Genomic DNA, 72,089 nt, shown 5'->3' on the forward strand with positions numbered 1-72,089 from the left:
AAGATGTATTTATTTTTCTTGGAAAGGCAAATATACAGAGAGGAGGCGAGACAGGAAGATGTTCCATCCACTAATTCACTCCCCAAGTTGACAGAGCTGAGCCAATCCGAAGCCAGGAGCCAGGAGCCTCTTCTGGGTCTCCCATGCAGGTGCAGGGTCCCTAGGCTTTGGGTTGTCTTCTACTGTTTTCCCAGGCCACAGGCAGGGAATTGGATGGGAAGTGGGTATGCTGGGATTAGAACTGATACTCATATGGGACTTTAGCTGCTAGGCTATTGCGCTGGACCCTATCTGTGTCATTTCTTACGAATTGGTGGCTTCATCTTGACATGGGTCAAACCTAACAGCACATTCTCTATGGGTGAGTCCACTGAACATCATTTGGTTGTCACCTGAAAGAGGCAAAACATCCTAGTGCTTCCTCAATCCTGGAGTCTATGATGAGTAAGATTTATTGTGCCTTTGCTCACCAGCACCCCCGTGCTCCGGTACACTTGTGTAACTTTTCTAGTTAATTCAAACCTTGCACCTACATTTTCTGGCCAGGGGGCAATAATTCTCCCATCTTAGAGTTGGAGACAACAAAGAACACAGATGCAAATTATTTCTTCAGTACCCTGTACTCTAGAAGCTTGCCTGGGAGTTTTCTAAAAGTCTGCCCTGCTAGGTGTAGCAGAGATCTAAAACAGCAGACTGAGGTGATCTATGAAGCCCTGTATTTGTTCATTTAGTCACATATACAGTAAATATTTGCTGATAATTTACCAGACCCTATTTAAAGATTCAGGAACATGGCATAACTTAGCATCTGAGAGAAAAAGAAAGAAAGAAAGAAAGAAAGAAAGAAAGAAAGAAAGAAAGAAAGAAAGAAAGAAGGCAAAAGCTTATGCCTGGAGATTTACAAGTATGGAGAAAATGTATAAAAATTTGTGATGAAATAGATAAATCATATATGAAAACATACAGATTTTCAGGTTTTTCCATGCATTACTCTAAACGCTTACTAATTCCCACCCTCCTTTCCGGTCCTCCCTGAAACCTTAAAGGATCAGGAACTAGAATGTTCTTTTTTCAATCTGGGCACCACTCCCATCCTTCCATGGCTCAGAATTAATGAAAATGGAAGAAGCAGGAAGATTGTATACGGGGAACGAAAGACGCCGGAACCAATGTTCCAGTCGCCGTAGTTCTCGGTCGGAAGCTCATTCAAGGGCCGGTAGTGGGAAGTTCTTGCGTTGTTTCCGGCCACCTCAGCGGGAAGCAGAGACGCCAGCAGCTGGGTTTGGGGAAACTGGGCTGGAGGTGTAATCGGAGGCGGCCGGGGAGGCGACGCCTGTGGCCGCGCGGACCGAGTCGGGGTCCCAGTAGCCTGTGAAGATGGTGTTGCTCACGATGATCGCCCGGGTGGCGGACGGCCTGCCGCTGGCCGCGTCCATGCAGGAGGACGAACAGGTGAGCAGCCGCCGGTGGAGCCTCTAGAAGCGCCCCAAGACCCCGAGCCGGCGGCCGGGCTGGCCTTGGTGGAGCCCCCCGACCCCGAGCGGCGGCCGGGCTGGCCCTGGTGTACATCCCCGAGACCCCGAGCCGGCGGCCGGGCTGTCCCTGGTGGAGCCCCCCGACCTCAAGCCGGCGGCCGGGCTGTCCCTGGTGGAGCCCCCCGACCCCGAGCGGCGGCCGGGCTGGCCCTGGTGGACATCCCCGAGACCCCGAGCTGGCGGCCGGGCTGGCCCTGGTGGAGCCCCGAGACCCCGAGCCGGCGGCCGGGCTGGCCCTGGTGGACATCCCCGAGACCCCGAGCCGGCGGCCGGGCTGGCCCTGGTGGAGCCCCGAGACCCCGAGCCGGCGGCCGGGCTGGCCCTGGTGGAGCCCCCAACCCCGAGCCGGCGGCCCGGCCTTCGGTACCTGCGCCCTCCACAGGACTCCGAGACCCCTGGGGCCTCCCGGTCACTCTCGACCCCTCGGAAGTGCTCTCGCCTTGGGTGACCAGGGAGGTTACCTGTAGGAAGAAAGCCTTCTACAGGCGAAAGTAGATTTTGGTGTTGCTTGTTTTTCTTTAGGAATATGCCCGGAGAGGAGATAGGTCCGCTGATGAGCGCTCACTGAGCGCTTTGAGGCTCTGAGGACCTTGTTAACATTTCCCCCTCCCCACCCCCATTAGGATGCAGCAGAAAATCGCTTCCTGAGTTCAGACTCCTTTTTCTGTGGCACCTGATCCTTGTCTTAGCTTGCTGACATCTTTTGAAAGAGGATGAAGTAATGTTGCCACCTGCAAGTACATGCAAGTTCAGCACAGTGTATTTTCCCGAAGTTAACGCCCACTACCCACCTCCCTCAGTCGGTTGTACCAAATTCCTATAATGCTTCAAACTGTTTTATTTTCTTTGTTTTTGTTTTATAAAATGAGTTTAATCATCTTTTATCATCTTTATGTTCTCCATAGCTTTTTAGAACTGCAGTCTTGTGTTCAAAAAATTTATTCAATGGCTTAAAAACAGCAACTCTGGACATCTTTAATAGAAGCTGTTTTGTATCAAAATCACAAAGGAGGTTTCTAGAGCAAAATTGGGAGGGCCTTGAGGAAGGGGGGAGGGGCTGAGAAGGGACTTTATGTAACCTTAGTAAAATGATGGGTTTTATGTTGCTTATTCAAACAGCCTGTGTAGTTCTTTAAAACCTTGATACTTAAAAGATGCGTTCTGTGCACTCTGGTCTTGTTTCTACAATTCTTCCCTGGACCTTTTATTCCTATGTTTATGCCAAAGCGAAGTGAAAGCTTACTGAGCACAACAGACATGCAGGCATGGTGTGAATGCGGAATGGTAGAGCACACAGCCTCTTAGTGGAAAGGTCAGATAAGTAGCAAACACTGGTAATATAACTGCTGTGGAAGAGAAAGAGAAGTTTGTAAGCTGAGCATGGAATGATATCTAAGTTAGTTTTGGTAGATAAGGAAAGACTTGTCAGGACGTGACCTATCAGCTTCCTGACAGTAGGATCTAATGCTAAGACACTAGAACTCTTCTGTTTGCTTATACTCCTTTTTCGATGTGAGTTGGAAATATACTTAACTTTTATTTTTTAAAATTTTTTTAAAGATTTATTTATTTTTATTACAAAGTCAGATATACAGAGAGGAGGAGAGACAGAGAGGAAGATCTTCGTCCAATGATTCACTCCCCAAGTGAGACGCAACGGCCAGTGCTGTGCCGATCAGGCTCCAGGAGCTTCTTCTGGGTCTCCCACGCTGGTGCAGGGTCCCAATGCATTGGGCCGTCCTCGACTGCTTTCCCAGGCCACAAGCAGGGAGCTGGATGGGAAGTAGAGCTGCCGGGATTAGAACTGGCACCCATATGGGATCCTGGGGCGTTCAAGGCAAGGACTTTAGCCACTAGGCCACGCCGCCGGGCCCAATACGCTTAACTTTTAAGGGAGCAGTGATATAAGGTGATAAAGTTGCAGGCTATGGTAAAGTTGCAGGTTATGCTCATTAGAAAAGATAAAGTTGGATCACTGAAGAGCTGAAAAACTTACTCTGAATGTGAAGTGTTCCTTCACCAATTTGTCAAGAATTTTCTAGGACCAATCTGCAAATGGAATGTAATTGTTTCATTGAGTGGGGGGACAAGATAATAGGAAAGGTGCTGTGGAGAGATTTCCTTGCAGGATATGCGGTTTGACTGCAAAGTGATTTTCCCAGAAGGAATGATAATTGGTCAGCAGGTACAGAACCTGGTCTTTTTGCATCGTGGATTTGAAAGTTCAGTTAATATTAGTGAGCCTCTACTCTATGCCCTGGTACTTGATTGAAAAATTAGTTGATTTGCTGTTGTTTCTTTACTCTACATTTAATTGATTTGCAGTCAGTCTACAAAAATGGGTTGTTTGAATTGCCAGGGAAGGCAATTATACAAAAAAGTATTTTTTTTTGTGATTATTCCAGTGTTTTCCTTTGTGATTTGGACTTTGCAAAATATTTTCTAAACTTTTCGTATCTGCAAAAATGACTCACTTAATTTTTATTACTGTAAGAACACAGGAAACATTTGTAGAATGCCTACCACACGCCAGCACTGTGCTGAGTCTGTTAAGAGCATTATGTCGTTCAGTCCTCAGGCCAGGCCTGTTAAGTATGGATGCCATTATTACCTGTGTGTATAGATAAGGATGCTCTGAAATGTAGAGAAAATAGGCTAGATACCTAAAGCCTTATAGGTAACAAATATGAAGTTTTCATCACTGCTTTTAGCACCCCAGCTCTATTAACGTTTTAGGATTGATAATCTTTTGTTTGAGGGGCTGTCTTGTGAGTTGTAGGGTCACCAGCAGTGTCCCTGACATATGCTTGCTGGATACAGATACCACTACCTTCTCTCCCTTGGTTGTGTAACAACTAAACATTGCCAGATGTCTCCTGGGGGCAGAAACACTTTGCTATCAATCACTGCTCTCTCTCTCTCTCTCTCTCTCTCTCTCTCTCTCTCTCTCTCTCTCTCTCCCCCTCCCTCCCTCCCTCCCTCTCTAATGTTTAGTTATTTATTTTATCTACTTGAAAGGCTGAGTGACATGAGTTGGGAATTGGGGTGGAGAAAGTGCCTTAATTGTTCAGGTGAAATAATTCAATGAACTTTTTAGCTATTTGCCTAATAGATAACAATTTTTTCAGCTATTTGCTAGGTGCCAGTCTTTATACAGGCTGCCTTATTACTGGAAATGAATAAACAATATAACAGTAAAATATATAAAATAATGTAGAAAGACTATTGTATACTGCATGCTCCCTGCAGACTATTTGAGGAACACAGAGATGAGCTTTTCACCTTAAACTCTTTAGCTGGTATCCTATGTATCTTCTTCCTTCCTTTATTGTGTTTCTCATTGAATATGCTTATATTTTCTTCATCTACCTTTGTGTTTTACCTGAAAATGACCAAATCCTCTCTTGAATCAGCTCTGCACAGGGCACACTTGAAGGTGTTAGACCTAACCAAGGAGACAACGGAGAACTCCAAGAAAGCAATAGTCTGTTATTGGTGGTTGAACTGCCGTCTCAGTCGTTTAGTTTTGGTTAGTCAGGAAGTGTAATTGCTTTAGAGAAAATGGTTCTTGCTCTTACTGGCCTTCAACCAGCTGGGTTCCCTAGGAATTGAAAATGGTAAGAACTTAGCTAAACATTGTTATAAGCTAAAAGATGCTTGTTTGATATACAAGTTGTTCAACAGTCCCAGATGACAACAATGACGGGTGTCATAGCTAAAAGAATTCCTGGACTTGTGATTGACAGAACAGTGAAAACCTTACAAATAGCACATGGAATCCTTTCTGCATTTATATATTGCCATGTTTTAGCAAGTATCAAAAACTATAAGGTACAAAATCCATGAGTGAACACATTGAAGAAGTGGGTGGTTAAAATCACCCACGGACTTGCAGGGTATGGTGGTTATGTGGAAAATTACTATCTTGTTCCTTTTGTAATATATAGGGCTACATTCTAAGTGTGGTATTGGATATCCTTAAATCTGTTTTATGAATTCATCCATTTGCATTCATTTCATTATTAAGTTACTAACGTATTTATCTTATTAAAACAGAGTTCATTAGTGTGCTCTGGATAGAATACTAAACCAGGACATTGAAGTGTTTTTTGGTAGATTGGACTGATGATGGGCCTTTAGTGATTTTGATTTTGAAACTTCTGTAGGGAAGTGATCGTGCTGTGTCATGAGAACTAGATCAGAGCTGTGTCATGGTTTTTTCAGCTCTAAGGGTTCTATTTAATATTAAATAAGGCATCAACTAGAATGTGAATCTACTGTTGAAGCCTTTTAATTATACAAAGGTACCTCAAAACGTAGTAGAAAAATGGAATAAAATGACAAGTTTATGCTGAGACAAGAATTTTTTTTAAATCTTTGCATAGAGGGATCTTGAAAGGGTTCTTAGAAACTGCGGATTCTGAAAAAGCATGGATTTCAAAATTTTTGCACTAAGATAAGGTAATTTTTTTAAATTCTGTTTTTCCTTGAGCTGTTTGAAGTACCTTTGTAGAAGGTACTGCCTGGCTCTGGGGCCAGAAAGCCTGAGTTCAAATCCTAGCCTCTCTTTTGATCAGTGTGGCGTCATTGGGCAAGTTTGGCTATTCAGTACAAAATTGGTATAATGATTCTAATCACCTGGCAGGACAATTATGATTAAACAAGTTACATAAAATTAAACAGGTTAATTTATAGGAAATGTTTATTACCCTGCAGAAAGTGACTGCTTAGTAATTTCATTTGCTTATTTCTGAAGAATTTTTTCACATTTCATCTTGCCGTTTTTGCAGTTCAGAGATTACAGTTGCACCCAATCTATGAGGTACAAACATGCAAAAAAAAAAAAAAGGAATGAGTGAACAAATGTTTCCTGTTACAAAATTAATCCAGATTTAGAATGTTCAGCAAATAATTATAAGCAACAGGATCAAAATGTTAATGGTAACTACTATCTGTGATTTCTACTAAAAATATTAGCTTTGTGCTTATGCTTGTATAAAATTAAATATTGTAAAACTGTTCCACCTTTTTTCACTTAACAGTACACAATGAGTATATATTCTCATATCATTTAAATATTATATATGAAAAAAATTGGAAGATGCTGATGCTGTGGCATTGCAAGCTGATCTTCTGCCTGCAGCAACAGCATCCCATATGCATGCAGGTTCAAGTCCCGGTGACTCCACTTTCCATTCAGCTCCCTGCTGATTGCACTGGGAAGATAGCGGAGGAGAGCCCACGTTCTTGGGCTGCTACACTCATGCGGAAGACCCAGGAGAAACTCCTGGCCCCTGGCTTTTGAACCAGCAGATGGGAGTTCAATCTCTCTATATCTCTTCTCTGTCTCTGTAACCCTGCCTTTCAAATAAAAATGATATTTTAAAAAATTTAATAGAGAACAGAGCTGCTGATTGATTCCTCAACTGTCTTTAACAGCCATGGTGGGGAGGGCAAAAAGGGAAGTGGGAAATTCAGTCCAGGTCTCCCACCTGAGTGTCAGGGATCCCTCTATTTGAACCTTAACCTCTTGCCTCCCAGGGTGTACATCAGCGGGAGACTGCAATTGGGAGTGGAGCCAGGACTGCGTCAAGACTGATATGGGGTAACAGGTGTCTCAACCAGAGCCTTGACTGACAGGCCCAATTCCCATGCCCATACATTTTTTAAAGTGGTTTCTTGATATTCCCTTCTATGAATAATGAGAATGATCATTACTTAACCAAAAAAATTGTGTCAGCATATGTTCTCAGTAATAGTAATGCTGTTTGAATCAGTAGGTGTGCGATAATCCCTGTAGGTGTATGCTCTGATGCCCTTTGTAAATTCCTGAAATTATAGTCTGCTCCCAGCAATAGTTTCTTGTAATTGGTGTCAGGTTGCAATAATGTTAACAATCCGTTTTATAAGGTCAAAGGATTTGTACCAGTCTTTGACAATTTCTAGCTTTTGTTTCTTTAGCTAGTCCTGTTAAGATGTTCTCCTGCCAATATGAGTTGAGAAACCTACATTTAATGCCTGTTAACTGAGCTTATTTTAAAAATACAGATATCAAAGCCCTGCCTCCCAAATGCTGATTAAATTCGTTTCAGGACTGAGATTGGGCATAATCAGGTTTTTTGTTTGCCATTTAAGATCTCTAAGTGATTCTAGGGTAATGCCAGTTTTGGAAATCATCTATATTGATGTGCTTTTTTGGCAGTTTAATAGCACTTTCAGCATTATTTCCGTTGTTATTATCCACAATAGAGGGTGGAGATGTCTGCTGAATGTTGCATAGTAACATTGGTGAAGCAGATAGATTAGTAACTGTCATTCACATATGGGAAAGTAAGCGTATTGTGCACTACCTCTTACTGGTTAAAGCATGTGATAGTATTCACTCTACTGGCTGATCAGTTTGTGTGTGTGTAATTTGGCAGTACTATTTAATATATTGGTATATAGCATGATGGTGGTTATTATAAAGGACTATTTGATACTAAAAGTATGTGTGTATATATTTATTTATGTCAGTAGAAATGGATTCTGGCATTTTGGCATAGTGTGTAAAGCCACTGACTGCAATGCCAGCATTCCATGTGGAAGCTAGTTCGAGTCCCAGCTGCTCCACTTTCTATCCAATTCCCTGCTAATGTGCCTAGGAAAACAGTGGAAGATGGCCCAGATAGTCGGGTCCCAGGACCCACATAGGAGACCTAGATGAAGCTTCTGGCTTCTGGATTTGGCCCAACCTATATATGACCATTGTGGCCATTTGTCTTTGTCTCTCATCTTTGTAAATACAAATAAATATTTTTTTTTTTAAGATTTATTTATTTTTACTGGAAAGTCAGATACACAGAGGAAGAGAGGCAGAGAGGAAGATGTTTTGTCTGATGATTCACTCCCCAAGTGGCCACAATGGCCTGAGCTGAGCCGATCCAAAGCCTGGAGCGCAGAACCTCTTCTGGGTGTCCCACACAAGTGCAGGGTCCCAAAGCTTTGGGCCGTCCTCGACTGCTTTCCCAGGCCACAAGCAGGGAGCTAAATGGGAAGTGGAGAAGTAAGGACACAAATCGGTTCCCTTATGGGATCCTGGCATGCAAGGTGAGGAGTTTAGCCACTAGGCTACCATGCTGGGCCCATAAATAAATCTTTAAAAAATCCCATATGTACAAGTACAAAAAAAAAGTTACTAAAAAGTAACATAAAATAAAGAAACTTATTTAGAGTTTCCTCATGATGTGATGCTCCTTGCTATTTGATACAACCATTTGTGTGTATGTGTGTGTGTGTGTGTGAGAGAGAGAGAGAGAGAGAAAGAGAGAAATGTTTAAATGAAGGCGTTTTCTTCCAGTCTGGCCGGGACCTTCAACAGTACCAGAGTCAGGCTAAGCAACTCTTCCGGAAGTTGAATGAACAGTCCCCTACCAGGTGCACTCTGGAAGCAGGAGCCATGACTTTTCAGTAAGTATATTTCTGATCATTGAAGTATGAAATATAGTAATGAGCAATAAATAATTATTGTAACAATTAAAATATAAAAATAACTTTAAAAATACATCCTCTTCATGGAAGCAACTTTTCTGGCTTTTCTTTATGCAAAATGAAATCTTACCTTGTTTATTCAGAGGACTGATAGAAATTGAACCTCTGCCTCTTGGTGTCTAGTAAGTGGTGTTCCTCGCATGCATGATAACTTCTTGCCTTAGGACTACTGTGGAGTCAGACACATGTAAAATTTTCAGCAATTCACATAACTTCTCCATGGCTCAGTTTTCTCCGTAATACAGGGGGAATAATCTTGGCAATTTCATGGAAACTATGACGGAATCCGTGTGTAATGCTGTCTTGCCTGGTATGTAGGGAATAGTAAAAAAAAATGCTATTATATAGAAAAAGAAAACTTCAAAAGAATGTAAGAACAACCTAGTCAATGATAATATAGATAATGCATGCAACTTAAAGACGGATTAACTACAAATAGCTGGTATTAAATGTCTAGTACCTGTTACATTTTAAGCTAACAAAATGAGAACTGAAAAGGAGAAAAATTTACACTGTTTTAGCTGGGGAGGAATACACTGTGTTTAATTTCAAAAAACAAGAAGTCTCTAGTTATCAAAAATAAAACCCTGCTTATTGGTTAAGAACACGGCAAACTTTATACTTCCTTTTTTTTTTAAAGATTTATTTATTTTTATTGCAAAGTTAGATATACAGAGAGGAGGAGAGACAGAGAGGAAGATCTTCCTTCCAATGATTCACTCCCCAAGTGACTGCAATGGCTGATGCTGTGCCAATCCGAAACCAGGAGCCAGGAACCTCCAGGTCTCCCATGCGGGTGCAGGGTCACAAGGCTTTGGGCCGTCCTCGACTGCTTTCCCAGGCCACAAGCAGGGAATTGGATGGGAAGTGGAGCTGCCTGGATTATAACTGGCACCCATATGGGATCCTGGGTGTTCAAGGTGAGGACTTTAACCACTAGGCCATAGCGCTGGGCCCTCTTTTTCTATTTTTAAGGCTTATTTATTTATTTATTTATTTATTTGAAAGTCAGAGTTAGGGAGAGAGGTGGGGTGGAGGAGATTCTTCCACCTGCTGGTTTACTCCCCTAGTGGCCACCAGGGCCAGCATTGGGTCAGGAGCTTCATCTAGGTGTCTCAGGTGACAGGAGCCCAAAGACTTGGGTGATTTTCTATTGCTTTTTCCAGACCATTAGCGAGGAGTTGGGTTGGAAACGAAGTAGTGTTCTGAAGTGGTACTGACATTACTGGTAGCAGTTTTATTTCCTATGCCACAGTACATGATCCTGGATATTACAATTCATAAGGTATATGAATGGTATCTGAAACATTTTCTACAGATCTAATTTTTAGCAAAAAAGTAAGTCATGCATTCTCAGAGCCCGCCAGCCACTGATTGAAGATATGAAGGAAACATATTGAGTATGTGCAACTTTTTTCCTTGTCATATTCTCCAAAAAATGCAGTGTAACAACTATTTTCATAGTGTTTATATTGTGTGAGTATATTATAAATGGTATTGGGATGATTTTAGAATCTACAGGCAGTATATATAGACATACTGACTTTAGGGAATAACCCTGATGGTACAGAAGATTGTAGGTGAGGAAGCCAGGTAATCCTGGTGCCCACAAGCAACAGGACAGTATTACTAAGGTGGTTAAGAGATTATGTCATGATCTTTATCCACTCTGGAATCCTGGCTGTTTCACGAATCCCATGGAAATGGCAAAGATGGGGCCTGGCGCCGTGGCCTGGTAGTTAATGTCCTCGCCTTGAATGCGCTGGGATCCCATATGGGTGCTGGTTCTTATCCCGGCAGTTTTGCTTCCCATCCAATTCCCTGCTTGTGGCCTGGGAAAGCAGTCGAGGATGGCCCAAAGCCTTGTGACCCTGCACCCGCATGGGAGACCTGGAAGAGGTTCCTGGTTCCTGGTTTCGGATTGGCACAGCATCAGCCATTGCAGTCACTTGGGGAGTGAATTATTGGAAGGAAGATCTTCCTCTCTGTCTCTCCTCCTCTCTGTATATCTGACTTTGCAATAAAAATAAATAAATCTTTTAAAAAAAAAGGCAAAGACAGGAGTCTTTGTACTGCTTTGAGCTTCTAAACTGTTATGTAAAACCAAAGATTTTATCTGCTGTGCACGTGAATATTCTGAATATGATTTAACTGAAATAAAAGAACACTGCCGCTAGAAAGAAGTTGAAAATCACTTACTGTTCAAGAATGTCTCAACATGCAGACCTGTAACCTCATCCAGAGTGCCAGAGAGTTCACTCGCACACAAAGAGTCCATTCTGTTGTCGGATAGTTTTCAGTTTCCAGTTGAGTTCTTCTAGCCTGGAAGTTAGTATGGGTTTTTGTTTCTGCAGTTGCTGCTTTTTATACCTGGTAAATTTCATGGCAACCTTCAATTTTTAAGTATACACAGACATTCCCAATTCTGTTTTTCCTGATGACTTTAATAAATTAAAGTATGGCTATACTAGCTTGCCATGCAGAATCAAAGTGTTGGTAGAGCCAAGCTCTTGAGTTCGGAGGATGCTTGAGATACTGAAGCACATGAGTTGAAGAATATTGTGATGAGAGAACAATTAGGATAAACTTGTCTAAATGCTCCTCTTGGAATTTACTTCTAATAATGGGGAAATATTTGCTTTTTGATTCTAGGAATTTGTAGTTTGAAATTTACTTTGTGATTCAGTCAGCCTCACAGATTTTGACTGGATAGGTTTGCATGGGTCTGAATTATGTTTTAATGTGTTAGAACTGACTGTTACTTTACAAACCACTTTGTGTTGCTTTTCTCTTTATCTAGCTACATTATTGAACAGGGGGTGTGTTACTTGGTTTTATGTGAAGCTGCCTTCCCTAAGAAGTTGGCTTTTGCCTACCTAGAAGATTTGCACTCAGAGTTTGATGAACAGCATGGGAAGAAGGTGCCCACTGTGTCTAGACCTTACTCCTTTATTGAGTTTGGTAAGTTTTGGACCCTGACCTATCCGTAAAGGAAAGTAGACGGTATAGAGGAGTTATTTGTTACACTGATGTGATGTTAATATGCTTTCTACTAAAATTTTGGCATCTGCTTTCTTATTCCACCTCTTTATTCTTTATGGATGAATGAAGCCTGCTTATGAGAAATTTACTTTAGTGTTTTGATCTTTTCCCACTAGGAACTTGTTGCCTTTTGTCTTTTTTTGGTTTGTTTGTTTCTTAGATTTAGTTTTCATTAAAGTCATGTGTGACAGGAAGAATGTATGCCTGAAGATCTACTTAATTGGTATATAGTTGAGTTCTTCCCTCCTCTACTCCATATATTAACAGTGAGGTTCATTTTGTGGAGATCAGAATTCAGAAATTGGTAAGAATGATGTTTCAGTAGTTTACTCTCTTTCAGTAGAGAGTTTACTCTCTTTCAGTAGAATAAGATCCTCTATTTATATAAGAATCGGAAGATAAATGGTGGGTGGGTGTGTCTTTCAAATTAACAAAAAAAGATAAAAGAGAGAAAGAAAAAGATGAATCACTAGTCAGACCTGTGCCAGCTATCTGATGGCAGTTGGTTAAAGGAGATGTCCTGCCTATGGTAAGCACTGGGGGTGAGAACAGTAGGATCAGAGTTCCGCCCAGAAATTTGTGGTTAAAAGGAAATTAGCTTTACCCCCTGACATGTTTCAAGTTTGCTGTATATACAGATCATTTGTTTTCTTGAAATAAATATAGAAAATTTGGCAAAATATTTTGGTGTTTCCAGTCTATGAACTTTCCAATATATATGAAGCTCAATTGTTCAGGGTTTTTTGGTTTTATTTTTTAAGATAGTAATATAGTCAAATAGAGGAAAGAAAAAAAAATGAGACAAACACATGAGGTCACATAGAATGTTGTATTCCATTGAGCTTAAGGGAACTGTACACAAGGATAGGAATGGGCTGTGGGGGACTACCAAGTGGTTGTTACCATCCCTAGGGGGAGAGAGGGGTTAGTGCTCTTTCAGGGTCACCTCTTACGAAGCAGCCAGGCCACTGTCTGCCCTCCTTCTCTGCTGCTGAGGGCTTCTTCACCATCTCTGAGCCTAGCTGAAGACAGAGAGGAGGTGCCCCTACAAAGTCAGATTCCCAGAAAGCAAGGTGCAGAAGGGTGGTGAGGCAGATAAAGGTGTCCAGCATATGCAACTTCAAATTTTTGAACAAGTTGAAAGTTTTTTTTTTCCCAAGATATATTTATTTTTCTTGGAAAGGCAGATTTACAGAGAGAAAGAGAGATAAAAAGATCTTTCATCTGCTAGTTCACTGCCCAAGTGGCCGTAATGACCAGAGCTGAGCTGACCCAAAGCCAGGAGTCAGGAGCTTCTTCCAGGCCTCTCATGTGGGTGCAGGGTACCATGGTTTTGGGCTGTATTCCACTCCTTTCCTAGGCCATAAGCAGGGAGATTAAAAGGAAGTGGAGCAGCCAGAACATGAACCAGTACCAGAATCCCGGTGTATGCAAGGCGAGGATTTAGCCACTGACCCATCATTCCAAGCCCAAAAGTTATTTTTAGTAATCATTCCTTCTACAGTTATAAAAAAGACAGAGAACAAAAGAAAAGGAGTGACAATTTTATATTCGTATTTTGGACAACTCCTAATTATATGTTTGCTTTACCTAAAATTTCAAAATTAGATGCCATTGGGAATGTGAGGACAATATTTTTATAGAGAGAGGACAATATTTCTTTTAAATTTGCTTTTTAACCTTGTTTACATAGCTGAGCAGGATGCATGCCTGTGTGGGCCTCTGACTAGGGTGGAGAGGGTCAGGTATAAAGGAAGGTGGGTGGGATACATGTCAGTCTTTTTTTTTTTTTCTCTTCTGTGTCCTCAGGAAGGAAGGGGAAGGGGCCACTTCTTGCTGTCAAACTACGTCAGCACCTGGGGTTGGGGGACAGTCATTTGATGACACCCTAGAGACCCAGTATTATTTGAGTGGTTTCAGTAACTCTGAGACGTTCTTGGTTATATTGTTCCAGGGTTAAAAAAAAATATTTCCAAGGTTTATTGGTTGACCAAGTCTACCCTAATGCATCATAAACCCAAGAACACGCCACAAAGCCTAACCAGGAGAATTGTTCAGTGTGTTCTGCTTTCCATCCTCTGATGAGGCAGTTGACGTCCTCTGCTGGCTTAAATGAGCTGACCATAATATCCACCCTCGTGCATCTGGGCATGCTGTCTACTACACAGGCATCAACAACTGAGGAGGTTCAGTCCCAATACATGCACTCCAAGATTGGACAACACGTCCCATGATTTTTCCCTGTGGCCAGGATCTGAGTTAAACAGTCCAGTTGGAGAATCCTCCAAGAAACGTCGCCTGGGGTAACCTAAGACTTAACTCTTACGTGTGTGCAGCCAGTGTAGGGTCTGGTTCGGTCTGTTACCTGCTCCAGCCAGTGCGCATACTGGTGGATATAGCTGCCTGGTTAGTTCTGCCTCAGCCTCATATCTTACACAAACCGACAGGTGCTGTGACCTAGCCCGGCCAGCCTGCCACAGACCAGGTCTTCATGCATATCAGCAGGTACTGCAACCTAATCAGTGTTACCCCTAGTAGTTGCCACCAGGCCTGCCCCCAGCCCCAGTTTTTGTGCAGTGGTCCAATCTGTTGAAGACCACAGAAATCATTTCTTCCCTGTCAAGTGTGCCCTTAGCTGCTCCCGCTCCAGTACATCCCAGACCCCTTCCCCAGGCAGTCTGTAGCCCCTACCCCCTAACCCCTACCTGGGGGTGGGGGTGGTGTGTCCTGGCCCTAAGCTCCCCATTTTCCCCACTTATTTTTTCAAAAAGAAAGAAAAAATAAATAAATAAGCAACTGTGATGGCATACTGGTATAGCTAACACAGATTTCTCATTAACCTGACCCAGAATGCCTGGCAGCTATTGGCTTCTTTTCTCCCAGCAGTGTAACACTTGCCAAGGTACAAGGCAGTCTAGGCAATTGCCTATAGCTGTGGAGTAAGGAAAATATATACATTTTTAAAGATTTATTTATTTGTATTGGAAAGGCAGATTTATAGAGAGGAGAGACCAAGGTCTTACATCTGCTGATTCACTCTCCACGTGGCAACAAAGACTGGAGAGCTGGGCCAATCCAGAGCCAGGAGCCAGGAACTTCTGTATCTCCCATGTAGGTGCAGGGTCCCAAGGCCTTGGGCCATCTTCTACTGCTTTCTCAGGCCACAGGTAGGGAGCTGGAGGGGAAGTGGAGCAGCTGGGGCACAAACTGGTGCCCCTAGGGGATCCCAGCATATGCAAGGCAAGGATTTAACCACTAGGACATTACACCAGGCCCAGTGAAGAAAATATTTTTAAGACACTGCATCTCAACTTTTTAAAAGGTGTTGGTGTTGGTGCTAGCACTATGGCGCTGCAGAATAGGCTGCCTTCTGGAGCACTGTGATTCCCTGTGATCACTATGTCAAGACCCAGCTCCTCCAGCTCTGATCTAGCTCTCTGTTACTATACCTAGGGAAGCATAAAAGGAAGCCCAAGTACTAAGGCCCTTGTACTATATGGGAGATCCTGATGAAGCTCCTGGTTCCTGTCTTCAGCTTGGTCCAGCCCTGGCTATTTTGGCCACCTGGGCGGGGGTGGGGTAAGCAATGAATGAGTAGATAGAAGATCTCTTTTTCTTTCTCTCATTCACTCTGTGTGTCTCTCTTTCTAAGAAATTCTGTGTATCAGATGAACAAATCGATTTTTAAAAAATTATTTGAAAGACAGATTTACAGAGAGGAGACACAGAGAGAGAAATCTTCCATCTGATTGATTCCCCAGATGTCTACAACGGTGAAAGCTAAGCTAGTCTGTAGCCAGGAGCCAGGAGTTTCTTCCCAGTCTCCTACATGGGTGCAGGGTTCCAAGGAATTGAACCATCTGCTGTTGTTTTTCCAGACCTTAAATGGAACCAGATTGGAAGTGTGACAGCTGGGACATGTACCGGTACCCATATGGGATGCTGGTGCCCACAGATGGAGGATTAGCATGCTTTGCCACCATGCACCATGTCTGGCATGTCCCACCCACTGCTCTTACACTCATGGGCATGTACTGTGGCATCACCCAGCCCGTTGTGTCTCCAGGCCCAGCTTTTGCAAGTACCAGTTGGGCGGCAGGTGATGCTGTGTGAGGAACATGGGTTTCTCCACTCTAAACCACACCATCTCAGCTCTTGCCTACATACGAGCGTAGTGACCCAGTGTATGGAAGACCCCAGAAATCATTCCTTCCCTGTCAAGCATTCCCTTAGCTGCTCCTACTCCAATACATCTCCAGACCCCTTCCCCAGGCAATCGGATACCAGATACTTTAAAAACATTGTGTCTAAATGGCATTTCTTCTGAATGGTCACCTAGTTATACCTTTAATGACACAAATGAAGAAACTGAAGTCCAGATTTTGTGGTAAGTGTTGTAGGTACAGCAGGTTTAGCTGCCACTTAGGATGCCCACATCCCATGTTGGAGTGCCTCGTTCAAGTTCTGACTGTTGCACTTCTTGCCCAGTTTGTTACTGCCCAGAAAAGCACTAGATGATAGCCTAGGTACTTGAAGCCCTGTCACTTAGGTGGTTACCCGGATGGAGCTTTGGGCTGCTGACTTGAGCCTGACTCATTCCCAGTGGATGTAGGCTTTGAGGAGAAGCCCAACAGATAGAAAATATCTCTCTCTCCCTTTCTCTGTCACTGAACAAATACAGAAATACGTAGGCTGTCTACCTAAGTATGAAGAAACAGAGGGTAGGGAGGGGGAGTCTAGATTTTGATATTTGACGAAGACTTTAGTTAGCTATAGGCTGTGGCAGGTGCAGGAATAAATTCAGAACCTCAATTTTTCTACTTAAGTACTTTGATCTTACATGAGAGAAGTTGTTAATTATAACTTTCATTAACATTCTAGATACCTTCATTCAGAAAACCAAGAAATTGTACATTGATAGCCGTGCTCGGAGAAACCTAGGTTCCATCAACACTGAATTGCAAGATGTGCAGAGGATCATGGTGGCGAATATTGAAGAAGTGTTACAACGGGGAGAAGCACTCTCAGGTATCTAAGAGCAGACGATTTACTAGGAAGTAGTCTCATTCCATAAGCAAAGATAGTTGATTTTACAACACTTTTTGTGCAGTTAGATTCTACCTAGGATTGTTAAGAATTCATGCCTCAAAATAGATTACATTACCAAGCTTCCAATCTGATTTTTTTTCTCTTACCATGATTTATAAAGTTTCAGTCATATTAAAAGTAATTATTGTTTCCAAGATATTTTCACAATTAACTAAATTACATTCAGAATCATTTGCAGAGGTGGAAGGAAGTGAAAAGAATAGGAAGAAATTGTGTGTAAGGCATTGTGGTCTGTAAATGGAAAATAAGGAGATGAGAAGCATCTGTCCCTCCTCCACAGCTACCGAACATTTCACCTCTGCCCGTAACAATCTGGTCTCACCTGGTGCTGGACCTGTTCTTCCAGAGCAACCCCCTCAAAGCCTTCTCTGATCCTTAGCCCACATCACATCAGTCTCTCCTGTACTTTAAATACCTAAAGCTATTAGTTATGCAGTGGCTTTTAGCACATAATTGTATGCATGTGTGTGTGTTTGTTTTTTAGTGCATAATTGTATGCTGTGTTTATTTACATAATTCATGCTAAGTATATAAAATCTATATATTTAGTGTATTTTGGGTATGCATTTTATGTTGATACATATTGTAAATGTTTATATTTTAGAGTAATTATTTAAAATTAAATGTATTAGGTGAAATGAGGTAGTTTTACCTATACCAGTTTGGAAATTATAGGTAAGTATTTCCTTGATGTTTAATGTTACCCAAGTGTTTAATGTAGATAGGTAAGCTCTTTAAAGATAGCATCTGTTTATGTGTTTTGTATTTATTTCATATGGTTTCATAACCTTTACAGTGGTGGTCACAAATAGATTCTTTAATGAGTATTTCTTGAATGCAGCCTTGGTTACATATTCATTAGTAAATTGGTTTTCCTTTATTATGAACTACACATCTTTGTTTGTTTTAATTTGAGAGGCAGAGAGAACAAGAGAAGGGGAGAGAACTCTCCCATCTACTGGATGAATAACAATTCTAAGCTTGTGCCAACACATCGCTTCACGCTCTTTGTTTTTTTTAAAGATTTATTCAGTTTATTACAAAGTCAGATATACAGAGAGGAGGAGAGACAGAGAGAAAGATCTTCCATCCGATGATTCACTCCCCAAGTGAGCCGCATCTGACCGATGCGCGCCGATCCGAAGCCGGGAACCTGGAACCTCTTCCGGGTCTCCCACGCGGGTGCGGGGTCCCAATGCATTGGGCCATCCTCGACTGCTTTCCTAGGCCACAAGCAGGGAGCTGGATGGGAAGTGGAGCTTCTGGGATTAGAACCGGCGCCCATATGGGATCCCGGGGCTTTCAAGGCGAGGATTTTAGCTGCTGGACCACGCTGCCGGGCCCGCTTCACGCTCTTTAACAGCAGATTTTGAGTGAATTAGTCTGTGCAGGTCTTCGACATCTTCAAGTTCCTGCCTAGGATAAAATAGCCAGCACAGGAATTTTTCTTAAATCTAAAAATTACATTTTTGTCAGCTTATCAACAGTGTAAAAAGATTATGTCATAGTGCTTTAGTGTCTGTCACAAAGCTGATATGCTGATTGAATTAGAAGTACACTGCTACTCTTAAACAGCTTCATCTTTTTTTTTTTTTTTTTTTTTTTTTCTCATTTTAGGTGATGTTAAAATAGTTGATCAGAGTGGGGTGGATCAAAGGTTAGGGAAAAGTGGGTATGAACATCATTTTGAAACTTTATATTTCTCCTTCCTGTTTCAGGGTGTGGGGTGAGGGGACAAAGGTAAAAGCTATACCCAGCCTCCAGACTGCCCCGGCACACAGGGATGGGCCACAACATCAACCCAGTGTTGCAATGTGGTGCACACTGTGAGGGCTCTGCCCAGGCGGTTTCAATAGTTCTGAAAGGTTGTCAGTCTCACCGACCCAAGGATGAGGGAACCCTTTCAATATCCATTGGCTGACTTAGTCAATCTTAGAGTCTCTGTTCGCCCAGATATTTCCTGCCATTGTTTGGAAACAGCTCATCTAATGAGAGAATAAGAAACATTCTCACAGAGCAGTAATATAAGGAAACAAATATTTATCACTTGTTTTGCGCCTTACATTTGTGTTAATCAAATCTTTATAGTAATCCAGTGTGAATTGGGTGATATGGAATCTGTTTTACAGTTTTAGCCAACATGGGAAAGTTATATGACTTACTGAAAGTCACACTGCCGATACCCAGCAGAATCTTTTTTTTTTAATTTTTATTTTTAATTCATTAATTACATTGTATTATGTGACACAGTTTCGTAGGTACTTGGGTTCTCCCCACCCCTCCCCAAACCCTCCCACCATGGTGGATTCCTCCACCTTGTTGCATAACCACAGCTCAAGTTCAGTTGAGATTCCCCCATTGCACGCATATACCAAACATAGAGTCCAGCATCTTATTGTCCAGTCAAGTTCAACAGCTTCTTAGGTATACCCTTTCTGGTCTGAAGACAGAGCCAGCAGAGTATCATCCCGATCAATTAAAAGCTCCAACATACCATCAGCAAAAATTTACATCATTATGGAATTAATTGACATAGTAATGAGTAACCAATATGTTAAAAGTAAATGCGAGTTTTTAACCACCTTCTGTGACCACCTCATTGACATTTCAATTTTAGTTTATACACAACATATAACATACATAACATGTTATACATAACATCATATCATCATAAATTAAGGCAAACATGTGGTATTTAACCTTTTGGGATTGGCTCATTTCCCTTAGCATTATGGTTTCCAGTTTGGCCCATTTGGCCACAAAGAACTGCATTTTGTTTTTTTTAATAGCTGAGTAGTATTCCATGGAGTAGATGAACCATAGCTTTCTTATCCAGTCCTCTGCTGATGGGCATTTTGGCTGCTTCCATGTTTTTGCAATTACTGATTGTGCTGCTGTGAAATAGGAGTGCATGTTGGTTTCTCATAAAACAAGTGTTCTGGATATATTCCTAGGAGTTCTATTGCTGGATCATACGGTATGTTGAATTTGAGTTGTTTGAATGTTCTCCATACTGATTTCCATAGAGGCTGTACCAGCCTGCAGCCCCACCAGCAGTGGAGTAGGGTTCCCTTTTCCCCGCAACCTCGCCAACAAGTGTTGTTGGTGCTTTTATTCATGTGGGCCAGTCTTACTGGCGTTAGGTGGTACCTCATTGATGTTTTAATTTGGATTTCCCTTATTGCCAGGGAACTTGAGCATTTTTTCATATGTTTATTTGCCATTTGGGATTGTTCCTTTGTGAAGTGTCTGCCCATTTCCCGTGCCCATTTCTTAAGTGGCTTGTTTGTTTTGACTTTTTGGTTGTTTTGTAGCTCTTTGTATATTCTGGAGATTAGTCCTCTATCACCTATGTCGTGCGCGAAGATCTTCTCCCATTCTGTGGGTTGCTTTTTTACTTTGTTGATTATGTCCCTTGCTGTACAGAAGCTTCTTAGTTTGATGAGGTCCCATTTGTTTATTCTGGTCTTGATTTCTATTGCTTTTGGTGTCCTTCTTAGGAAGTAGGGACCTACCCCTAGATCTTGCAGAGTATTTCCAACATTTTCTTCCAAAAGTTTGAAGGTTTTTGGATGTAGGTTTAGATCTATTATCCATTTAGATTTGATCTTAGTGTATGATGAGAGATGTGGGTCTATCTTTTTGCTTCTGCAGGCTATTAACCAGTTGTCCCAACAGCATTTATTGAACAGACCTTCCCATTTGCCTGGATTGTCATTTGTCTTTTTGTCAAAGATTATTTGGCTGTATCTGTGTGGGTTCCCTTCTGGTGTTTCTATTCTGCTCCATTGATCTTCCTTTCTATCTTTGTGCCAGTACCAGGCTGTTTTGATAACCACTGCCCTATAGTATGTCCAGAGGTCCGGAACTGTGATTCCCCCTGCTAACTTCCTGTTCTTCAGGATGGTTCTAGCTATCCGTGGTTTTTTGTGTTTCCAGATGAACCTTTGGATCATTGTTTCCAGTTCCATGAAGAGTGTTTTGGGCAATTTGATTGGGATTGCGTTGAATGTAGATATTGCTTTTGGCAGTATAGACATTTTAATGATATTGATTTTTACCTATCCAGGAGCATGGGATGTTACTCCATCTTTTGAGGTCTTGTTCAATTTCTTTTTTAAGTAGTTTGTAGTTTTGTTCAAATAGGTCTCCTACATTTTTGGTTAGATTTATTCCCAGATACTTCATACTTTTCTCTGTTATTTTGAATGGTATCTTGCTGGTTAAATCTTTTTCCATCTTGGGGCTGTTTGCATACACTATGGCTGTTGATTTTTGTTCATTAATTTGTACCCTGCCACTCTACCAAACTCTCGTATAAGTTCTAGCAGTCTCTGTGTTGAGCCTTTTGGCTCTTCCATATAAAGAATCATATCATCTGCGTATAGTGAGAGCTTGACTTCTTCGTTTCCCATTTGGATTCCTCTGATTTCTTTTTCTTGTCTTATGGCCTCAGCGAGTACCTCTAGGACTATGTTGAATAGTAGTGGAGAAAGTGGACATCCCTGTCTTGTTCCAGATCTCAGTGGGAAGGGTTCCAGCTTTTCTCCATTCAGTATGATGCTGGCGTTGGGTTTTTCATATATTGCTTTAATTATGTTGTGGATTTTTCCATCTATGCCTACCTTGGTTAGGGTTTTTAGCAGGAAGTGGTGTTGGATTTTGTCGAAAGCTTTTTCTGCATCTATTGATACTATCATGTGATTCTTGTTTTTCAGTTTTTGGATGTGGTGTATCACATTTATGGATTTCTGAATGTTGAACCATCCCTGCATTCCAGGGATGAATCCTACTTGATCTGGATGAATGATTTGTCTGATGTGTTTTTGAATTCTGTTGGCTAGGATTTTGTTGAGAGTCTTAGCATCAATGTTCATCAAAGAGATAGGTCTGTAGTTTTCCTTCTCTGTTGGTTCTCTGTCTGGTTTTGGGATTAAGGTAATGTTGGCTTCATAGAATGAGTTTGGAAGGGTTGCTTCCTTTTCTGTTGTTTTGAAGAGTTTGTAGAGGATTGGGGTTAGTTCTGTTCGGAATGTTTTGTAGAATTCTGTAGTGAAGCCGTCTGGGCCTGGACTTTTCTTTGTTGGGAGGTCTTTAATCACTGATTCAATCTCTGCTTCAGTTATGGGTTTGTTCAGGTCGTTTGTTGCCTCTGGGCTAAGTTTTGGCAGGTGGTAGAAGTCTAAGAACTTTTCCATTTCTTGGTGGTCTTCTGATTTGTTGGAGTACAGTGCTCTGTAGTAATTTCTAATTATGTCCTTAATGGTTGCGGTGTCTGTTGTTATGTTGCCTTTTTCATCTTTGATACCCAGCAGAATCTTTTGGCCTTTGAAATCCTTGTCCATCTTCTTATGTGATAATTTTCAATGAATATGATAATTTTAAATGAATATGTAACAACAACTATGAATAGAAATGATTTTCTTGAATTCAGATAGGTTAAGAAGGAGTGGAGAGTGATATTTTAAGTGGAAGGAAATATGCATCTAAACAGAACATGTATGAAGAACAAGTAAAGAGATTAGCCCAGCAAATATGTTTTTCCTCTTTAAGGTTTTTCATAAGCATCCTTTTATGTTTTCGTCTCTCTCTAAATTTTAGGTTTAGAACTAGTCTTTTTTTTTTTTTTTTTTTAAGTTTTTTTTTTTTTAATTGGAAAGTCAGATTTTACAGAGAAAAGGAAAAATAGAGAGAAAAATCTTCCGTCTGCTGGTTAACTCCCCAAGTAGCCACAACTGCCGCAGCTGAGCCAATCTGAAGCCAGGAGCCAAGAACAACTTCTGGGCTTCCCATGTGGTTGCAGGATCCCAGGGCTTTGGGCCATTCTCCAATGCTTTCACAGGCCACAAGCAGGGAGCTGAAAGGGAAGTGGAACAGCCAGGACTTGAACCAGTTCCCATGTGGGATCCTGGCACATGCAGGGTGAGGACTTTAGCCACTAGGCTACTGCTCCCTGAACCCCTAGAACTAGTCTTACTTTGCATTTAGCATCCAAGAGTAATTCCTGTGGATTCTTCTAACAAGATCAAATCATAACATTTTTGCTAGATGTATATCTTTTAAACAGTATGTTTTATTTTCTCAACAGATGTCACTTGTACAAAACTGAATTTTCCATATGTAGGGATCATGTACACTTGATCATCTTTATATCTTCTAGTATTTATGGTGCCTATACCATAAATATTTGCTAAATCAGTTCCATAAGCTCCTTTATATCTTCATGGTATCCAAATTTGAAAAGATTTCTATTTGAAACACTCTTATTTCCAACAGCCTAATGACCACTCCACTGCCCAGTTATTCATAGCAGATTTAGAGTCATTCAGAAAAAGTTTATTGAGGGCCCAGCAGCGTGGCCTAGCGGCTAAAGTCCTCGCCTTGAAAGCCCCGGGATCCCATATGGGCGCTGGTTCTAGTCCCAGAAGCTCCACTTCCCATCCAGCTCCCTGCTTGTGGCCTGGGAAAGCAGTCGAGGACAGCCCAATGCATTGGGACCCTGCACCCGCGTGGGAGACCTGGAGGAAGAGGTTCCAGGTTCCCGGCTTCGGATCGGCGCGTACCGGCCGTTGCGGCTCACTTGGGGAGTGAATCATCGGATGGAAGATCTTTCTCTCTGTCTCTCCTCCTCTCTGTATATCTGACTTTGTAATAAAAATAAATAAATCTTTAAAAAAAAAGTTTATTGAGCACTGACACTATGCTTAATGAAATATATCTTCTGGTATGCCCTCTAGATTGTGCAACATTGTCATGATTATTGCTTACCATTTTCTTTCAATTTAATTTTAATTTTTATTTATTTATTTATTTATTTTTATTAGTTACGTTGCAATATGTGACACAGTTTCATAGTGTCTGGGATTCCCCCAACCCTTCCCCGTGCCCTTCCCCATTGTGGAGTCCTCCACCTTGTTGTAGTGTTACAGATCAAATTAAGTCCAGATTCTTTCTTTGCAAACATATACCAGGCAGAGTCCAGCATCTTATTGTCCAGACTCACCATTTTCTTTCATGATTGATGTTTTTTTATTCATGTAACTAATTGCATTTTTAGATGTGACTGTCATGCTAGTAGTATTAAGTAATGCAGCATTTCTCAGCAACACCGCTGTTTATTGAGCAATTCAAGATATTCCAACAGTATTCTTGTAGGAAGAATACATTCACATTACAAAATAGCTTTCCCAAAAGTTAAAGAATTGGCCTGAGAAGAATGTAAAATTGAGAGATTCCATTATTAAAATATACACTGTTTTCATCTGATGTAGCTTGTGTCTGTCTGGCACTTTCTCTAAGGTTTCAACTAATAATTATAATAAGATAACATAAATATCCTTGAAGAAAGGAAAATAAGTTTTGTTGGAAATGCTAAAAAGCTTAACTTACTAGAAATTGGTTTTTTAATTACCACAGTTATAAAACAACTTTCCCATATCGGTTTAATTGTAATTTCTAATAGCTTTAACTTCATGAAAGTCTTTGTGGAGACTCTTAAAAATTTTAGTAATTACTATTAAATATAGCTTGATACTGAATCTGGTTAATTGAATTTTTTTTATTGTATTATTGACAATCTTTACATAGTTAATTACGGTAAAAAAAAAAAAGGTTCAGGGGGTATAGGGAAGTGGGTAATACTATTATGTCCATATTGTTTCCATCATGTATCTGAGGTAAAGGGGGATATTGAGGGAGAAGCCCCACCTGGTTTCCCGCCCACCCTAAGTCCCGGATGTGGGGCATTCTCTGAGATCCTTGCTCAAGTGGTTTTAATAGTTCTCCAGTTATGAATCGCTGCCAGTTTCGCTCAATGAGGTTGTCCACTGATTGATATGGTCCATCATAAAGTCTCCGTTTGCCCCATATTTCGCTGCCAACATATAGCTGAGTTGAATGATTGACCTGTTCTGTCTTCTGTCCTTTCCTGGTTAGAGTTCTGAGTCCAGCAGTTCGATTGGGGAGATCTCCAAAGAAACCTTGAGGTATTCCCAGACCAAGTTCTTGTATGTTCTAGCAAGCACAGGGCCTGGCACAGTCCATCACCCCGATCAGCTGGTGGTTGCAATTGCTGGGTTGGTTCTGTTTTCAGTCCCGAGTTGCACTGGAACCAATGGGTGTTGCAGTCCAGTCTGGTTCTGCCCAGCACATACTCGGCCCTTACATCAACCAGTGGGAGCTGCAGTCTAGTCGGGACGACCCACAATAACCCCCACCAGGCCCACCCCCTACCCTGGTTTGCCAGTATGTATAGCAGACTAGTCCAGTCTGTCCCACGTCCTGTTTGGCTCTTGTATTGTCAATGGGTATTAAAGCTTAGTTCCATCTAACCAACTCAACCATCCAGCCCTCACGGATGTTGTTGAGTGCCTCTCTATCTAGCCACCCCAGCCCCCGTCCTAGTTTTCATGCCCTCCCGTGGGAGTAGTGACCCAGGAAGGGGGAACCCACTTTTTCCCTTCCAGGTCTCTCTCAGTCCCGGTTTATGCACTCTTTAGGTGGTTCTGTGGTTTGACTTGACAGAATTAGTCCCCAGTGCCAGCTTCTGCCAGTTGATGCTGCGGCCAAGCCCAAACATCCCTCACCCGCTCTAATTTATGCTTGCACCAGCAGGAATAATCAGCCCAGCCTGGCTTTTCCCTGATCTAGTCCACATGCAGCGCACAGGTGTTGCAGCCTTGCTTAGTCTGGTCTGTCCTCATCCCAGTCCAAGCTCTCCAGTGGGAGTAGCTGTCTGGCGAGGGGACCAGCCCCTCAATCCCCCTGCCAGCTCTGTCCCTCCCTTCCTGGATCTCATGTGTGCAGGTTGGGTGCTGCAGTCAAATCCAGTACAGGCAACCTCGCCCTGGCATTGCATAATGTGTACTGGTTTTGTCGCAACCAAACCTGGCTCAACCCACACTCTGTTCTGGTGTTCGGATTTGCCAGTGGATGACATGAACTGATTCAGCCTGGTGTGCTCCTGACCCATGCTGAATGTGTGCCAGTGGGAAACTTTCCATGGCCTATTCTGGGCTGTTTCCTATCATGCTTCTTGTGCTTACCTGCAGGGACTGTGTCCTGCCAGAGGAGTTGCCCAGGCTCCTCCATCAGAACCTCTCCCAATGCCAGATTTTGCACATACCAGGGGGTCCTTGAACCAACCCAACTCTTTTCCTGGCTGGCTTTCACCCCATTCTGGTTCTTGTTGTTGGATGTTTCAACCCAGCCATGGCTCGTCCATACCCACATAGAGCTCACACATGGCTCAGTAGGGGGTTGAGACCCAGCCTAGTCAGTCCCACATCTACCCTGGTTCTCCATGACACCAGATGGTTTTGGGGTCTGAACTGGCCTGGTGCATCCAATCCCAGCCCACACTAGTGCCTCGGGTGACTGCAACTGTTTCCTAGATAGAACGCAGCCCTCATTCCAGCACACACGCCCCTTGGTGGGAACCTCAACCCTGTTAGGGTGTATTTCCACAGGGTTGGGCCCACACAACCTCATAGAGTCTACCCCCAGACCAAGTTCTCTCGCGTGCTGGATACAGTCTTGACCCTGCCAAATGTGACCACTCCACCACTCCACCAAACAGTTGGGTAATGGTACCCATCACTGCCAAAGAGGCCCCCATCCATAGTATTGTTGTGGGCTGGTGTGTGACGATCAGTGATGTTCTAGGCTAACAGGCCATTTCTGTATTCTGAATTGGGTTGGTGTATAATTGTCTCCTGGGTACTTCCCTCCAAACCACCAGGTCTCAGTCCCCACACATGCCTCCATGACCCTGTCACTGGGAATCACCCAAGATTCACTACTCACCTACACTAAAATTGGACTTAGTCATGGGTGTCCACAGGCAGCAAATACATCTTAAAAAACCCCAGAGCAGGCCGCCGGGCAGCCAGCAGGCAAAGCCTGGCACCACATGGTGCACTGGATGCCCTGGGTGAGGCCGAGGACTTTGGCGTGAGCCCCCAGCATTGGGTCCGACCCGGCAGGGGCACCCCCAACAGCCGCCACACTGTGAGGAGCGGCACTTGCCCCCAAACCCAAGGCCCGAACCCTGGTTAATTGAATTTTCTGGTTACTTATAAGAAACTTATCTTTCACATTGTTTTTCAAACTATGGAAGAATATGACTTATACCATTGAAAGATTATAAAGATGATTATAATTTTAAAATATCAGCTAGTAATTATCAAATATTTCTTATGTCTAAACAGACATGGTGCTTACTTTATAGGTTATTTTATGTACTTATGATCTTACAATGTAGTTCCTGTTACTATCTCCAATTTATGGATAAAGAAACTGGATCTTACAAGAGGTTAAATGACTTGACCAGCATCACACAATTGGTGCGGTTGATTTTGAATCCAAGCTTTTAATTCTGGAGACTTCACTTCTAATACCTCACTATACAACCTCAAGAACTTACACATAATTTGATCTGATAATTTTTAAATGTATTGTAGATTCTACAGTGCTTTAGGGTTATGAATTAATAAGTATATACAAATTTACCCTTAATCATGATCATTTACATGGTTGTTTGTTATAGTACCACTTACATTTTCGTTGTTTTTATATCTTCATACTTTTGTCAGAATACTTCTAACTACTAATTACTGTTTTATTTTTTCCTTTGATAGCATTGGATTCAAAGGCTAACAATTTATCCAGTCTGTCGAAGAAATACCGCCAGGACGCGAAGTACTTGAACATGCGTTCCACTTACGCCAAACTTGCAGCAGTAGCTGTGTTTTTCATCATGTTAATAGTGTATGTGCGATTCTGGTGGCTGTGAAGTAGTGAATCCAGTCACTGGTACGGGAGAAACTCGGACCCAGCAGGTGTACGTTTTCAGGAAGCCAACCCACGGGGATGTATATTAGAATCCAAGTGGAACTTCTGCCTCTAAAGACCTTGCAAGAAAAAACATGTCCTGAAATGGGAAGATTACACCTCATTTAATGAAGCTTAACCCTGTGTAGAAAGACTCTTTTAGGGGCAGAGTCTTTCTCTGGGTGCTAAGCCATATACATTCGGGAACAGTAGGTTGTGTTGTTTTGTTTCCCCGCCTAGTACATTCTTAAAACAGCACTGACTGAGGCATTCTCATTCTCTAATGAAGCCATCAGCGAGATTTAGCATAGCCAATCTGTGCTAGCAACATTCTGAAATCCCTTCAAAGAAGGCAGCCCTAACTTAGGACGTTTTTCTGACTCTAATCAACATTCCTTGTGTTGGTGACGTATGACTCTCAGTGATCAGAGTTGCTGAAGGCCTTTCAAACAAGACTCCAGTATGTGAAGGTTAATTGTGCTGCACAGACCTTGTCTATCAGCCCCTGGGGGAAGTTAGCCCTTATTGTTTTCCTTTTATGGTATTTTGCTTATTGCACAATTGCTCTAGGGTTAAGTCAATTATATTAAGAAGGCTTGAAGTTATAATATAGTACTCCTTGATTAAGAAGCTAAAGTGTTTTCTCTTATTTACTTCAACAAAATTGTCTTGGGACATTATTTCATCTGGCAGCATCTGGTTGATATCAAGAGTGAAGATAGCGCAGTAAGAGGCCTATGGTTTAATGAGAAGAAAGGTCTTGCTCGTAACTAGAGTTTCATCCTGCCCCTCTACTCACCTTCTCTACAGCAGTTATCCTGACTCCTGGTTTCCTCCTGCCACAATTTCTAGCAGTTTTTAAATCTCCTGTACCCAGTAGTTTATGTCTCATCAACATCCTCTCAGGATATTGTCAAATTTCAAGCTAGAAATGGTCAGATGTAGTTAATTAAATTTAAGTACTCAAACTACTAAGTACATTCATTCCTCATTCCTGTTGCAGTTTATGTAAATATTTTGGGAACAGTCTAGAGATAGCTCATTTAGAGTAGCTCCTGTTACCTAATAAAAGTACCTATGATTTTTCTCTTTTTTGCTCAGGGATGATGAAAATTTCCTTTTACCTTCTGAGGTAGAATTTTTTAAATGGGGAGAATTATCAAGAGTCTACAGTGTAACCTATAACTCTTACATATACCACACATGTTTCTTTGAATTATGAAGGAAACTATAAAGGAAAGTGTTATTTCTTAACATCTTTGGAAAAAACTTTAGTCAGTAGACAATTTTATAACCTTAAAGGATCATCAAAATACTGTCTTGATTTCTGGTAGAGGAAAAAAAAAAAACACAACGTATTCTTATTACAAGGCAAGGAGAAATGCTTGTTTTATTCCTGATGATTTATAAAACTAGAATAAGTTCTTCCTTTATTGTGGATCTCAGCCTACCAATTGGAGTTTTATGCATGAAACACAAAGCTAGCTTTTGTAGAGAATAAGTGCATTTAAGTCGGTAAAAGGCTTATGCCTCAGTTATGATATTGGTTGTAAAAGCTTTTTTGCAAGCCTGGAAAACAAGCAGTAGTAGCACAGCATTTGGTGCATCCCTAGGAGTGCAGAGCAGCTCCTTGTAAAGAGTTGCATGCTGCTTCCTAATGATCAGCAATGAAATAAATACTTGCAGAATATTCCATTAAGTGTGAAGTTTTGTTACCTAGTTCCCTATGTATATGTATCCCTTCTAGGTACATTGATTTCATTTGTCAGCGGGCTAACTGAAGGAGGAGAAGAATAAGTGATGAACAAGAAGTGTAGAAAGTGGGTTAAGATCAGAGTAGTAGAGAATGAGAGATTAGAGTGTTATTATAATTCAGTTCCCACTTCTGGAAGGTAGTGAGAAATCTGACTAAATGGAATGTATCAGCAACCAAATAATCATCCAAAACACATAGGTTATTGGAGGCACGTGAAGGAAAGACATCTGATTTATTTTGGGAAGAAATGTAGTAAGAGAAAACTTTCTGAAGATGGAGGAGAATGGGGCATTCCAGGCAGAATCTAATGACTTGCAGAAAGGCCTGAATAAAGAGAATGAGACATTATGTTGGGCTATAACATTCAGGTGTACCGATTAGGATATCTTACGACTTAGGAGAGAAGTGAGAAAGGAGAGCAAGATCAGTGTGCTGTCATAAAGGGACTTGACCACCATGCTGAGGAGATGATTTGCCCTGGCACAGGGTGGCATCAGATTCATCTGACTCTGGCTGCAGAGAGGGGGATAAACCCTAAGGAGCCATCGGAGGCAGAATGAAACAAGTTTTGCTGGATTTTTTTAACAGGAGTGATCAGGTACCAGGTGATCCCTGTTACATACCACGTGCTCCTTTCTTTTTTGGTAAGTTTACTTAGATCTGTCATTGAACAAACCTGTTGAAGTGAGTGCTGTTGACACCATGGCATATAAAGAAGCTTTAAAAAGGATGTTACTGTGAGGCACAAAACAAGAAAGTTATTTCGCAGAGTCAAAGAGCTAGAAACTTGATGGAGCTAAGACTTGGTTCGAGACCATTTGGCTGCACAAACTGTGCTTTTCATCACTGTCTATGCCACCAGCTAGTCAAAGTAAGTACCTGAGAAGCATTTTGATTTTAACAACCAGGAACTTAGACAGAAATAATTCCAGCGAGCTGAGGACAGAAGCCAGGTTGCAGTAGGTTGAGGATTGTGTGAACCGCTAGCAAGTGAACGTGGAGAAATCATAAAGTCATGTTTCTGCTTATCCCACTTAGGTCTCTGGCTTGTTCTAATTAAGACATCTTACAGATGTAAAAAATTTAGAAATATTTAGTGCATTGTACACACACTTGGTGATTCTTGAGCATTTTGAGAAACGTTTGAAAAGCTGCTAAAAGTATATGTCTTTACACCAGAAACATGTTCATTTGTACACGCTCCCTAAGTATCACATACTATCTCAGGCTAGTTAAGGACCACCGAGCCTGTTGACGACCCCTCAGTTAACCTCAGGTGTGTAGCATCTGGAATTTTAAGATAGGGACCCAGAAGCCTTAACAGTTGTCCAGCTGTGACGAATTGAAGACTTTTGTATTAATTTTATGGAGAGGGTGCATTCTTTAAAAATTCTGTATACAAAAATTTTGTTAATAACTTTTTCTTCTAGTACATTTAAGGTCCTGATTTTACAGGGAAAAGATTGCCACACTTCCTTAAAATGTAATTTTTATTTTTTTTTTTAAGATTTATTTTATTTTATTGGAAAGGCAGATGTACAGAGAGGAGGAGAGACAGAGAGGAAGATCTTCCGTCGGATAATTCACTCCCCAAGTGAGCGCAACTGCTGGAACTGAGCCAATCTGAAGCCAGGAGCCAGGAACTTATTTCTGGGTCTCCCACGCAGGTGCAGGGTCCCAAGGCTTTGGGCCGTCCTTGACTGCTTTCCCAGGCCACAGGCAGGGAGCTGGATGGGAAGTAGAGCTGCTGGGATTAGAACCGGAGCCCATATGGGATCCTGGCGCGTTCAAGGTGAGGACCTTAACCATTATGCTATCGTGCCAGGCCCAAAATGTAATTTTTAAATGAACTTTCCTTTATTTTCTATTTTTATGAGTAAGAAAACTTACAAAAACAAGCTAGGATGGAAAATGGATAATAATTTTTGTACACAAAGAATTGAATGCATATGTAATTTGAATTTCCATCTAACAGGAGTTTTCGCAGCTTGAACACTGGTGGTTATGTGCACCTAAGGCTTTTGGTTAGTGTGTTCAGGATACACTGTGACTCAGCCTGGCTGAGCCGTGCCTAGTGGTTGGTTTGTGTCGTTTTGGTTTTCAAGCAGCACAAGAGAAAAGACAAAGAGCAATGAGTGTAGAGATGTCACCACTTCTGTAATTGCATATTAACTGGCTGAACCAACTTGAATTATAAAGGTCCCCAAAGAAAAGTGTGTAGCCCTCATGACAGTTTGTCATAGACAGTATAAATTGGATGTCATATCCTATTTTAATTCATTACTGTGATAAGTTTGACCAAACCATATAAAACTGTCTTTAAACAATTTAGTTATTCAATTCCAATATGATTTATTTCAAGTGCTATAATCAGGGTTGGTTTTTTTTTTTTAGGGCTTTTTAAAAAAGGATTTATTTATTTTTATTAGAAAGGCAGATATACAGAGAGGAGGAGAGACAGAGAGGAAGTTCTTCTGTGCAGTAGTTCACTCCCCAAGCGGATACAATGGCTGGAGCTGAGCCAATCTGAAGCCAGGAGCCAGGAGCTTCTGGGTCTCCCATGCGGGTGCAGGGTCCTAAAGCTTTGGGCTGTTCTGACTGCTTTCCCAGGCTACAAGCAGGGAGCTGGATGGGAAGTGGGGCTGCAGGGATTAGAACCGGTGCCCATATGGGATCCTGGAGTGTGCTAGGTGAAGACTTTAACTGCTATGCTATCATGCCAGGCCCTCGGGTTTTTTTAAAATTAGAAATTCATCGAAATTTTTACTTGCATATAGTAATATTTACTATTAAATTTTCTTCTCTCAACTTTTTTCTCTCTCTTAACTTTAATTTACTTAGCACTAAGTAACTTATTTTTACAACCCTTACATCCACTTTCTGTATTTGCCTGAGATCACTTGCCAGATTGAAATACTTAAATGTAGACCCAGAGCTGCTAGACACATCCTCACTATACTGTTCACTGTGCCTCAGCAATGGCGGACATAGATGTGTCCTGTTAGTAATTACTTCAGTATGTGCTTTCATACTGAAATATGCATTTTTTTACAATTGCATTTTGATATGCCAGTTTTGAAATCAGGCCAGTATTTTGGTCATTTCTCCCTTTGCTCATTTTAAGTAAGTTTTTTTGTAGTGATCATAAACTTTCCATTTTTGTCCTTATTTGTCCCATTTTCATTTGATCTCCATGTTAATCCAGCCATTTCCACACCTGATTCACCTGATTCACTCTCCATTTACTGTGTTGTGCTTTTGGGCATTCTGTGCCTTCTTCCCCTCACCTTTTTAAATCCCTTCTATTTTACCCTCTTTTGAGTTTATGTAGTTGCTGTTAGATTTAAGGCCAAATAGCAGATTTGCTTCTATTAATGACAGCTTCAGAATCAGTTGGCTCCCATACTTACTGTTTTTTTTTTTAAACTCTTTTATCCTATCTTCAATTTTTATAATATACTTTGTTCTCTCCTTTTATTCAGCATGTAAGAGTCAACAGAGATGTTTTTGCTGTGAAGAATCCCTTCATTAAAATTTCAAAATTTTGCAAGAGTTCTTTAAGAAAACAAACTTCCTTAGTTTGTATTCTGTATTTAAAACATCAGCTGTTAGCTGTGTTGCTGATAATTTCTGAATACACCTATTTTCAAATTTGAGTTCCAGACTCAAGTTTTTTCCTGCTTGCTGGATATCTGGCTTATTTTTTAATTATTTGTTTGAAAAATAGAAAGGCAAACAAAGATCTTTCATCCACAGATTCACTTCCCAAATGCACACAGCAACCGAGGTTACAGGAAACTAAAGCTGGGAAACTGAAAAAAAAAATTTTTTTTTATTTATTTTATTACACAGTCAGATATACAGAGAGGAGAGACAGAGAGGAAGATCTTCCATCCAATGATTCACTCCCCAAGTGAGCCGCAACAGCCGGTGCGCACCAATCCGAAGCCGGGAACCTAGAACCCCCTCCAGGTCTCCCACGCAGGTGCAGGGTCCCAATGCATTGGACCGTCCTCAACTGCTTTCCCAGGCCACAAGCAGGGAGCTGGATGGGAAGTGGAGTTGCTGGGATTAGAACCGGCGCCCACATGGGATCCCGGGGAGTTCAAGGTGAGGACTTTAGCCGCTAGGCCACGCTGCCGGGCCCGAAAAAAAATTTTTTTTTAGGATTTATTTATTTTTATTGAAAAACCAATTTATGGAGACACAGAACAGTTTTCCATGTGCTGGTTCACTCCCCAGATGGTTCCAACAGCCAGAGCTGAACCAATCTGAAGCCAGGAGCTAGGAGCTTCTTCCAGGTTTCTAATGTGCATGCAGGGTCACAAGGCTTTGGGCCATGTTTCACTGCTTTCCCAGACCATAAGCAGTTTGCTGAATGGAAAGTGGAGTGGCCAAGACATCAACTAGTGCCTATATGGGATCCCAGCACTTGGAGGTAGAGGATTAGCCAATGGAGCCATTGTGCTGGGCCTTTAAGTGGAATTTATTCTGTGTGTACCTTAAAGGTGACAAGAACCCAAGCTACCTGAGGCATCACATGTTGGATCAGTGGGTAACCAAAAAGTGTAACAGCTCCAGACTCAAATCCAGACATTAATGTGGGGTGCTACATCTCAAGCAGCTTAACTACTATGCCACACACATACACTGGATTTCTGTTTCTGAATATCCCATAAATACTGCTTTGCTAAATGTTGCCTCCCGCCATTACTCTTAAAATTTAACCTTGGCTTCCTACTGTATTTCCAAGTTTTAGTCATCACTGAACTCAAGTCCTGAGTCACATTTGGCTCCTTTGTTTTCTCCCCTACTGCTCACTGAACTGTTAACCAAAACTTGTCACCGCCACCAAGAGAGCTTTCATCCATTGCTTTCTTTACATCGTTATCTTGAGTTCAAGCACTTGAATTTAAACACAGACTCTCACAGTAGCCTCCTTACTGCTTTTGGGCTAAGTGTGCCTCTTTCATCCCATACATTTCTAAAAAGAAGAAACCATACCACAGTTCCTATGGAATAAACCATCACATACTTATTGGTCATGTTCACCATCAGGCCTTGTGTTACTGTTCCCGTGCTCATGTGCTCACATGCAGTTCCCTATCACTTGGATTTATTGTAGCCACACTAGTCAATCCAGGAGTCCTTAACCGGTCAACATATTTCCTTGTGCTTTGGCTCATTCCCTGTCTTCTCTCCAGAATATCTTCCTGTTTTCCTTACCAGTCCCCTAGCCCTTCTTTCTAAACCTGCTAACATTCTGTTAATTCTCAAGGACCTGGCTCACAGGTCCCAGAAAACTCTTCAATGTGTTTGACGCCTTCCCATTGACCTGGGATACATTATGTTTTCTTTCTTTTTTAAAGATTTATGTATTTTTATTACAAAGTCAGATATACAGGCCTGGCGGCGTGGCCTAGCGGCTAAAGTCCTCGCCTTGAAAGCCCCAGGATCCCATATGGGCGCCGGTTCTAATCCCGGCAGCTCCACTTCCCATCCAGCTCCCTGCTTGTGGCCTGGGAAACCAGTCGAGGACGGCCCAGTGCTTTGGGACCCTGCACCCACGTGGGAGACCTAGAGGAAGTTCCTGGTTCCCGGCTTCGGATCAGCTCAGCACCAGCCGTTGTGCTCACTTGGGGAGTGAATCATCGGACGGAAGATCTTCCTCTCTGTCTCTCCTCCTCTCTGTATATCTGACTTTGCAATAAAATGAATAAATCTTTAAAAAAAAAAAAAACAAAGTCAGATATACAGAGAGGAAAATCTTCTGTCCGATGATTCACTCCCCAAGTGAGCACAACGGCTGGTGCTGAGCTGATCCGAAGCCGGGAACCAGGAACTTCCTCTAGGTCTCCCACATGGGTGCAGGGTCCCAAAGCACTGGGCCGTCCTCGACTGGTTTCCCAGGCCACAAGCAGGGAGCTGGATGGGAAGTGGAGCTGCCGGGATTAGAACCAGTGCCCATATGGGATTCTGGTGCGTTCAAGGCGAGGACTTTAGCCGCTAGGCCACAGCGCCGGGCCCAGAATACATTATGTTTCATCCTCCCACAGCAACCTGTTGATATTTCTAATGTAGAACTCATCAGTTGTAAACAGCTGTCAGTACTTTGTTGTTTGTCTCCTTGGCTGCGTACTCTGAGGTCCCTGAGGTGGAGACTAATCGTTATTTGTATGTCTTTGAATCCTTGGCACTCGGAACAGAATCTAATACATTGGAAGTACTCGGCAAATATTTGCAGGATGAGCGCACTGGATTTCAAAGATGTATTTGTAGGGTTGCTTTTTTTTTTTTTTAGTAACAGTTCCCTAAGTCATGAATGTACACAGAATGAGATAACAAGGGTAAAATGGTTTATGTCAAATAAAACACAGGAAAAGACAGAGGCACACTGAAAAGCACACTGAAAAGAAGGCACCACAGGGGTGAGCATTTGGGGCACTTGTTCGGATGGTGCTGGGAAGGTCTGTGTCCCATGAGAGTGCCCAGGCTTGAGTGGCTCCAGCTAGGATTCCAGCCGTCTGCTGCTGCACACCCCTGGTGGCAGCAGGTGATGGCTGAAGTACGTGGCACCCTGGCACCCCTTTGGGAAGCCCAGATTGAGTTTAGTTTCTGACTTTGTCATGGCCTAGGCTTGTTGGTTGCAGGCATGTAGAGAGTGAGCCAGCAGATAAGGGATGTCTCTATCTCACTGCTTTTAAATGAAATAAATTTAAAACAAGAACAAAAGAGAGGACAGTAAGATTGTATCAATATACATGAGAGTTCCTCAAGGAAGTTCTTAAGACAGTAGAGTTAACAGCATTTTATTTTGGTTGAAAGTCTTTTTATATATAATACGTAGGAAATACATACTATGACAAACCTCGGACTTTGCTTCATGAAAGTAAGCATGGAATTATCTTTTTTTTTTTTTAAGATTTATTTTATTTTTATTACAAAGTCAGATATACTGAGAGGAGGATAGATAGAGAGGAAGTGGAGCTGCCGGGATTAGAACCAGCGGCCATATGGGATCAAGGCGAGGACCTTAGCCACTAGGCCACGCTGCCGAGCCCCGGAATTATCTTTTAATTCCATTTTTCCACAAACTTGCTAAAGTTCCCTTAGCAGAAGAGCGGGGAAAATGACAGCAAGTGGAATCGATTATCTGGGGCAGAGGCAATGGCAAGGGAGTGCAGGAGAGGGAAATAGGACATGGACACAAATTAAATTTGGAAGAAAGCTCATGAGAACCAGTGGATTTTGGTCTGAGAGCGTTCCAGTTGATGATCATGGCTATAGCTTTTATGTTGAGTAGATCACTGTTTCATAGCAGTTCACTACTTAACCAAGTTGTTGTTGGAGAAGGTAGTGATAAATATTTTCACCATTCTACAGTTACTTAAGAAATTGGTTTCAGGGCCCAGCGCTGGTAACCTGGTGGCTAAAATCCTTGCCTTGCACACTCCAGGATCCCATATGGGCACCAGTTTGTGTCCCGGCAGCCGTGCGTCCCATCCAGCCCCCTGCTTGTGGCCTGGGAAAGCAGTTGATGGCAGCCCAAAGCCTTGGGACCCTGCACCTGTGTGGGAGACCTAGAGGAAGCTCCTGGCTCCTGGCCTCGGATGGAGCTCAGCTTCGGTCATTGCAGCCACTAGAGGAGTGAATCAGTGGACAGAAGATCTTCCTTTCTCTTTTTCCTTCTCTCTGAATATCTGACTTTCTAATAAAAATAAATCTTTAAAAAGAAAAGAAAACTGGTTTCAGCCTTACTTCTGACCAACCAATGACAGTTTACCTGTTGAACTTTTATAATAATTACTATTTTTAAGATTTATTTACTTGCAATGTAGTTATATAGAGAGAGGGCAGGGAGATCTTCCACCTGCTGATTCATGTCCTAAGTAGGCCAGACTGAAGCCAAGAGCAAGGAGCTTCTGCTGCTTTCCCAAGTGTATTAGCAAGGAGCTGGTTCAGGAGCCGAGTGGCTGGGACTTGAGCTGGTGCCTACTAGGGATGCTGACATTGCAGTAGGTGGGTTCACCAGTTACACCCCTATGTTGGCCCCTACAATTAATTTCTTGAAGGTTGTGTAGACCTAGGCTGCAGGGATAGGCAGGAAGACCAAGGAAAAGGACTCTTAAGATGTTATCTGTTTGCATACCTTTTGTTTAGCCATTTATGTTAATAGGCAAAGTGTTTATTTGCATACTTAGAACTTCAGAATGGAAGTACTTTGACTTGAAAATTGCTTTTTCTTTCTTTTTTAATCTTGACTTTTCTTCCATGTAAAGTTCACTTTTCCCTAGTAGCAGAGCTGGTACTTAATATTAGACCTGCTTGTGAACAGGTCCCTTAAAAACTAGACACTAAAATTTCAAGAAATTCTACTAAAACCTATCCTTTTGTTTTTGGTTTTTAAGATTTGTTTACTTTTTTTGGGAAACCAATTACAGAGAAAAGAGACTGAAAGAAAGATTTTCCATCTGTTGGTTCACTGCCCAAGTGGCTGCAGTGCTGGAGCTGCACCGATCCAAAGCAAGGAATCAGGAGCTTCTTCCGGGTCTCCCACGCGGGCACAGAGTCCCAAGGCTTTGGGCCGTCCGCTGCCTTTCCAGCTCACAAGCAGGGAGTTGGGTGCGAAGTGGAGCTGCCAGGATTAGAATTGGTGCCTGTATGGGATCCTGGCGTATACAAAGCAGTAATTTCAGCCACTAGACTATAGCTCCAGGCCCTATCCACTTGTTTAATGGAATTGTTATAAATAGGTGTTACTTTGGAGACTGACATTCCACTCTACTCTTGATGTAGCTCCTTGCTAAAGAAAAAGCTTAGGCCCTAGTGTCCCACATGGGAGACCTGGAGGAAGCTCCTGGCATCCAGCATTGGCCTGGCCCAGCCCTGACTGTTGCCCCCATTTCAGGAACAAAGCAATGGTTGAAGATATCTCCCTCTGTCCCTGAAATTTGACTTCCAAATAAATAAAAGTTTAAGGTTTTGCTACAGTAACAGTGTAGCCTCGCTAGAGTCACTTACAAAGCAGCGTATTTCTTGTTATCTATTATTGGAGCACTCTAGCATGCAGTGGACATTGTTAGAGAGGAATACAGATTTATATCTATAACTGTGACAGGTGACTTCACAAGCCGACAGTGAATGGATAGAAAGGCATTGATGTGTGATTCAGCAGTTACAGCTTCCAAGCCCAGCAGTGCTTTAGAGGTAAGTCCTACAGGTACTATGTGTCTGTTCCCCCATGAGAAATGGGAATGCTAACTACTCGGCCTGCCTCCGGGAGCCTGCTTGAGGATGAAAGAACTTAAAATGTAGCAGCATTGTGAGGATTTTACAGATCTTGAAATGACCTATAAATCCACCACACTGTGTCACTAATGCACTTGTTCAAGAAAGGGATCTGTGGCCGTTTTCCCGGGCTGGCAGTCTCTGATAGGCTGGGACGTAGTATTTCCAGAAGGGGGCAGCAAAACTCCAATCCAGGGACTTAGCTACTTCCTCAAAGTATCTGGTACAGTTTAATGTTAAGAAAATCACCCTTTAAAAATGATAAAGCTACTCATAATAGATACCATAACCATTGACTGATTGCAAATATTTTGCTTTTTTCATGTCTTTCAAAGAAAGTAACGTTTAATAATTTGATCTACATAACCAGAAGCCATGGCCCATGTTTTTCCATTAATGTCCAAGTCTCACTTTTTTAATACAGCTTTTAAATAGCTTACTTTTATAAAAGAAATCTAAGGTGTTCATGCCTGATTCTTCCAACTTGAGATGCCCAGTGAAACTCAAGAGCTGTTCCTAGTAGTGTGAGTGTGCGTCAGAGTGTGTCTGCGTCACACAGAGGAGATAGGATCTATAGCTGGCCTTTCTCATTCTTTCACTATTGAGATTTGTTTAAAAACACCCTTGTGCTTTCCTACCTTTAACCAGTGAATCACCTTGTAACAACATGAGCGGCTAGCACTTGAACTCATCTTCCGGTGGGTAAGTGCTGTCATACACTTCCTTGTGTTTCATCCTGTCCGTGGATAAACCTCATCCACAGTTAGTATGGCCATTCTTTACTCGAGGAGACAAAGGCAGGGGGACGCCCCTGCTGTCGGGAAGACCTCAAAAGGTGGGCCATTTCTGCTTCCTAAGTGCTGGAAGAGTCGATTCTGAATCCAGTGCGTTTTCTGTCTGCCTCACTCCAGCCAGAGCTGGCACAGGAAGGCTTTCAGTTACAGTTTATTAGTTCCTTCCACTTTTTACCAGCTCATTTCTGGCTTCGTTCCTTTAAAAAAAAAAATTATCCTAGCTCCCACTCTATACCTGTCACCCACAAGTCAGAGTTCTCTTTCCATCCCACCTAAGCCTCTTCCTATTCTTGGCGTAATGTAGGCTAACACCCCAGTGCTGGCACCAGGGAGTACATGGGCCTTGCTTGCAGGTTGTGAGTTCTTGTCTGATGAGCACAGAGTAAGTCACACACGCTTCCTGACTTATAGCTCTGCACAATTGAGTGTTCCTGTGGAAAAGCGTACCATATTCAGATGTTTGTTTATAAAACTCTTTCATTCTAGCCCTGTTCTGAAATGAACAAAATTAACCAACTGGGACAGGGTGGATGAGCAGTTAGGGCAGAGAGACTCGAGTTCATCTTGTAAAGTGAGTAGCCTCCAGGGACCGGCGCTGTAGCCTAGTGGCTAAAGTCCTCGTCTTGCAAATGCCAGACCCCATATGGGAGCTGGTTCTAATCCCTGCTGCCTCACTTCCTGTTGAGCTCCCTGCTTGTGGCCTGGGAATGCAGTCAAAGATGGCCAAAAGCCTTGGGACCCTGGGCCCACATGGGAGACCCTGGGCTCCTGGCTCCTGGCTTCAGAGCTCAGCACCGGCCGTAGCAGCCACTTGGGGAGTGAATCAACGGACAGAAGATCTCCTCTGTCTCTCTTCCTCTCTGCATATCTAACTTTCCGATAAAAATAAATCTTAAAAAAGTGAGTGGTCCCCACCCTGGCTGTTTGCAATTCTTTACTTCTTATTTTTGAACCCAGTCTAGTCTAGCCTTGGCCCCACTGTATGGAAGGGGCTTCATTGAGGGCGTGAATGCTGCTCCTCCCCACCCCATATTACTAAACTCAGCGAATGCATCAGTCTGTCTGCCTGGACATCTGAGCAGCAGCTGATGCTACTGACCACATCCTCCCCAGGAGGTTCACTGTCTTCCTCTGGTTTCCATTCACCATTCTTTTTTCCCTTGCTTTAGTCAGGGCTCTTCAGCAGCCCCTGCAAACCTGTCTTTCTCCTCAGGATCTTACTCTATGTTGGGCTCTTTCCCTTGGTGCACATTCTCTTCTGTGAGAAATCGTACTCCGTGGCATCAGCTGAGCTGTGCATTCCAAGGACTTCCAAGTCTCACTCTCCTAAATTCCAGATTCATGTATTCAGCTTCCTTCTAGAACTCCAATTAAAAGTTCCCAAAACCCTATCATCTACCTCACTTTCTCACACTTACTCCAATGATAATGCTGCTTATCCAAAAACTTGTATATACTGTACCACCCAGGTAATCCTAGTCAGAAACCCAGAGTTTGTTACTTTTTTTTTTTTTTGCTCATTCTGCACATTCATCCAATAACCAATACTCCATGTCTCACCTTTTTATGATTTATGTATATATTTAAAAGGCAGAATTAGAGAAAGAGGGATTGACACAGAGAGATTTACTACAATGGCTGGGGCTGTGCCAGGCCAAAGCCCCGAGCTAGGAGCTTCTTCCATGTCTCCTACATGGGTGACAAGGGACCCAAGCAGTTGGGCCATCTCTGCTTTCTCTCACAGATTAGCAGGGCTCTGATGTGTCCACTTCTTCCCGTCTCCGCTATCACTGCCTGAATGGTCACTCTCTGTGTGGATCTGTGTGTGTTCTTTTGCTGGTTTTCTGACTCCAGTTCATTGTATAAATGTGATTATAAATTTACGTTTACTGTTTACAGTTTTTCAGTGGCTTTCCTACTATCCTTGGGAAGGAGTCCACAATTCACTAAATGGCTCATAAGCCCCTCAGAGCGAACAGCCTGCCCTTAGTCCCAACACATTCCTACTGGACTTTCAGGATCCCAGCACTCCTCTTGCTTGTCATCCTCCACAAATGCCTTTTCCTTTGCTTGGAACAGTTGACTACAAGGCCTCAAACACCTAGCCTAATTCTGCCTACAAATTGTCATTTAGCCTGTTCTTGCATCAGAACTGAACTTGATACTTAATGTTTAATTCTTGAATTGAAACCAGAATTTACTTAATCTGTTCCTGCGTATCTCCAACTTGTTTGAAAAGATATGTCCAAGGTTATAGTCTAATGAAAATGTATCAACTTAGGGTTAACTTTTACCATAACGGAATATGAACTGGAACATACTTTTTAAATTGCACTAGAATGTTTTCTTGATTATTGTTCATCATGACCTTCCATCTTCGGAATTTTTCTTCATTTCCAGTTGATTCTCCCACTCCCTCTCCCTTCTTACCTCTCAACTCTTGCCCTCGGATTGCCCTCCGCTTCCCCCCCAGATGGATCCAGTTTGCATGCCGTGGTAGCTGCTGTGAGGCTGCGGTTAAATAGAACTGCTCAAACTGCAACAGGAAAGCTTTGAATCGAAAGCAAATGGGAGGAAGCACAAACCGATACCCACCACAAAGTTGCTGAGTGCCCAGCATGACCCAAGCCGCACCCTCTGATGGGGAGGCTTGTGGAGGAGTGAGAAGCCACAGAGTTTAATAAATCATCCACGCAGCCTAATCCTCCACTTCCCCTGATCAAACCTTCCTGGGTCAACATGAGTATCGTCAGGTATGGGTCAAGCAACTTGGTGATAACAGAATAGTTACCAGAAACAGAGGCTGAAGGAAGGTCCCTGAAATGAAGGGCTGTGGATAAACTCCCTACGTAGTGTGAGGGAACAAGAAGGTCTTGGGTAGGGAAGTTGTTCTCTGTGGGAATTCCCAGACAAATGCTGCCATGTTCCCCAAAATCCCTTTGCTGCCCACCTACAGAGCTGCTGCCAGTGGTTGCCAAAACTTTGTACATTTTGTAGCTGAAGATAAACCTCTGAGATACAACTAAGAACTTCAAGACTAAGATAAATGACTATTTTGAGATTCTTTCCTGACTTCAATGGAGGGAGGCAAAAGTAAGGACATGGAAGTTTTAAAGACATATTTCACTTTGATTTTGCCCATGGCATAACCACTTTATGTTTTCCCCCTTTGCTATTAGAGTTTTTATATTAACTCCTTAGCAGTCTCAACTATAGGAAAGGGGGTGGAACATGGAAAAAGTAGAATAATAGTCTGGATTTTAAACACTGCTTAAGATTGGGTACTGCTTAGAATTATACCTCACAGTAACCATCTCTAAATTCATCTCTCGGGTTCACTTAGCTCAGAATCTGGGGAGATGAGAGCTTGGCTCAGCTTTGCAGCAGGCAAGTAGGGCACAGGGAACAGAGGTGACCATGTTGTTGTGGGGGGGCAGAGTGCTTCGCTTCACTGGAAGTGGGCACTTGCATGTTCACAGAGTGCCAACCTCACACTTCAGATAACAGAACAGGAAATAGCGTGAGTGCAGCTGAGAGAAGAGAGAATTAGTGTGTCGCAAGCCCGCAAGAGTCCTCCCTCACCTCTTTACATTGTGTTCCATGCTGTATGTGACCAGGACTGACTGTGAAGAGCACTGGGGAATGGTGAAGCATGCCTTCAGGTCTGCTCACCTCCCCAGCAGCATTCTCTCTCTCCCCCACCCCATCATGTCATAGTCAGCTTTAGTGCCTTCAACCCAAAATCTTAGATGTATGTTACTATTGAAGTTTTACAGGGGAATTTTAAGCTCTGGAGAACATGTGAAGAAATAGTCCTGAAGTAAAAGGATGTCTCAAAAGGCCTTTCTACAAGTGATTAGAAACATGTGTTCTGGGATCAGCTCAATGGCTTAGAGGTTAAGTCCTTTCCTTGCATGTGCCTGGTTCCCATATGGGTGTCGGTTCATGTGCAGGCTACTTCACTTCCCATCCAGCTCCCTGCCTGTGACCCTGGGAAGGCAGTAGAGGGTGGCCCAAAGCCTTGGGACTCTGCACCTGCCTGGGAGATCTGGAAGAAGCTCCTGGCTCCTGGCTCCTGGCTTCAGATTGGTTCAGTTCTGGCTGTTGTGGCCACTAGGGGAATGAACCAGCAGACAGAAGATCTTTGGCTCTCCTCTGTAAGTCTGCCTTTCCAATAAAAATAATAAATGTTTTTTTTAAAAAAAGTGTGCCTTCTGTTTTAGCAACCCCAATGAGTGTGCATCAGAAGGGAACTAACAAAGGACAGAAAATAGAATGTGTAGTCCAGTCACTCTCCTGTCCTCTCCCCTTCTCCAACCTTTCCCTTCTTTTTTCTTTCCCACCTGCCTATCCTCACTGAGAGGAAGGAGTGAGCGGAGGGAGCCAGAGGATGAAAAGTGCCTTGGAGTTCAGAGGAATGCTACAATTTTCCCAAGTCTGAGTGCCTGCCCAGAATTTTCTCTGCTGCCTTCAGTGATCCAGGACATTCTTTAAGTTATGTGTAATGACTGTGTATGATCCAAACTGCGGGAGTGAGGTGACTACTCGGCCGGTATGATCTAACAGCTCGTGGCCTCTGTACAATGCATTCCTTAGACAAGGAAAATTAACAATGTGATCACAGAGAGAGAATCGGGGAGCATTAGTTACTGTGAAAAATGTTGCTTGTGAAATGAGAGGTTTGGCCAGAGACTATGTGCAGTAAAGAACGATTTAAAAAAAAATTTTTTTTTGAACATTCAAAAAAAATTGAGAATGTTTATATATATTTGAGCATGGAGAAGATAGCGATCTTAAAAGGTACTTCATTCCTGGGCTTTGAGACCCTTCTCTGGGGCAAAGAAGAAAGACGTTTTCTCTAAAAATGGAAATGAAATCATGGACACATCGATTGCTCATGTTCTGCAAAGCTCTTTTACGTGTTCATTTTGCTACTGTTATCATCCAAAGACTACAAGTGAGTAAACCCTGGACACAGGCACGCCAACTCTGTCTTCTGCTCGGACAGGGCTGACAGGGAGAGACCGGCCCTGCATGGGCAGGGCTGACACACACAGAAGACGCTAATCATGCTGTCATTTGTAGCTTGACACGCTTTGATCTTTGGGGAAAGTTGCATGGGGGTGGTTCTGACCAGATGCAGTAAGTTGTATTACTTGAGTCCATATTCTTATTCTAGAGTTTTTATTTTAAAAGCAAACGTGTGAGATCCAACCTATCTCAAAAAAAAAAAGCCTTTTAGAGAAACATTTTTAGAAATTAAAGTTAGAATGCACAAGCGGGTGTTTGGCTTAGTAGTGAAGACGCAGGCATCCTACATCTTGTCCTTGGCCCATCTCCAGCTTCCTGCTGGTGCAAACCCAGTGTGGCAGTGGTGACGGGTTAAGTCATTTTGGTTCCTGCCACCCATGTAAGGAAAATTATATTGCGTTCTGACTCCTGCCTTAAGCCCCAGACATCCTAACATTTGGGGAGTGAACCAGCAGGTGAGATCGCTGTATCTCTCTGCCTTTCAAATTAGTTTGTAAAAAATTATCGTGAAAAACATCATATTGACACGTGAATTGGTGTGTACAAATACGGTTATATTGACAAACTTGTACATAGACAACAAGTTTCATGGAAGGTTAACATGTTAATTAATTTTGCTTATAGGAAAGATTCATCTTTTGGTTATTTACAGAATCATTATAGTTTTGTTTTGACATAAATTTGGCAAAGCAATCGTAATTCCTCTTTCCTTTGGCTGCAATGTTTGCATATTTTTACAAAATTATTCACAGAAATCATAAACTCAGCAAATTAGTTAACATGTTCTACTCTTGATTATTTGGATTACAGCATTGCTTTGACCTACCCCACCACCACTGCAGTTAAGATTATGACATCCCTGGGCCCAGCGCAATAGCGTAGTGGTTAAAGTCCTTGCCTTCAACATACCAGGATCCAATATGGACGCCGGTCCTAATCCTGGCAGCTCCACTTCCCATCCAGCTCCCTGCTTGTGGCCTGGGAAAGCAGTCGAGGACAGCCCAGGGCTTTGGCACCCTGCACCCGCGTGGGAGACCCAGAAGAGGTTCCAGGCTCCTGGCTTTGGATTGGCTCAGCTCTAGCTGTTGCGGCCACTTGGGGAGTGAACTATTGGATGGAAGATCTTCCTTTCTGTCTCTCCTCCTCTCTGTATATCTGCCTTCCCAATAAAAAATAAATCTTTTAAAAAAAAATTATGATGTCTCTTCCCCCGCCTCCCCTTCCCTCTGCTGCGTGCCTTTTGCACCTAGTTTTCCAAACTTGAGATGAGTTGTGTGTTCTGCTGGTCTCCTCCGCTATTTCCCTTCCCCATTGCCTTTCCCCTGTTCCATGGGCCTTCTCCACCTCTAGATTTTATTGTTAGCCACCCCTTGAGGACAGTCCCACAGCAGGTCCATTCAGGCATTACATGAACAAAATTCTCAAGGGCACTGAACAATCTGGCATCTTTTTCTCAAAAGTGAACAAGAAACCACCTTTTTTTTTTAAGATTTATGTATTTTTATTACAAAGTCAGATATACAGAGAGGAGAGATAGAGAGGAAGATCTTCCGTCCGATGATTCACTCCCAGTGAGCCGCAACGGCTGGTGCTGTGCCGATCCAGAGCCAGGAACCTGGAACCTCTTCCAGGTCTCCCACACGGATGCAGGGTCCCAAAGCATTGGGCCGGCCTCGACTGCTTTCCCAGGCCACAAGCAGGGAGCTGGATGGGAAGTGGAGCTGCCGGGATTAGAACCGGCGCCCACATGGGATTCTGGCGCGTTCAAGGCGAGGACTTTAGCCCCTGGGCTAGGCCACGCCGCCGGGCCCAACAAACCACTTTTAAAAGTTTTATTGAGGGCCTGGCGGCGTGGCCTAGCAGCTAAAGTCCTTGTCTCCACTTCCCATCCAGCTGCCTGCTTGTGGCCTGGGAAGGCATTCAAGGACAGCCCAAAGCCTTGGGATCCTGCACCCGCGTGGGAGACCTGGAAGAGGTTCCTGGCTCCTGGCTTCAGATTGGCTCAGCACCAGCCGTTGCGCTCACTTGGGGAGTGAATCGTTGGATGGAAGATCTTCCTCTCTATCTCTCCTCTCTGTATATCTGACTTTGTAATAAAAATAAATAAATCTTTAAAAAAAAGTTTTATTGAGATATGTTATATGCTATGAAGTATATATTCAGTGTTTTTCTGCATATTTAGAGCTGTGTGTCCATCACAATGATTAATGTTATAATATTCTTATCAACCACTAAAGAATCCTTATATCTGTTAGCAATAGCAATCATTCACCGTATCATCCTCCCTCCCCCTTCCCATTTTCTCCCTCCAACCATAGCAACCACTAATCTATTTCTTGCTTCTGTGGGTTTGCCTATTTTGGGCTATTCATATAAAAGGAATCTTGCAGCATGTGGTCCTTTGTGACTAATTTCCTTCACAGAGCTTAATGTTTTTGAGGCTAATCCATATCGTAGCATCTGTTCTTTATTCCTTTTTATGGCCAAATAATATTCCATCGTGTGGCGCTATGACACATTTTGTTTGTTTGTAAGTTGACAGGCACATGGGTTGCTTCCAGCTTTACTGTTACTGTTAAAGTGGTTTCTTGGGCCCGGCGGCGTGGCCTAGCGGCTAAAGTCCTCGCCTTGAACGCCCCGGGATCCCATATGGGCACCGGTTCTAATCCTGGCAGCTCCACTTCCCATCCAACGCCCTGCTTGTGGCCTGGGAAAGCAGTCGAGGACGGCCCAATGCATTGGGACCCTGCACCCGCGTGGGAGACCCAGAAGAGGTTCCAGGTTCCCGGCTTCGGATTGGCGCGCACCGGCCCGTTGCGGTCTCTTGGGGAGTGAATCATCGGACAGAAGATCTTCCTCTCTGTCTCTCCTCCTCTGTGTATATCTGGCTGTAATAAAATGAATAAATCTTTAAAAAAAACAAAAGCTGTTATGGGTGTTTGCATATCAGTAGATGCCTGGGATTGGAATTGTGGGGACACATGGTTGTTTTATTTGTAACATTTAGAAGAATGGCCAAACTTTTCCAAAGTGGCTGCACCATTTTACTTTCCCGTAAGCAGTGTGTGAGGTTTCCAGTTTTCACACATCTCTACTAACAGTTGTTATTGTCTAATCTTGTTATTATAGTCATTCTAGTGCGTGAGAAGGGATGTCTCATTATGCTTTTGGTTTACATTTTTCTAATGATTTTTCATGTGCTTATTCGCCATTTGAATAGTTTATTTAAAAAAAATGCCAATTGTAATTCTTTGCTTATTTTTGGCACTGGAATATTGGTGTTTTCATCACTGAGTTGTAAACAAGTCTTTTATCACATGTATGATTGGCAAATATGATCCCCTGTAGGCTGTCCTTTCATTTTTGCTGTGGTGTCCTTTGAACAGGATACTTTTTAAAAAGATTTACTTTTTATTTTTGTTGGAAAGGTAGATTTACAGAAGGAAAGACAGATACAGAAAGATCTTCCATCAGCTGGTTCACTCCCCAAATGGCCACAATGGGCACAGCTGAGATGATCTGAAGACAGGAGCTTCTCCCCACTCTCCCACGTAAGTGGTTGGTCCCAAGGACTTGGCCCTCCTCCAGTGCTTTCCCAGGCCATAGACAGAGAGCTGGATGGGAAGTGGAACAGCTGGGACATGAGCAGTGCCCATAAGGGATGCCAGCACTTAGAGGTGGAGAATTAGCCAATTGAGCCATCATACTGGCCCCTAGCGTAAGTTTTCAATTTTGATGAAGTTCAACTTGTCATCTGCTCCTCTTTGTTTTTTTTTAACCACTTGTGCTATGGGTGTTGTATCTAAGAAAACATTGCCTAACCCAAGGTCAACAAGATTTACTCCCTTATCCAAGTCACACAGATACAGTTTTCCTCTAAAGCTTTTATAGTTTTATCCCCTACATTTATGTATGTGATTTACTCTGCATTAATTATTGTGTGTGATATTAGATACTCAAATTAATTCCTTTGTGTTTGAATTTCCAGTTGGCCCAGCAACATTTGTTGAAAGCTGTTTTCCCCTGTTGAATTGTCTTGGCTGCCTTGTCAAACCCTCAGAGCTTGTGATTCTCAGTTCTGTTCCATTGGCCTCTGTGACACAGCATCACATTTGTGTTGATTATTGTAGTTTTGCAGTAAGTTTTGCAATCAAGAAGTGCAAGCCCACTCATTTTGTTCTTTTCAAGATTGTTTTGGATTGGTCTCAGTCTTGCATTTTCACATACATTTTTGGATCAGCAGAAATTGACACGCTGACCCAAAAATCCATAAGAAAGTCCCACTTCCAATAAACATTTTCTTTCATACCTAGAGAGAAACTGGATAAGGAAAATTGAGCAGGTACACTTGGGAGTTGTGGGGAGCAGGGAAGGAATGCTCTGAACGAGTGTGGTGTGAGTGTGTGGGGGAGGTAGAGGTGGTCCCCACTGAGGGAGGGTTTGGTAAACTTGCCACCCTGGTGAGAGGAATGTTTGTTTCTAGGAGGCAGTGTGATCTCACACCAGGGGATATTGTGGAAGATAATTGAAATTCTAAAGTCCATTGATCTCCCAAAAGGATAAAAAAAAAGTTTCTAAGTAAGCAGTGCTGTTAGTTTGTTGATTCTTACAGAAGATTCTTTTCCAGCTAGGAAAAACAGCTAGCTGGTTCTCAGGGCTGTAAGACAATGAAGGGGGGAAAAAAGAAGAAGAAAGAAGAGATGTCTCCCTATCTTACTTCTGTTTTACCAGCCTTAACCTTTAGCCATCTGTGTTACCCTTCCTGTTTATAATTCAGCAAAAAATAGAGAAGAGAAAGAAGAAAACCCTGGTGGAAGAGAGAGAGGGTTAGGGTTACTGGGGATAGGTGGCACAATTGTGGAGCATTGGAGATGAAAAGCCCCTGAGGTACCACTGCTGGTGGGGCCTGTTCTGTGAGATGACAGCACTAGCAGAAGTCAGAGAATGATCACATTCTTGGACTCAGTAATCCAACTCCTGGGAATTTATCCTAAGGAATTTAGACATGCAAGAAGTGTGAGCAAGAATGTTGATGAGAACAAGGGAATATTGTTTGTAACAGTCCAAATCGAAACAACTGAAATCTCCCAAGTTGGAGCATGTTTTGTGACATCCTGGTGTGTGAAGATAGTAGGCTGTCATGGCGACTTTACTTTGAAAATACACTTTGAACTGCATCACTTATCACGGCCTTCTCTGCTACCCGAGGTCCAAGTTAACCATCATTCCTCCCCTAAATTACTTCAGTGGCTTCAGCTGGTGCTTCTGTATGGAGCTGCTTCCCCTCCCCCTAATCTACTCTCAAGGCAACACAGAGAAAACTTACATGTATCAAAAGCTCACCCTCCCCTCTCATTTGGCATAAAAGCCAATGTCTTTTATTAGTCCCAGGCACTACCTCATCTGGCCTCCATTATCTTTCTGACCTCATGTGATACCACTTTTCCTGTTGCACACAAAGAGGCCTCTTAACTGTTTCTTGAACACATCAGGCCGCCTCTTGTTCCAGTGACTTTGAACTCATTCTTGTCTTGGCCTCTAACTTCTCTGTCAGATACGTATTAGCTTGCTTCCTCATCCCTCAGATCTCCATTCAAATGTAAGATGGGACACTGATCATCCTGCTGAAAATCACTTGCCCCTAGATCCCAGCATTCCCCACACCACTTCCTTGTTGGATTCCTCCATCACACTTGTCACCCTATCTCATCCATTCCCTTGGGTTGTCATCAGCTTCTTCCCTCACAATCTGTGCTCTTTAAGCACAGATTGATGTATGTTGCTCACTACTGTGAGCCTGGACTAAGCCTTGCTATGAATGCTTGTTAAATAAACGAATGCATTGACAAAAGTAATCATTATGAAAACTATGCCATCGTTTTGAAAATGGAGAAGCATATAAACATAGACTGTGATGTACACAGCAGTTATGACAGTGTGATCTGACGTCTGAGGGCTGCAGAGTGGGAGAGTTCTAGATGTGACCCATCTGACGCCACTACCTCCTAGGGGTATGAACTTGAACAAGTGCACTCACCCTCAGCTTCATCATCTGTAAACCAAGTATCATGATGTCTTCCTGATAATGTTGCTGTGAAAATTACAAGAGAAATGCATGAGAACAGCTGGTATGCATGCTACGAAAATTAAATCTCTTCCATATATAGCAAGTAGATGAGGAATTCAAAAGTAGGAAGAATTGGATATTTCCAGTGGAGGGATTACACGTCTGTATGGCTTTTTAAAAAGCACACAGGTCCTCCTGGAGTATGAATGTATGTAGAGAACGATAGAGTCAGAGGAGCTGGGTTCAGGATCACCTCTGACAGTGACTGGTGATGAGTCACCAAACAAGCCCTAAGCTCTGAATCGGCTTCCCTTGTCTGTAAACTGAGGATTTAGGGTTTAGGAACTTTTAGTCCATGCAGTGTTTCAAATCTTGTAAGCCAAAAAGGTGGATCACTGTACCTGATATTGCCTCACTTGGCCCTTACTCAAGATGCTGACCAGATGTTTCTAATCTTCGGCATAGAAGACTCTATTCTTTGGTCTTCAAAGGCCAAAGCAGCAGGACAATTTAGGGAAAGTATTAAGAAGATGATTGTGTGATTCTGCTCTCTAGTTCTTGAATGGCTGCACAAAAATTACTCAAACTCGAGAAAACACAAGAGAAAAGCAGAAATGCATCCTCACGTTTGAATCAACTGTGTGACTGTTTAGCCATGAAAGAAAGTGTGTTTTTTGGTTTGGTTTGGTTTTTAAAGAAACAACCAGAAAGTGCATGTCAGCAAGTTCTCCACTGTAACTCTAACTTTTTGCCCATGTGGCCGAGAGCCAACATGCAGGAGGGAAAGCTGGGAGGGAAAATGGCCAGAGCTTTCTGCTGCCCTTTCGAGTGCCTGGCTCTGTTTTCTTCATGTTGCTACACCGAGGCAGAGAAGAGGAGGATGTTTGGGTTTACAGGCCGCTGCCCGCCCCCGCCCCCCAGCAAGTTTGCAGCCTTGGCTTCACTTCCCTGCAGGGGAGCAACAAGAGGGTGGGATGGCTGAACTGCCCTGGCCTGCCTCCAGTCCCTGAGCCACTGAGGATTCCAGTGCCTTGGTCAGTTGCAAGGGCCTGACTTTACCCAGCTGAAAACGGACGATCTCATCTGGGAAGGGTCAGTTTAAAAGTGACCAGTCTGCCCAAAGTAAACAGAGAGCACAACCACAACAGAAACTCTCGCTGCAATGTTTCCTCATAATTACTGGCCTGCCCTACCAGGGCTCCGCCCCAAGTCCCCTTGCACCCCTCCGGATTGCTAGGACACACCCTTGGGTAAGCCCGGGATGACCTGACCTGAGGATCCTCTCCCAGTTAGCATGCCTCAGTCCTGCCCTCTCGTCTGAAAGCATGGAGACTGCAGCTGGGATGTGAGGATTGTTCAGGGCAGAAGATCCTTTAGTGCTCATCTGTTCGGTTCCCTGGGAGATGAGTAAACTCAGCGAAAACCAAGACCCAAACCCAACGGCAAGAACTAGTTTCCTTCTTCCCAACCTAGTCTTCCTTGCAGTTGACCAGTTACTATTCTAAAGGATTGAAACTAGGGAAGTTCATTTTGAACTTACTCCTCCACCTTTTCGCTCTAACCAAATCTTAACACTGTTGACTTTGAGGTCTGTGTAAAAAAACATTTTAAATTTAGACTCCAGGATAAGGACTAAACCTGTGTGAACCTTGTTTGTACTTCAGGATTCACGAACTGTGTGCATGTCAACTGGGTGCTCCTCCAGCGAGCTTTGTGAGGTCAGCAGCCAACTGAAAGTGGGGGCAGACAAGATCCTTGGAGTCCCAGCAAGCCCAAGAATCTTGTCCCTGCACACTCTGGCTGTGGGAACTTGTACATACAAATTATCTACTCAAAGACTTAGCTTCCTCACCAGCAAAATGGAATCACAGCATCCATCTCATTGTCATAAGAATTTGCTGAGATGATTCATGGAATTGCCAGTCCCAGAAGGCATGTGTTGTCTCTTCTTTATAGACAAGAAGATCCAGGCTTGGCGAGGTTAATGGCCATAGTCACATGGCTCATTAGGAACCAGGATTCAGCTTGGTCTCTTCAGTCCACATCCTAGACCCATGCTGTTGAGCACACACACGGTCAAGGGAACTTGGTACCCTGGGTCAGATGTGTCTGTCCCAATCGTCCTGGAATGGCATGTTATTTATTAACGTGAGGGATCCGGAAATCACTGCTGTAGGGCTAAGAGAGGCCCTTACAGGGTGGCCCTTGTACCACACAGGCCTGGTGCAGATAGCAACCAAGGAACTGCAGGCTGGCACTAATCTCTGACCCGTGCCAGGGACTAGCTGACAAGTCTTCACATCTTCTCAGCTCCCCTTCCCTTTGGCAGTGCTGTCTGGAGGGCTCTGGGGATACACTGCTCACCCTGTTATAGCCCTTTACACACTCAGATTTTTCGGGATATCTGATTCTGTGTTGGAACAATAGGCTCCAAAGTTGGGTACCTGAAATGGTACACTGAGGAATGGAAAGAAAATATGTGAACATGTGTTCCTATTTATTTTGAAATCTGAAACACTAAGAAAATTTGGCTTTACCAGTATTTTGAAATTAGTACATAGAGTTTACATAATATGTAATGATTATGCAATAATTGAAAGTGTTTGTTCAGTTTCTTTCTTTCCTCCTTTCTGCCTCTCTTCAGTGCCTCATGGACAAGTAATTTGTTTTGTTTCAATTTGTATCCTACCCCATCCTCATTTATATAGCACTAGATAACCATCCCTTGATTGAATGAGTTTGGCATTTACATAGACTTAATATACTTTCCTAGTTTTTTCACTCCTTTTGCCATATATGTGGTTTAACATTAGGTCTTGCGCAGTGTGCTGCCAAGATCCGAATAATAAAGCTGTGTTAGTGAAAAAGAGTGAAAGTTGCCATGGGAAGATTGAGAAGTACAAAACTTGTAGTCATCCCCAAGAAGACACTGCAGGGTTGCTAATAAGACAAACATGAGGCAAAAGAAAAAAAAAAAACTTCCTGGAAGGAACTTTAAAACAAAGTCAGCATGGCGCACCAAGACTCCCATCTGAAAAATGAAGTGTGAGCTGAACATGTGACTATTTTGAAACTAAGCCCTGCCCTTGCTGTTTCTCTGGAAAGTCACACAGCACAATGCAATGAGCTGGGACCGTGTGTGTGTGTGTGTGTGTGTGTGTGTGTGTGTGTGTGTGTGTGGCAGGGGAGTGAGAGAGCCATACAACACAATGTAATGAGCCGGGACTGTGTGCTTGTGTGTTTGTGTCTGTGTGTGGCAGGTGGTTGGGCGAGTCCCAACTGTATTACTTTCCTGGCTAGGTTATCTTGGACCAAGCCCCTGATAATTCCCGTCCTCCCACCCCCAACTCCTACACATGAGGTAGGACTAGGTCATTTTGGAGGCGCCTTCATGTTCTGACACAGCTTTGAAAATAGATTCAACTTTTTGGTCATTTTTTTTTTTTTGCAGGAGGCCGTTCCTGCTTGAGTGGCCCCAGGGGCCACCACCTACTCATTCCACCACCTACTCTGCCATGGTTCATGACACCCCCTCCAGGGCACTGTCTCCATGTGGCACTTCACAAGCTGCCAGTAACTTACCAGCATGCAGCTACCTGAAGGATTCATTATGTCCATGTATATAGAGAGTACAAAATCAAGTATACAAGATTATATGAAGGTTTTATGTCTATAATTAGTGTAACATATGTTTACTGTAGGAAAAAAACTGGAAGATACCCACTATGCTCTTTTTTTTTTCACAGAGAGGAAGAGAGACAGAGAGGAAGATCTTCTGTCCGATGATTCATTCCTCAAGTGGCAGCAACGGCTGGTGCTGCACCGATCCAAAGCCAGGAGCCTGGATCCTCTTCGGGGTCTCCCATGTAGGTGCAGGGTCCCAAATCTTTGGGCTGTCCTTTGTGGACTGCTTTCCCAGGCCACAAGCAGGGAGCTGGATGGGAAGCGGGGCTGCTGGATTTAGAACCGGCGCCCATATGGGATCCTGCCATGTGCAAGGCGAGGACTTTAGCCACTAAACTATCACACCAGGCCCCCCACTATGCTTTTAACATCGATTATTCCTAAGGAGAAGAAAGTAGAAATGAACATTGGAATTTCGTAATTTAACTTTTAAATATTTTGCCTGCTTTGATGAGTTATTTGAATAATTTAAAAACAAAATTAGTTTAAGAAATGATCAACAAAAGGTCAGTGTTGTGGCACAGTGGCTTAAATTGCCACCTGCCGTGAAAGCATTCCCCCCATTCTTGAGTGCTGATCAGAGTCTCAGCTGCTCTGCTTCTTACCCAGCTCCCTGGTTCTGTGTTGGAAGAGCAGCTTGGTCTCTTGCATGTGGGAGACCCGGATGGAGTTTCAGAATCCTGACTTCAGCCTAGCACAGCCGTGACCACTGCAGCCCTGCTGAGCGTGAACCAATGCATGGAAGAGCTCTTTATATCTCTTCCTCTTGCTGTGTCACTTTACCTTTCAAACACATAAAATGAATCTTTGAAAAAAATAATACTGAGTCTTACCTAGATGATTCATTATGTGTGTAATAAATGACACCAACTTCAAAGAGGATCTGACAGGAGCAGAGCTGCATCTTGAGGCTAAGCCAGAGGCGTTGTACCCAGAGTCCCTGAAGGACAGGACCCTGAGCTGCGAGCCTCAGTCATAAAAACGGTCACTGAACAGCCGTGCCAACTTCAGTCTTATCCAACTTGAGTTTGTTGAGGTTAGTGCTGTGGCATAGCACGCTAACATTTCACCTCTGATACCGGCATCCTTAACGGCACCAATTCTTATCCAGGCTGCTCTACTTCTGCTCCACTAAGGGAGCATTTCTCTGTTAATGGCCTGAAAAAGCAGCGGATAATGTCCCAAGTGGTTGGGCCCCTGAACTCATGTGGGAGACCCAGAAGTTGCTGATCAGACCAGCTCCTGCCGATGCAGTCATCTGGGGAGTGAAGCAACAGATGGAAGACTGATTCTGTTTCTCCCTCTGTTTATAATTCTTACTATCAAATAAAATAAATCTTCAAAAAAATTTTTTTGGAGTTTATTTTCCTCCACTATAAAGTGAGTTCTGACTAAATGATCTATAGAGACCTTTCTACTCTGAAGTTCTAGGACAGGGCATGCAGAAGACCTGACTAGGAAAGTTAAATATATCACGTTAAAGCCAAGACAGAGTTCCATATTCGACACCAAGTAAAGTGAAAATTGCTGTAAAACTCCCTATTTCTCTCTTCTTCCTGGTTATAGAAACTTTCTATATTTGGGGCATTACCTTACTTCGTGTGTCCTGATAAGACACTGATAAACCTGTCCCTTTAGAAGCTGAAAAATGTCAGGTACTTATTTTTCCAGCTTCCTTTGCAGCTATGGATGGCCATAAAAATCAGTACTAGACTTTGGCTGAGGAGCCTGTGACCTCAATTATCAGAGGCTCTTGGATCTGGTGTTCAGAGAGAGGCATCAGCTGTAACAACTACATTCATTTCCAAATCTGCAGTGATGGTGGCCCAGCATCAAGACTTTGGGTGCAGGCCCGGCGGCATGGCCTAGCAGCGGCTAAAGTCCTTGCCTTGAACATGCCCCAAGATCCCATATGGGCGCCGGTTCTAATCCTGGCAGCTCCACTTCCCATCCAACTCCCTGCTTGTGGCCTGGGAAAGCAGTCGAGGACGGCCCAATGCTTTGGGACCCTGCACCCACGTGGGAGACCCGGAAGAGGTTCCAGGTTCCCGGCTTCGGATTGGCGCGCATCGGCCGTTGCGGTTCACTTGGGGAGTGAATCATCGGACGGAGGATCTTCCTCTCTGTCTCTCCTCATCTCTGTATATCTTACTTTGCAATAAAATGAATAAATCTTTAAAAAAAAAAAAAAGACTTTGGGTGTCCATTTTTTCAGCAGTGGCTACCGGATGGTGGAGGCATTGGTATCTTTGTGGAGTTGTTCCCGCTATGCAGCCTCAAACGGGCGTTCCAATTCTCCCAGAAAGCCTGTCATCTACGCAATACCATCCAATAAATTCATCGTCTGCTTGAATTGACTAGAATTCGTTTCTGTTTCTGGCAGCCCAAAGTCCTAATGCTCCCATAAATTAAGAGCATGTTTTATTTCAACAAAAGAAGAAAAATATATTTAAAGGAGTTTTTAAAAAGGTCTCCTTCCTTGACCCTAGTTTTTCCCAGCTTCCCTCACCAGAGGTGGCCAAAAATATTAGTCTGTCAAGTATCATCCGAGACCGTCTGGTATATGTAAGTCAATCTATGTATTCAAGAAAAAAAAAACTTTAAAAATCACCATACAGAGAAATGGGGTAATTCTGTACCATATCTTCTTTTTAAATTTAATGATGTGTGTTGTAGGTCACTCCATAAATAGAAAGCTATCTGATTCTTTATAATGGCTGCCTTGTATTCTTTTGGATGAGTTATACTATAATCGAAGGAGTCAGGTTCCCACTGTGGACAGTGGGCTGTTTGCCATCGTTGTGACTATGCAGAAGGCTACAGTAAGTATCCTTATAAATACGCGTTAATACCCTGTGCAAACAGATTCTTCGGATAAATTCCTGGTGGTGAAGTTGCTGGGTCAAAGAGTAGCAGATGCGCCAGACTGCACTGCCAAATAGCTTGCACTGAGTTTTATTCCTACTTAAAATATTTTTACTCCCTCTCTCTCCAAACTCCTCCCTCACCCACATTTATTATCACATTTTTGTAAGTGTGTCATTCAAAGAAATTTTTAAAAAGCAATGTTATTGTTTGTATTTTCACTCTTTACATTGCAAGTGAGGTCGAGCCTTTCACATATATTTTAAAATCATGTAAATTTATCTGTGTGTATTCAACTCATATCTCTGCTCTATTGTTTTCTGTTGGGTTACAATCTTTCTTAATTGCTTTATAGCAATTCTGTATAACGAGGAAACTATCCCCTTTGTCATATTTGTTTTTTTAAAAAAAAATCTTACCCAACTGATTTTTGGCCTTGTGACCTTGACTTTATGCAATTTTCGTTTTTTGCCTTGCATAAAACTTACATTTTCAAGGAGCCACATTTGTCCATAGTTTGGCAAACAGGTCTGGATTTGCTTGAAGTGGTTGGGAAGTTTCTCTGGGTCTCCACACTGAAGCTGCTAATTTAGAAAAACAACACTTGAGACTTCTGGGTAAGGACAGAAGATTGAATACATGCATTGTGCTCCGCTCCCTTCTAGAATACAACCGAAACCTAATGTTTTGATTAAGTTCTACATTCACATGGTTTTCAAGCCAAAAAAATATACAGTCACAGACCAAAAAGTTTCCATCATCCATGTCTCCCATTGGCCCAAGTCCCACTTTCTTCCTCTCCATAAGTAAGCAGTAATACTAATTTCGTATGCATATTTCTTTACACATACTAGGCAACTAAGAACTTAGGCAAATAAATTTTTAAAAAAAGATTTATTTATTTTTGTTGGAAAGTCTGATTCACAGAGAGAAGGAGAGACAGAGAGGAAGATCTTTCATCTGCTGATTCAGTCCCCCAAGTGGCCACAATGGCCAGAGCTGAGTTGGTCCGAAGCTAGGAACCAGGAACTTCCTCCGGCCTCTCCCATGTGGGTAGAGTTCCAAGGCTTTGGACCATCCTGTACTGCTTTCCCAGGCCAAAAGCAGGGAGCTGGAAAGGAAGTAGAGCAGCCAGGATATGACCCAGCGCTCACATGGGATTTCAGCACATGCTAGGCGAGGACTTCAGCCACTAGGCTACTGCACTGGGCCCCAAATGAATATATATATATATTTATATATATGTATATTTAAGGACAAATCTACAAAGGTAGAATATGAAAAACACAATGACAAGCTAATTCTAAACCTAGGACCTAGAGGTATGATTGTGGCTGAATCAATGCTGTTGTCATGGCACAGAGGGCTAAGCCACTGCCTGTGACACCAACACTAGCTTCCGATATAAGCTGCAATTTGGGTCCTGGCTGCTCCACTGCCTATGCAGCTCCCTGTTAATGAGCCTGGGCAGAGAAAGATATCTTAAGGGATTTGGGCCCTGATACTCACATGGGAGAGCAAAGATGAGATTCCAGGCTTCTGGCTTCAGTCTCGCCTCATCCTGGCCACTCCAAGACCACTTCAAGAATGGATCAACACATGTGTGTATGCTTCCTCCTCTCTCTGTAACTCTGCCATTCAAACAAACCTATCTATGAACTTATCTCTCTATCTATCTATCACCTACCGAGAGAGAGAGGCCCGAGTAAGCTAAGGGCTCAGCCAGCACAGGAGAAAGCTGAAGCAATCCTCTGTTTCAGAATTGCCCAAACACTAAGCGATGGAGTGGTAACAGGTGCTTTTGGAAACACAGGTGCAACTGTCACTGACAGCAGTAGGATGAGCCCCCCACCCTCCACCTCCTACTGCTCACTGCTAAGGGCACACTGCCTCTTCCCTGCTGTGTGCAGAGAGTGAGGGTTTTTATTCTTTCTGACCAGGGAGGAGGACAGAGGTTGGGGCTAGGTATTGAACAGCACACTCCAGGTGGAGGGGGGGGCGCTTACAGGACGTGACCCACAGAGGGAGAAGACCCCTGTCCTTTTTCTCCGGCTTTCTCTTAGTCATGGAAGCACGACAGTCAGCTGAAACATCACATAAGCCTTCTCTCCACTCTGGCACATGGGAGAGAAAGGTCCTAGAGATAAATTGAAAACAAGCAATTCTAATTTCCAGAGACAAGAGGAATAGCGCATCTGTGAAATATGAACAGAATGCTGTTTTCTTTAAAGGAACATTTGGAGAACAAAAAGAGATTCTAGGCATGTAACGTGACCAAAGAAATGAAACATTTACGTAGGAGATTTGGAAAGCAGAAAGTAAAGCCAAAAGATAAGAGGGAGAAAATGGGAAACATAGGAATCAAAGTAGTTTATCTGGAAGATGATCCCAGGAAGTATCTGTAGGAAGTAGAGAATTAAGACAAGAAAAGCAAGAGAGTCAACAGAGCCAGTAAGCGGCTGTGCACCTCAGGAAGTGGATTCCACTGGGGAACTCCTGGAGATCTGTGTATCCAACAGGCCTCAGGTGGAGCTAGCCCCTTCAGGGCTCATCACCCTTTGGTCAAAGGCTGCTTCTCAGGTGGACTTCCTGAGCAGACCTTGAGTGGCCTGGAAAAACCCACAGGCAGAGACAGTGGGTCACTCTCGTCGGTACCAAAAGAACATGGGCGTGGCGGCTCCTTCTATTTCTTCTGCATTCTCCCTCACGACACTTGGACAGAGCGTGCTCCAACATCGCTGAGTGAACCAAGGAGAGAGATGTGGGCCTTTGGAGCCTTAGCACTCAGCATGGAGGGGAAGGGGATCTACAGGAAGGGGTGACGGCAGGCGAGACAGGGGCAGTCACAAGGCCCTGGAAGGACTCCCGCCAAGGTGACAGATGGTCAGTTTGTCAGACCATATTGAGCAGAACCTCAGACAACTGCAGGAGGATCTAGATGTGCACAGAAAAACCAAGCAAGCGACCAGCGAGACAATGACTAACTGCAGAGAAAGCAAAGTCTTTAAGGAAAAGAAAAGCACAATTTATTATGCAACATGGGTGCGAATGGTATTCATTTTCATGGCAATGGAAATAATAAGTATCAGCCTAATAATGATACAGGTATATAAAAATCTACTTTTTTTTTTTTTCATTTGGGAGAGACAGAGATCTTCTATGCACTACTGGTTCACTTTCCAAATAGCCATAGCAGCCAAGCTTGGACGAGATGGAAACCGGGAGTTTTATCCAGGTCTCCCACTTGGGTGCCAGGGCCCAAGCACCTTCTTCTTCTACCTGCCCAGGAGCAGGTAGAGGGAGGGAGTTGGCTCAGAAGTGGAGTAGCTGTGGCTCAAACCAGCACCCATATGGAATGCTGTCATTGCATACTGTGGTTCAATCCACCATACCACAATGTCAGTCCCAACATAGGCATATAATCCTAGAAAAATACATGTGTGGTGTGGGAAAGGATAAAAGCTAACTCCTTGTGGTCCACAGTGGAAAATCAACAGATAAATTTGCAAGGAGTTAGCTGGCAATACACGGATTATTTAAAAAATATTACTTAATACATTGAAAGGGTTCGGCTCTGAGGGAGAAGAAATGGGGTATGAAAATCTGCTGCTTTTTTTCCTAATGAGTAATAAAGAGCTTTTTGACTCCTTAAAACATGTGCCTCTATAGCTTTGATATAAATAGCCTAGTCAAAATCACCAATGTATCTTTTTCCCTCTGCTGTATGAGAAAGGGAGGAGGGGAGATGGAAAATGTGCCTTGTTCCTGGTGATAAAGGGACCAGGCAGGTAAAACAAAATGTCCTTATTCCTTGAGTCCAGCATCATTGTCTTTCCGTGGCCTGTGGAGGTAGAAGAAAAATTATGGGCATTTGAGAAATGAAGGTAGAAAATTCCATAAGAGAGCTGTTGATGTCAGACCAACATGAAAACCCAGGCACACTTGGATCTAAGGAAACGGCAGGAGGGAGACACAGAAAATGCGGTCCTGTCTGAAAAATGCAGCGGTGAAAGCAGGATTCCATGAAGGGGAATATTATAGGCACTTCAGCGTCGATAAAATGAGTTTTTAATGATGCATGGATAATGACATCCTTACATTTTACTTTAGGTGCCTAATGTCCTAAAATTCATCATTTAAAAATGTAACTATTTTTTTTGTTTTGAAAAACAATGGAACTGGGCCCAGTGTGGTAGCTTGGCGACCAAAGTCCTTGCCTAAAGATCCCATATGGGCGCCTGTTCTAATCCCAGCAGCCCCACTTCCCATCCAGCTCCCTGCCTGTGGCCTGGGAAAGCAGTCGAGGATGGTCTAAAGCCTTGGGCCCCTACACCGGCATGGGAGACCTGAAGGAAGCTCTCCTCCTGTCTGTATATCTGACTTTCCAATAAAAATTTTAAAATCTTAAAAAAAAAAAAAGAAAGCAAAGAAAAACAATGGAACTGCATTAAAATCACCCTTTCAGTTCCACGGTCTTATCAAGAAGATAATCCACCACTTCCTAATTGCCTGTGAAGTATCTATGGACAGGAGGTCTCCTGGGGCAACATGTGCTCTGTCTTCTCTTCCTGTCCTCCTCAATCGCTGGCCAGCAGATCTTTCTCCCCAGCCTAGAACACAACAGTTCTGTCTAAAATACAAATGAAGAAGAAAATCTCCGGTAGTCATCACCCCAACTTTCTCTTCCGACTGCCAAGAAGAATGCACGCTAAGTTCCTTCCCTTTCTCTACTTCCTCAGCACACATGACTCGTCGAACCCCTTGCTATGTAGCTTTCACTGACTGTCGCACTCCACCTGCCATGTCACAGGTCTCTGAGGACTTCCTAGAGCTTATTCCCCCTGCTCCTACCTAGTCCTCATCCTCCTCCACCTTCCTCAGCCTTTATCCTTTCGAAATTTCTCATTCTGTCCCTCCCACCTCCTTCCCTGTCACCATCTTTCTTGGCTGCACCCCCTGCCCCACCCCCAAAAAGGACAGGTATTTAAGGAGATCCCACATTTCCCCAGGCAGAGCTGGCATCCCTCTGAGTACCTGCTGTCTGTGATGCTCCAGTGCCTCAGTGCTCCTCAGTGCCCTGGGACGCGCCCAGCCCTCTCCCTGGGATACTCCACCCTTGCACCCCTACTCCATAGCTCTTAACCCAGCTGTCTCCTACTCAGCCGTCAGGTGTCTGCTTCCGATCACATCCTCACAGTGACTTTCCCCAGCTTTCTCCCCTCCCTACTGCCACTAAAGAAACCCATTTCCCCATTTTTCTGTTTTAGAAATAGATTTTATTCTCCAAACTATGCAGTTTAAACCTATAGACATTTCTGTTTGTCTGCTTGTTGAAACACCTGCTGCCTCTCCAGAGTGTAAGGTGGATGAGGCCAGGAACTGTGTTGGTTTTGGTTTTGGTGACTGTAGTGTGCTTGGCACTCAACACAGTCCCTGAAACAGCAGATAGTAAGCAGTTGTTGAATGAACAAAGTGCCTTCTTGGCACTAGGCACTGCAGTGAGCACTTTACACAAACCGACTAGTTCCTCCTCACAACAACTCTGCTTAGAGACGACTGTAAGATCCATTTGCAGATAAGAAAACAGAAGCTTACAGAGACTGAGTAACACACCCCTGGCTCGCAGGACAATAAGCATGAACAGCTCTCAAAGCAGGCAAGGATGTGGAGAAGCTTCCAGCAGATTGCTAAGGGAAAGGAGCCAATGTGAGATGGCCACACACTGGATGGCATCCTGCCACAGGCAAGACTGGATGAAAAAGATCAGTGCTGGCCAGGGGATGCATGGGGCAAGGCAGGATGAGGATATAGCATACAGAGACGTTTCAAGGCAGTGAAACCACTCTCTGTGCTGCTACAGTAATGGTCCAGAACATGCCTGCATGCAAACTCATAGCGCAGACATCACCAAGAGTGAAGCCTGATGCAAAGAACGGACCGTGGGTGACAAGCTGTGCGAGAGCCGCTTGCTGGAGGATGCTGGTCCTGGGGAAAGCTGTGCATGTCAGGGAAGGGCACAAGTCACATCTCTGTGCTTGCTGCTCAAGTTTGCTGGAATCCTAAAATTGCTCTAAATATAACATCTTGGGCCTGGCACGATGGCTCTGTGGCTAAATCCTCATCTTACTAGTGCCAGGGTCCCATATGGGTTTGTTTCCCAGCTGCTCTACTTTCCATCCAGCTCCCTGCTTGTGCCTAGGAAAGTACTAGAGGATGGCCCAAAGAATTAGGACCCTGCACAGGTTTGGGAGACCTGGAAGAGGCTCCTGGCTCCTGGCTTTGGATTAACTCAGCTCCAGCTTTGTGGCCACTTGAGGAATGAACAAGGGGAAGGAAGATCTTTGTCTCTTTCTGTAAGTCTGCCTTTCCAATTTAAAAAAAAAAAAAGCAGCAGCAGCTTAAAGATAGATGGATAGATAGATGAAACTAAAATTGTTATTTCTAAATCAGAGTCAGAACTGGCATTTGAAAATACATTTGGGGCCTGGTGCCGTGGCCTAGCAGCTAAAGTCCTTGCCTTGCATACTCCGGGATCCCATATGGGCGCCGGTTCTAAATCCAGCAGCCCCGCTTCCCATCCAGCTCCCTGCTTGTGGCCTGGGAAAGCAGTTGAGGACGGCTCAAAGCCTTGTGACCCTGCACCCGCATGGGAAACCTGGAAGAAGTTCCTGGCTCCTGGCTTCGGATTGGCACAGTTCCAGCCATTGCGGTCACTTGGGGAGTGAATCATTGGACAGAAAATCTTCCTCTCTGTCTCTCCTCCTCTCTGTATATCTAACTTTGCAATAAAAATAAATAAATATTTTTAAAAATACATTGTCCAGGAGTCCGTCATGCAAATTAGATTGTATAGTGATGGAGTAATGGAGACTACCATATCCGGAAGTGAGGACACAATGCAACACGCATCCCTATTTCCAAAACAAAGATGGACTCCCAATAAAACTGTTAGACATATCTAGACAACAGGATGATGGACTATCTGACATTGTCTGTGCCACCATTGTTGGGGCACACTTAAATAGCAGACTGATGGAATAGTAACTCTTTATGGAGAGTAGGACATTATGGGGAAAAAATCAATTGGGGGCAGAAAATGGGGGGCAGGGGGAATCCCAGACTATACAGAATTGTATGATAAATTTCAAAAATAAAAATAAAAATACATTTGTCCAACTCCGTGCAGGATTTGCTGATTATCATATTGCATCGTTTCCAAGCTGACAAACAGAATGTAGCCATGTTCCCAAACTTGCTTAACACTCACTGGTGTGTGTCTGGGCTTTCTCTTGAGTCTTCCTTGCAGGATTCATTGGTAGGGGGGTGGGGCCCAGGTGAGCCTGGCAGCTTTCCTTAACACCTAAGGGGCCTAAGGGGCCCTCAGGAAGCTTAGAGGCAGGAACCTGGTCCCAGTACAGGCAGCTCTGTGGCTCTGTGTGCTCCCTGTTCACCCCCCGGCTTCCCCACTAGGTTGCCCCCATCAGGCCTTCTCTCCTTCCTTCCCATACAAGCATCTTTAAGTCCATGACAAAAGTGATCTGTCTTATAATACAACAGCAAAGTGTGTGTGTGTGTGGGGGGGCAACAGGCATTATTGTATAAAGAATTTTTGGTCCTGGTGCAGTAACCAAGTGGATGGAGTCCTCGCCTTGCATCTATCTGCAAGGATCCCACGTGGGCATCGGTTCATATCCCGGCTGCTCCACTTCCCATGCAGCTCCCTGTTTGTGGCCTGGGAAAGCAGTCAAGGATGGCCGAAAGCCTTGGAACCCTGCACCTGCGTGGGAGATCCAGAAAAAGCTTCAGGCTCCTAGCTTCAGATCGGAGAAGCTCTAGCTGTTGTGGCCACTTGGGGAATGAATCAACGAACAGAAGATCTTCCCCTTTGTTTCTCCTTCTCTCTGTATATCTGGCTTTCTAATAAAAAAATTTTTTAATCTATAAAAAGAAAAGAATTTTTATGGGGCTGGTACCATGGAGTATTTGGCATGCAAAGCTGTTGCCAGTGATGCTGCCATCCATAGAGGCAAAAGTTTGAGTCCCAGCTGCTCCACTTCCAATCCAGGTTCCTGCTAATGTGCGTGGAGAAGCTGTGGAAGGTGGCCCCCACATAAGTCACTCGGAAGAAGCTCTTGGCTCCTAGCTTCAGATCAGCTGAGCGCTCACTATTGTGGCCATTTGGGGAGTGAGGCAGCAGATGGAAGACCTCTCTCTCTCCTTCTCTCTCTGTAAAATATACCATTCAAATACAAATAAATACATCAACGATACACATTTTTTAATATGTATATTAATGCCCTGTGGAGGGGCAGACAGGTACACAAAGAGAACACTACATGAGAGGTGACACATGAACGACAAGCAACGTCATGATTTCCACCAGCTCCTGGGGGTCAGAGGAAGGGCCTGGCCCCTCTACGCCCCCACAGGAATAAGCAGGACAGACACCAGCTCCAGCACCATGAGATGGTTCATCTTGGAGGGGTCCCTTGCTCAGCAAGCCAGAGCCACCTCTCAGAGGAACATCAATGGGAAAGACAATTATTCACAGCCAAACACACCCCAATTACAGGCTCCCCCTGACCTCACACACACAGATCCAAAGGCAATGTAGTTTTACAAGACTGAAGGAGACTTGGATGTGGATGACGGTCATTGTTACTTTGCAGGACGAGCATACTGGGGTCCTGCTGTCCACCAGGAGCCCCCTCTCCTCACTGCGACTGGTCATGAGTATCGAGGCTGCCCTGCCCCAGCGCTAACCTGTGTGACTATGTAAGGTGGCTACCTAGGGTGACTACGGAGGGAGGCGATGCCTGCAGGCAGCTGGCCAGACATCTTGAGTTCGGGGAGGATCAGTGAAGACCAGCAAGAAAAGTTGGCAGTTTGACTGGAGGAAGGTTGGTTAAATAAAGACAACCCACTGGGGGCACCACTGCTTAGCGCTGGCGGGGCAGTGGGGCAATTGCAAGGGAAAGAGGGGTCAGGGAAGGCGGACGACAGCCGAGAAGCCGAGTGAAGTCCTGCAGCAGTAAGAGCCCCCAGCTCCTCCACTTCTCCGAACCGCTGCCCTCCTCCTCCACCCCAACCCTGAGAACGGGGGTGGGCAATGTGACTGGCTTCTTTAATTTCCCACAGTTCAAGGAGGAGTGTGCCCCAAACAGGCTTGCTGCTGCCGGTGTCTCTGATCGACTTGCTCCAGACTGCAAAGGTACACGTTGACAAATCACGAAGCGTATCTCAACAGCGAAGGCCTACTGTCTTGGAATCTTGAACTTAAGCATTTGGAACTTCGTACTTATCTTTGGACTCCAAAAACACTGGCTGCCTTGCCTCTCTGCTGTGTATTCTCCATCTTCACTTGAAGTTCAAGAACTTGACAAAAGAATTAGGTCCCCACAAATGATATTTACAGTCTGTTACATTGTACAAGACCATAAAAGCCCTTTCTCTATTCACCTTATCAAAATCTACATGATTTATTTCCTGTTTCTTTTCTTGTATCTTCAAAAGGCGGCAAAAAAAAGAGAAAGCATTATAATACTAAGGGGGAAACAAAAATTGCATGTAAATTCTGACTAGGTAAAAAAATGAGCAAACAAAAGCATACCCACATACAAGGAAAATAAGACTGAACAAAAACTAAGTAAAAAGTTAATAATGGTTATGGCTGAGTGTTAAGCTCGTGGATTTGCTTTCTCATTCTCTCTTTGTTAAAACATTTTTGAAGAGGCGGCTGGAACTATGGTATAGTGAGTGAAGCCTCTGCCCGTGGTGCTAGGATCCCATATGGGTGCCTCTTTGAACACTGATTGTTCCACTTCTGATCCGGCTCCCTGATAACGTACCTGGGAAAGCGGCGGAGGATGACTCAGTCTTCTGGCCTCTGCACCCACATGAGAGACTCAGAAGACGCTCTTGGCTTTGGATTGGCCCAACTCTGGCAATGTAGCCACTGGGGTAGTAAATCAGTCAATATAAGACTTTCTCTCTTTTAGAAAAGCAGATTTACAGAGAAAAGGAGAAACAGAGAAAAAGATCTTCCATCTGCTGATTCACTCCGCAAACAGCCACAAAAGCCAGAAGTGTGTGGATCCGAAGCCAGGAGCCAGAAGCTGGGTCTCCCACATGGGTGCAGGGTCCCAATGCTTTGGGCCATCTGCTAGTGCTTTCCCAAGTCACAAGCAGGGATATCGATGGGAAGTGGGGCAACCAGCGCATGAACCAGTGCCCATATGGGATCCCAGTGCATGCAAGGCGAGGATTTTAGCCACTAGGTTACTGAGCTGGGCCCTGAAAAATATTTTCATAATGAAGAAATGTACTTATTATGAAAGGTTAAGAAACAAATGAGTGACAAACTGCTAAAATAGATAAAATGGGAGAACTCATCTTAGACAAGGTATTGATGGAAGTAACTATACGTAGCTCTCAACTCAGCATGTTTGAACTGATGGAGAAATATGACCATGGAAGCCTTATGGCAAGCAGTCCACCGTTTGTCACCCTTGCAGTCCACTCCGAGAATAATGAGAGAACAGCAGGAAGAAGACTTCAAACATGTTGGGAATTTGAGAGGAGCCAAGGGGCTGGGAGTTAGGGCATGTTTGCAGGTTGTGGGCTGAGAAACTGTGTAGAAGTTACTGAATTGGGGGTTTCCGGGAAGTGCTTCAAGCATGACATGGTGAAACTGTGATACTGTTTATTTTTAGAAGTCCTATTGAGAGGAGTCTCTTTCACCTCTCACTGACTTAGCTGTGCCTCTTGGAACCCTGGACATCTTTCTGCTGCAGCAGCAATAGGATCATAGCACGTGTTTAGAGAGAGAAGTGAAAAACACCAGATGCGAGCAAAACCACAAGGGGAATTTCAGACAGACAGCGTGCACCAGATGACCCAGTTTGGAATGTGGCCCAGGGCTTGGGACACAGGGACCCTCTAGACAGACAGAGGTTATTGATCCCAATTGAAGCCAAATGTTACTAACTTAGTCTGTGACCTTATTCAAACCATTGACCTTCTCCACTGCACTTTCCCCATCTGTGAAACACAAGGACTGCTCATTTCCTCTCAGGAATAGCTAATGGAAACCACGCTAAAAAGCCAGAGGTGAGGAGAGGGCATGCTGTTGAGTGTTGGGAGCGGGTTGCTGAAGAAAGCCCCGCGGTGGCAGCTGCGGCCAATAACCCAGGACCGGCAGCTGCTCTGCAAAGTGGAGAGACGAGAGCTGGTCTTGCCAGCAGGTGAGGCAAATTTGCCTCCTCTCCAGGGCCTGGCCAATCAGGTAGCACCCAGTGGACCCACGGGAAAAAAGGATATATAAGCAGCCCGTTTTAGGCGGGACAGGGAGCTACAGAGGACGGACGGGACAGGCGACGACGACGAAGACGAAGAAACACTGGTTGGAAGTAAAGTGGCTCTTGAAACAGAGCCTGGAGTGTCGGGTGATTTCTTCCGCGGGTACGGGAGACCCCGGAGGACCCCGATAGTTGAGGACCAGCAGCAACTGTATTTGAGTGTGTGCATATCACAACACAGACACAGCACACAGATTCACCTTGCTGTATGGCGAAAAGGTGCGCAAAAATGTGGGATCAAGGGTTGCCTCACATCCATCCACAAGTGACTGATTCACAGGTTGGCAATTGAAGGGTTTGAGAGAACACTTTTTCCTCATGCACATAGCTCCTTGGGGCTCCTGGGGACAGACTAAAGCACACTGCCTGGCACATAGTGAACATCTAGCAAATGTTGATGTAAAATAGCGCTTACTTCAAAACCTGATTTTCTTTGCCACTGAGTTGCTATGTGGCTTTGAGTTATTCCATAGTTTTGTGTCTTGATTCTTCTAATCTATAAAGTGAAGATAATGCTAGCACATGCCTCATAGACATGTGAAGATTAAAATAAAAAAATGAACTTAATGAGCCTAAAAGGCTGCTGGGTGAACGGCGTTTTCTATTATTATCTTCCAAACATTTAAAGTTCTCTCCATTTCTTTCTTTGGATTCCACTTTCTCATCCAAATCGTTCCTACATTCTTGCTCTAGTCAAGAATATTTCCTGTCTCATGTATTTGTGCATCACCACTCCCTCCAGTTTGTAACCAGCCTTACTGCCTCCGAAGGTCATTGATGTCAGTCCTGAGTCAGTCCCTAAGTGGAATCCACAAACAGGAATCTATGAAGCCTCGCTACGTGCTCTCTTGCCCTTGCTGGGCCTCTTCCATGCGGGATGTCCTCTTTAGCACAGAGGCCATCCCGTGGAAGATCGAGGAGCGTGGTTTGCTCCTTCGTGGTGGGCAGTGCCAGCCAGGGAGTCACTCTGGGAGTCACTGAGCATGTCTGAGAGGAGTCCTGGGTGCAGTGCACAGAGCCTTGCAGAGAAGCCATACCTGAGGGGGGGAGGGATGGGAAGCTTTTAGAACTCGCCATTCTTGGACTCCTATACTCAGGAAGTAAGTGTATTTAAGAACATGAAAAATAAGATTGATGGATCAGAGAGAGTTGTGGTACTTTGGATTAAAGTTAGTAGGGGACTAAGAAAGTCAAAACTGGATGGAATAATGAATATGAGTTGAATCTTTTTTTTAAAGATTTACTTGTTTTACTGTCTATTTGAACGTTAGACTGACAGGGAGGGAGACACAGAGAAAGAGAGTCTACACTGGTTCAGTCTGCAAATGGTTCAGTCCCGCCACTTCAGCCAGGCTCAGTGAACGTGAGCGTACTGTCTTCTGTTTTCTTCAGAGCACACTCTGTGTTCAGGGGGAACTTGATGATGGCATAATGGTCAAGCTTGTTTCTCCTGGGAACAATCTTCTAAAGGTATTTGGGCTACTGCTACAGGTGCAACATCTTGGGCCGCTGAAGGTGGGTGAAGTGTGCTGCTTCTTCTTGTGGCTGCGGACACCTTTCAGCACCGCCTTCTTGGCCTTCGGAGCCTCTGCTTTGGCTTTGGGAGGGGCCGGAGCTTCCTTCTTGGCCTTGGACACCATCCTGGTAAAAAGCGACTTAACATGTATTTGTTAACATGAACCACCTGCTAAACACTGGACTAGTTTATATTGCAACAAGGTAAGAATTGTATTCATGTTTAATCTAACTGTGGTTACAAAGAATGGGGCTCAATAGCACACCTGGTTGACTACACTAAAAATTCCTATTCATCTCCTTAGAGTACCCTGCAGTGCCCTTTCCTCTGCCAGACATTGTGCTGTGGGGTTACAGATAGACATGCTCAGTTCCTCAGGGAGGCACCTGAGAACAGCAGGCCAAAGGACTCCTGTCCCTTACAATGATGAGTGCCTGGCGACCCAGTGTTCTGTGTTCCCCTCCAGTATTCTCAGACTGATACCTTATTCCAGAGCCAAGTCGCCTTCATGTTACACCCGATACTACTTGGGGTAGAATCCTTTAAACATAGACTTGTGGAATGTATTTGGTTTATCAACAATCTAAATAAGTACAGGTAAAATCAACCAATCAATCAGACAGGAAGCTTCGAAGCAAGGACAGGGGAAAGGCTTCCAAGGAGGTCCTTGTGCTTGTTGGAAGAAGCAGCTAAGCTGAAGGCAAGGATTACATGTCCAATGATGTCAATAAAAGCTCTTCTGAAAACCTCAGGGTGTACAGCTGACGTAATAGCTGACCTAACAGGGGATGTAGTAAATCTCTCCCAGGTTTCAGCCTGCACAGAATAAGACCCTGAGGCCTGCAGGAATGACTCACTCTAACAAACCCAGTCACCCATTGATTAGCCGAGCTCATCGAGCACCCACTATTAGACCCAGAAAGGAAGTTATGAGTTATATGGGATTTCTAGCACCAACAAAAATATCAAATGGTGCTAGCTTCCAATTCCAGCAAGGACTTCTCTTTGCCACATGTGTAGCCTGAGACAATTAGCCTCTCTGTTCCTCTATCATTTCATGTGCACAACACATAATAATAATTTCTAACTCTGTTCTTGCTGTTTTTGCATATTAAGTAAAGTGACATAATTTGAGGCATTTGGCAGAATAGGCATTCAGTAAACACTCTTTTCCTCTTTGTTTCCCAGTTAAGAAAAGCCTGGAGGACTGCTCTAGCTTGCCTAAGATCCCACAGTTCACCTGTTTCCGCTGTCTCTTGTTCTTTTCAAAATGAGAACTGTGGCAATAACAATGGAAAGCATGTTTACCTGTGGTTATTTAAAGGTAGAGGTTAGTGTGGGGTGGAACTAGCAGCAGACGGACTTTCCTGTCTTGGCCAGCTCCCCGAGTTCACCCAGGCTGCCTGAGCACACACCTGCTCACACCGGGCTACGATTGCACCATGTTGACCCACACAGCAAACACTCCACATGTCCACAATTGGAGGGGCTGTGATGCCATGTTTGTTTCTCTCACGCAGACCTCCTTGGGCCTCCTAAGGTCACGTTAGATCCGGTTTTCCAGAAGGACCTATTTAATGTGTGAATTTGCAGAGAAATGCAAATTAAAGAGCAAGTGGGTGAAAAATCACAGGCTGAGAATTCTGTCTGTATGCTGAGGACTGCTGCTCCACACGAATCCAAGA

General features: G+C 43.6%; 1 protein-coding gene across 1 annotated transcript; it reads left to right on the forward strand.

Moving 5' to 3' along the window:
* The first annotated feature begins 1,228 nt into the window (after positions 1–1,228).
* On the forward strand, positions 1,229–28,676 carry SEC22B (SEC22 homolog B, vesicle trafficking protein). Its single transcript, XM_058660136.1, has 5 exons — positions 1,229–1,452; positions 8,875–8,984; positions 11,866–12,026; positions 16,989–17,135; positions 27,854–28,676. The coding sequence occupies exons 1-5, from the start codon at positions 1,378–1,380 to the stop codon at positions 28,006–28,008; spliced, it is 648 nt and encodes a 215-aa protein (XP_058516119.1). The 5' UTR covers positions 1,229–1,377; the 3' UTR covers positions 28,009–28,676.
* The last annotated feature ends 43,413 nt before the right edge of the window (positions 28,677–72,089 follow it).

The sequence above is a fragment of the Ochotona princeps genome, chromosome 2 (assembly GCF_030435755.1).
Source record: "Ochotona princeps isolate mOchPri1 chromosome 2, mOchPri1.hap1, whole genome shotgun sequence".
Classification (NCBI taxonomy): domain Eukaryota; kingdom Metazoa; phylum Chordata; class Mammalia; order Lagomorpha; family Ochotonidae; genus Ochotona; species Ochotona princeps.

What these genes read in the sequence shown, in the direction of transcription:
- SEC22B (XM_058660136.1), top strand. Translation starts at nt 1,378, where the DNA reads ATGGTGTTGCTCACGATGATCGCCCGGGTGGCGGACGGCCTGCCGCTG. An exon ending in GCAGGAGCCATGACTTTTCA is followed by an intron (nt 8,985 to 11,865) that starts GTAAGTATATTT and finishes CTCTTTATCTAG; the next exon opens with CTACATTATTGAACAGGGGG. An exon ending in TTACTCCTTTATTGAGTTTG is followed by an intron (nt 12,027 to 16,988) that starts GTAAGTTTTGGA and finishes TTAACATTCTAG; the next exon opens with ATACCTTCATTCAGAAAACC.